Below are 72,089 nucleotides of genomic sequence, written 5' to 3' on the forward strand. Positions count from 1 at the left end.
GATATGTTCTTTTTGGAGTCTATGATCTATGTAGGATTGATTTTATGAAGACAAACTTGGTGACAATAAAAGATTTATGAAGATATGTTTGGTGATGCCATATTGATGACAACATGAAGACATGTTTGGTGATGCGATGTTGATGACAAGCTACACAGCAGATTCACGGAGACACTTTTGATTACAAGCTAATCGATAACTTTTATACCTCTTTATTGAACCTTTGTATTCATTATTGTGTTTGATAGGATAGGAGTAATGTAACTCCTCATAAAACATTCATTGTAAAAGGAGTGATGTAGCTCCTCGTAAACATTTGTATATTTAATGATTTTTATAATATAACGGTGGGTGTATATAGAGCTGTGGGTTTTTCCCTTGATCCCCCAAGGGTTTTTTCATCCACAGTTAGGGACCCTTATTTGAGCGGGGGTGTTGAGCTTATATGTGAAGCTACTCAATATATGGCTTCTCTATATATGGCACCCAGGTCCCCTCTATATATACATCATCTCATGTGTGTATTCTACACACTTTGGGGTTCTACTTCTGTGTTCTCTCCTTCTCTCTCTACAGGGTTTAGGATTTTAAATCCATCGTCCTTGGTTGTTGCTGACCATTGTGTCGCACTGCAAGGAGATTGGGTTTAGTAGATTTCTCGTCTCTGGTTGTTACTGACCACCGTGTCGCACTACAGAGAGGGGTTTAAGGTTTCCAAATCGATTGTCCTTGGTTGCTACTGACCATCATGTCTCACTACAAGGAGATTGTGTTGGAGCTATATATACCAACCCCTATGCTATATATAACTAGGAGTCCCCACTATATATATGTACTCAGTGCGTGCTCTACACACACTTTGGGGTTTGCATATGATGGTGTCTCCTCTCTGTCTTCTCATCTAACTGCACTCTTTGCTTCCAGTTCAACATGGTATCAGAGCCAATCTACATGCATTCTCTATCAAGATGGCTATGGAGAGCTCTTCGTTATGCTTCAAGCACAAAGACAAGTTTTACTTGTTTCTTCTTTATTATCTATCTTGTCTTTAATTGTAGTTGTTTTTTTTTTTTTTTTCCCCTAGGTTGTAAGTTCAAGATGTAGATATTGGTTGCAAGGCTTCAAGCCGAGATCATGGAAAAAGAAAGTGCGCCTACAAGAAATAAGCACAACAGAGGAGGGATCTTTTGAGAACCACAAATTAGGACTTATGTGATGGGAGTGTGCTTATCGCTATCAGAAATCTGTATCTCGGTGAATAAGGTCGAAGTCATGAGGCTAAATAAATAAATTGTATATTCTGTCATGAGACTCAAGATCAGAACAGATCTAAACCTATAACGGTGGCGCTGTGCATACTGCAGTTGCAAACTGCATAGAGCCAAAGTTTTTTTTTTAAAAAAAAAAGCTTTTGTAAAGCCGTACGTAGCTTGCGCATCAATTTTTTGATTTGTATAGCCGTAAGTAGCATCCAAAAGAAGTGTTGCTGGTCGCTGTCGTTTTCTGTCCAAAATAGCCGACTAAACCTGACTCCAAGCTACCCTCGCACCTTCCATACTGGTATGGGTGGCTAATGGCGGCAGCTGGTTGCAGCCATGTCTAGCTACGGTCATGTCTAGCTACCCGTGAGCAAGAGTGGGGGCAGTTGGAAATAACAAGCAGCCATGGTGCAGACTAGCTTCTGCTTACGAAAGGCTTAGAAAAGCTGAGCGCCAGCTTGCACAACATCTTTGCTATTTGTGGCGTCTGCACATGCTTTTTATTTTTATTTTTATTTTTCATAGACCGATTTACCGCTGCCACCAATTAATTACAAAAAGCAGCATTTGCTCATCCCACTAGCCTGATTAGGTGCTATTTTAAGAAAATGCCTCGTCCTGCCTTATATATATGTTTTACAGTTGCATATCAAAGAAAGAGGTTTCATTGCAGCAGACAGCTCTGAAGCAAGCCTTCAACCAGAGGCAGCTCTCACTACAAGAGGTTGTGTGCTCTTGTGACGCTGTTAGCGACGGAAATACACTGGGTTTTTATAACCCCCGGCGTCGCTAAAAACGTCGCTAAGAGCGTCGCTATATGCGTCGCTATATAGCGACGCTCATAGCAACGCGCATAGCGACGGTTATAGCGACGTTTAAACAGAAGACTATAGCGACGCTCATAGCGACGCTACAGAGCCATAAATAGCGACACTTATAGCGACGCCCGAGAGAATTTTTTTTTGGTGGCAGGGCATTGAATGCCCTGCCACCCATCAACCATATTGTACTTGATTCACTTTTAAAAAAAAGTGCAAGGGTAGATAATAGACCCAAAATAGTCACCCACAAGACGCATTGTTTGCAAAATTGACAATTGTACACATCATAGGCAAAATGAATTGATTGGCAAATGTAATAATGACAATTGTACAACATCATAGGCATAAAGAATTGATTGGCAAAAGGAACTGCGGTGACAAATGTAATAATATACATGGTTCAAAAAGACATATAAAATCCGTCTCATGATACATAAGCTATGAGAAACCCTAAACTAATGCTATCTAGCTACGGCTAAAATGACGTCGTCTAGTCAGACGTCTCATCGCGTCCAAGCGGCGTATCTGTCGGATTCTACAAAAAAAGACAATAAGATAGCTTTCAGTAAGTATAAACATATAACGACATTTATAAAACAATACAAAAAATAAAAAAGAGTAAACCCTAATACTAACCATGCCGCCGCGAGAATTGAGAATGTGCATCAGGGCGTTTAAGCCCTTCCTGCCTGCGTACTCGCGCTCGTACGGTGTGGGATCACGTCCTGTCATCGACCACTGTCAAAACATACAAAGATTTCATTATGTTAGAATTAAAAAACTCATAAACCCTAAACTATCGAACATAAAGAGCAATGTGAAAACACTTACAAAATCGGCCTCAAATGATGCCCATCCACCGCTCCCCAAGTGGTGCGAGCTCCCTGCCTCTACTCGCGCTCTGGCTGCATCCTTTTGTTGCTTCCACTTGTCGGGATTCTCGCGCACTGCTTTCTTCGCATTCTTCCAATCTTCTTTGGCCAGCCAATCTAGCCTGTTCCACCCATTCTTGATTGCTTTTTGCACTTCAGAACGCTTGTGTTTGCAGTATTCGCGCATTCGAATCTTCATCAGGTCTTCATTGAAGCGCTGATCCCGTGTTGGAACGGAAAACTCATCATGAAGTATGCTGATGACTCTGTTTTTTAAATCACTTGGTACTTCACTCCATTTGTTTAGTATGTAGTGTCTAAACAGCTGAGAGCAAAGACCACGCATGCGCGAGATCACCTTCTTGCCGTCATCATCCATGATGATGCCGCCGCTGATGTCGACGGAGTAAGGCAAGCCCTCTGGCCGGTGACGCGTGAACCTGGGTGTCCCGGCAGGGGTCTCTAGCGGCGTGTCGATGGGGGTACGGACGTCAGGTGTCTCCACCGGCGTCTGGGCCCCGAAGTGAGGAGTGTCGAGTGGGGTGGCTCCTGGCGGAGTAGGTAGAGGTGTGTAGCTTCTAGGAACAGTCAGCCGTGCAAAACCTGGCGTAGATGGCGATGCTGTGGCTGGTGTGGGGGCGGGCAAAGAAGGGGAGGGTAAAGAGCCTCGTCGAACACGAGGCGGTGTGGAGGCATCGGTGGCGGAATCCCCACAACAACCACCACCGCCACCACTAGAGCGCCGGTGTCTAGACGAGTGTGAAGCTCCTCTCGTCGATGCCGAAGCTTCGGAGAGCGCCGAATGCTCCGAAAGAGAGGGAGATGCGGATGGAGTAGGAACGCGCGATGATGCGCCAGAGCGATGACGCTCCACGTACCACTGTCTCTGCTGCGGTGACAAAGAAGAAAGAAACTCCTCATCATCCATACCTGCATTAAACACACGAATATTTAAACTTAATATTGAATGAATAGAGTAGACAATGACGCAAAGACCATTAAATACAATGACGTAATGACGCATATAAATACAATGACGCAATGAATTGAGTGATAGAAGAGGCAAGTCGAAAACTCAGAATTTTCAATCAAAAGATGTGAGCGCGAGTAGAAAAGAGCGTTATACACCATGGAAGGTACTTAGAGAGCCAGAGCTTTTACAACACGGAGCAAAATTGTTCAAATACAATATTTGTGGCTTTAAGATCTCTCTCTCTCATCCTCGCATAACTCAGCATAACTTCCTATATCTATATAGAGCTCTCTGTTTAAACACATATCCTCTGTTTCATTTTGTAGCTCCTCTCCATGCACCCCATATAGAGTAGTAGCATCTTGATGCTCGTCTGGCACCACCGCAGCGGCTTCTGATTGAGCATCTTCTCTGATCTCCTCCATTGATGTCGTTGTGATTGGCACATGGTAGCCTTCATACGTCCTTGCACTACGAGGGGCTACCTCTATGACGTACCACCAGTTTGATGTAGACTTTGTAGGATGAAATATTACCTGCCAGAGCCACATAACTTACATGAGAGCTTTCAAGCACATAACTTGTAAAAGGGGGATGTTAACTATTTACATACTTACTTGTTCACAATGCTCGGGTAGTACGAAAGTGTCTCTTAGGTCAGTCCATTTCTTAGTAGAATCCACCTCAAGAAAACAAGACTCTCCTCTACGCACAATAGCGTTGCGACCCTCCATGATTATCTTGAACCATTGCACGTCGAACAAGTCGACAAAAAATCCTCTGTAATCGATCCTCAAAATCTCTTGCAGCATGCCGAAGTAAGTGAGTTCCGCCACCACAGGATCTGCATCAGAGGAACGTCGTCGACTAAACTGTTCAAATTTTGCCATGATTCCACAATCTTGAGTAAAACGCTTTTTGTCGATTCGTTCCACCCTAAAATGTCGACCTTTACACCATGCTACTGTGTATGACTTATACTACAACGAAAAAAGATTATGAGTGGCCGTTCAAACATTTATAAATAAAGTCACTTGCTAGTCGTACATTGCAAACTTACCTTGGTCGCGCAACCCCGAGAGTACTCCCACTCTTCTTCAGTCACTTCGTCACCGCATTGTTGTGCGCTTTTCAATTGGTTGTGCAACCATCTTAAGCTCATGAAGGTTGGTAGGCTCTCCAGAACCGCTGGATAGTGCATCGGTGGTCGTCTTCCCCGTCTCCACTCGATTCGTGCCCTTTGTCGCTCTTGCTTTGCATCCTCATATTGTGAAATCCACTTTTTCATCACTGGATTGTGAAGCATGCAAAATCGGTTGATTTTAGCCTCTAGATCTTCCGTCATCTTCTTCTCAACACCGAGATTGCACATGAAAATCCCAGATATGCGCTCATCATCTATGGTTCGCCATAGCGTGTCCCGGGATTTATCAAATCCATCTAGCCACTCTCCAATGTACACTAGGGACTCTGATACCAACCAACCTTCTGCCATGCTACCCTCCGGACGTGCCTTTTGACGCACATATCCCTTAAGCGTTTTCATGAAACGCTCTAAGAAGAACATCCATCTGGAATGAACTGTGCTAGCTATTTCCACCTCATCAACTATGTGAACAAGAAGATGCACCTGAATGGTTAGCATTGTAGTAGGAAAATGTTTCTCAAACATGCGCACAAGTTTGTAGATAGTGTTACGGATGTCGAGAGACAAACATCCCTCAATGGCAACCGGTAAAATAAACTGTAAAGTATGTGCAGCAATGATATTAAAGTCCACGTTTTATGCAATGATATTAAAGTCCACTATGAACGTACCTGACACATTTTATGCCAATCGTGTGACTTCAAACCGGTAAGCTTTCCTTCTTTAGTAAAACACGTTCGGAGCGAGTGCATTACGCTAGTGGGGGTCCGCAAAGATCGAATGGTCTCTTTTACTTTGCGTTCTTGGGCTCCTGTGAAAATCCATGGTGCTTTAGGGAGTTTTATCGATCCATCAGACGCTGTTTGCGGCCAATATTGCTCCATACAATCCACATTTCTAAGGTCAACTCTGGCTCCTAAAGTATCTTTCTTGCCGATCAAATGGTCCCATAGTAGATTACCCACATTCTTGAATATGTGCATTGGATCGAGCAAGTGATTGATCATGAGTCGGCTCTGTATCCGCTTGTTTGAAGCCCTGCATGTATACACATGATAATAGATCAACTATGGGAAAAAACAAGATTTACAGTGTCTGAGTGAGGAGTGTCAATAGATCACCTGAGCATTCTGTTAGCCCGGGATAGTCATGCATGGTCCACATTAGAATGCCTCTGATCAAAGCATTCCGTCGTCCTGTGTGTCGGCTCATATCCACCACCTCTATGCCAATCCACAATTGTTGTAGCTCTTCCAATAGTGGACGAAGATACACATCCATATTCCCCACTTTATGTCGCCCTGGCACAATCAAGCTTAGCCATAGGTGCCCCTTCTTCGTAGTCAACCATGGGGGAATGTTGTAGTTGAAGATGACAACGGGCCATACACTGTAAGATGTTGATCTTTGACCAAATGGATTTACGCCATCCATAGCCAGGCCTAAGCGCAAATTTCGAGCTTCCCTGGCAAAATTCGACCATGTTCCATCTATATGTTTCCACGCTACGCAATCTGCAGGAATTCGTAGCACACCATCCGAAGATTTATTCTCCTCCTGCCATGATGCTAGGGCGGCCATGGACTTACATTCGAAGAAATGCTTGATGCGAGGAAGCAGAGGGAAATGTCGCAAAACCTTTTGTGGAATTTTTGTCCCGTGGAGATCTACTCGATATCTTTCGGAATCACATTTCGGACACTTCTCCATGTCTATGTATTCCCCTCTGAAAAGAATGCAGTCATTAGGACAAGCGTGGATAGAATTGTAATCCATCCCCAAGTTCGCAAAATCTTTCTTGCTTCATCTCGGGAATCTGACATCACATTGTCAGCTGGTAGTATGTGCTCTTTCAGCAATCTACACAACATAAAAATGTGATACAGTCGTGTAAAAATCTATCAGATCATTATACATTTAGAGTTTTATTAAAGTAAACTAATTGTAATAGATCACCTGAAAAGCGCTGTGACACTAGTGTCACTCCATCCAAACTTTGCCTGCATGTTGAGAAGAACCAGGAGTGCTTTCAATCTAGACATACGTGCTCCATTATACAATGGCGTATTGGCTTCACTTTTCATATCATCATAGATAAGCCTTTCTAAATCCATGATCGTCTCGATCATTTCATCAATCTCGGACTCAAACATTGCCTCGTTGGGAATGTGCTCTGCATGATCATCCCCCGAGCTGTCAGAGGCTACATCTTGTGGCCTCACATATGCTGCTTGACCAAAGCGCCTGCGAACACGTCTATTGGGTTGCAAGATTGCTGCTTGTTGGCCAGCGTCAGAGTCCGACGAGTTATAATTGGCAACAACTCGATCTATAATAGATGGATCGAACTCGCCAAATTCTCGAACGTGCTGCAAAGAAACACGTCTTGTCCGTCGCACATCATGCTTGCATTGATTACAAGGACATAAGACCCTCGTTGAGAGATAGGTGTTTCGGTTGGACGGTCCCACATCCTCGTCGCTACTCATAATGAGGATAAAAAACTTAAAACCTGGACAACAAATTTAATATTCTATTGGCATTCTTCGTCTTATCTCTCTCTCTCTCTCTCTCTCTCTCTCTCTCTCTCTCTCTTTACCTCACATTCTCTAGTCATGTCCAATCCCCGCACACCTCGGTCTAGAGGTGCACGGAGATCAGAACCACCGGGTTATAATCTCGTCTTTATTGGTCAATACCTATATTTGTGGGTACAAGAAATCTACACACCCACGTCTACATGATACTGCATGTAGTGGACAAAACCCCTTTGCCTCTTCTCTAGCTGTAGCACTTCACAGCATCTTAACATCTTTTCACAGTAGATCTTTTCACTATTCGTCTAACTCTAAACCCTAAACCGTAAGTAATTCTTGCGTGGACTCGATCTAACGTAAATAAGCGTAAATCTAAATAAACGTAAATCTAACTAAAAATAAAGCTAAATCTAATTTAACGTAAGTCTAATGACTAGAGGTTGTCTAGATGGTCATTGTGTCAGGGATGTAGTGACTCTTGCCGCCCTGAAGATCCACCTTCTTCCCTATCTTCTCAAGACATTTCACCAGTACTTTTGGATCAACGGAGCCCACCATGAGTGAAGGCAGCAATACCCTATATTCCATTGAGGGCTTTCTTCACCCGCTTCATGCAGGCATCGCAGTCTATGGAGACCTAAATCTAATCTAATATAACGTAAATCTAAATCTAGTGTAAATAAACGTAAATCTAGTTAAAAATAAACCAAAATCTAATTTAATGTAAGTCTACATATAACCTAATCTTTAACGTCTTTTAAGATAGTTTTCTACGACGTTATAACTCTCTTCTTCTTGTGTGTGTGCGCATCTGTGGATGTGTGTGCCAATAAAAAGAGATAAATGGTATAACCTTTCTATCACCCATGCCAAGTATGATAGATTGATTATGCCATTTCCCTCTTGAATAATAGGTCTTGAGTTCAACTCCTCGTCGGCTAGATCTTTAGGTCTTTTAATTTTAATTAGTTTCCTACGACGTTAAATTGTACTAGTAAATTGTCCAAAGATAGAGGCTTCTTTGTCCACTAATCGTATCAGATGAGTGAAAGGTTCTGTGACAATAACTATTTTGTCTACATTTCTCCAAAAAATAGTGGAGTTTACAAGCTGATATCATTTGGAAGTAGCAGGTTCATACTTGGGATGTTTAACAAGCCAAATGTCCCATCTTCTATCTGCCACTGTTTCAACAAGGGCTGCTTTTACCTGCTGCAATGTGGAGAGAGCGTAATATGTTGTCGTAAAAAAGATGACACAAAAAATCTGTAATTTTTTTGTTGGGGACTTTGTTCTAAACAAAGTGGAAGAAAATGAATGCTCTCTTATAAACTTCACCAAGTGGTTTGCATCTAGAAGAGTTTGGTTAATAGAAGGAACTTTTCCAAATCTCTTTAAGAGAAAATTCAAAGTGTGAGCACCACATGGAACCCATGTAATCTATGGATAGTTTGCTTCAATTGCTTTTCCAGTTGCTTTGTAGAGAGATGCATTATCTGTGACAATGGCTGTCACATATTTAGGACCCCCTGCTCTTCTAATCGAACGCTCATAAACACTAGCAAGATATCCACTAGTTTTTTCTTTCAAGGATGTATCAATCGCTTCAACAAAGATGGCACCTCTTGGACAAATCAACATCACATTAATCAATGGTTTCTTCTAGCACTTTGTCCAACCATCTAGAGCAATTTTTCATACATACACCGGCACAAAATCAAGAGTTGTGTGCTGTGAAATATTCTATGATGTTGTTTTTACTTTATCTAAATATTGTGTACGCATCTTATAATCAGGAACCACAAAACCCTTCTTCAACGTGCTCATTACAGCATCTTTGAAGATAGGATTTCGAATGACATTAAAAGGAATTCCACATGGAACAAATGCTTGATTCCACTTAAGATGGAGTTCAAGAAGCCATTGTTTCCCAAATGCCTATTGCAAAGTAGGATCGCTTGGTGCAAATTCTCCTCCAGCCCATGCTTCACTTCGGCTTATGTTAGCAGTATAGCTTCCACAAGAATTAGAGCTACAATTCCCAGCAAAGGATGACTGACAAACTCCTTGACCTGAAGTAGGGGTTGAGTGAGGGTTTTGATCATTCGAGTGTAATCTCAATGTCCCTAGCCATAGATGGAGCCATCGTTTTGGCACCTCCATTTTTTTGGCCCTCAAGAACTATCTTTGCCTTGAGTACCCACTCGGGAAATTTTTTAACAATACCTCTTGGGGGCTTTTTGCAAGCTGCCACGTTTCCATGAATTTTGAAAACATGTTCTTTTATCCTGTGAGCATTTCCACTAAAATTATGGCCGCAGGTCTTGCACCTCAGCTTTGATGTAGTCTTCCCTTTGGCCAATTCATTTATGTAGTTCCACTTGTCTCCTTTCACAATCTTCTTCAGATCTATTAACTCAAACAAAACTAGTTACTAAAGACACATCTAAATCGAACTCTAATACCATGTACATTACTTTATTCATCAACGTTTTCAACTTCTTTAAATTATAAATACCAAAAATAATTTTTTCTCAAGTGTGAGCTTTCACTTTACACCTGAATCGTGATAAATAAATCTCTTAATCTATCTCAATAACTTCCAAGTGTGAGTAAACTCTACACGAATCAAGATATCTTTAACACTAAGTTGGTAACCTAACAGGACATAAAAGTGTCCTTTCAGGGTTTTGAAAAAAACCTCCAAAACCATTGTAGATCCACTCATTTTGTAAAATCCTTTCATGAGGTTATAGTTCAAGGCCTACTACACATGTAAAAAATAAGAAACTTGTAAAATTTCTCATCTTTTGGTCACACAAAGCCTCCAAAGTTGATGGACCAGTACATTTTCATCAAAACAGTCATTTCTTACATTTTGTTGCATAAAAATAAGATTAGGGATTTTTGTAGGACTTGACATAAATTCCCTAGTTAACTTTAATGGGTTGGTGATTAGAACATATGATTGCTTCTCACTCACTATTTTTTGTTTTGCCAAAAGAAATAGGTACAAAAAAGTTGAGTTTTTACCATTCTGCAAACCTATCATCAAAGTTTCTATAGCCACACTCAATAAAAATAATATATTCATGTTTTCTTAGTTCCCTATTTTCCGTTAGGTTCATAAGGATCCATGGAGCATGTCAAAAGAATATTACATCTCTTACCAAGGGGAATCTTGGGGACAAAGATGAAGTGCTAAATACAGCAAACATGAAAAAACTAGGCTCAACATTATGAGTTGTAGAATCCCATAGAAACTATTCAATATCTAGCCAAATTTGATCCTTATGACTAGATATGGTTACTACCTACAAAATGCATGTAGTTGTCACAAGAAACTAACAATATTGAAAAAGCTATACTTTATATACTAGAATGTTTCGTTTTCTTCTATAATTGAAAAAATCAACCATCGTTGTCTACTATGCAAAATAGGGTATTAGGTGCCCCAAAACTCAAGGAATATTAGCTTTATGTTACAATATGCGACATAGAAAATCAAAACTGCATTTGGATATCATGAAAGCCACGAAACAAATTATAGAAGAGCCAAAATTGGCTAAAAAAAAGGATTTGACAATTTTTGTACTTTGGTCATAACTTACAACTTTAACATTTATTTCTCCTTAGAAGCATCAAGACATGTTCAGGACTACTAAAGATAGTTCTCTAGCATTATAGACCTCACAAACATGAATTCTAGAGTGGTATAGTTGCAAAAAGTTTAAAAAAGCCAATAATAGGACCCGTTTTTTCACACAGTTTAGGTTGTGAAAAGTTGTGCGAGGACAAGGTTAAAGATGGAATTGATATTCCAAAAAAATCTCGAGTTTTTTTCAGCTCATGAGACAACTTTCTAGATAGATTAAGAATCCAAAATCCATTTTGAAACTCTTGACATAATTCAAGGAAAATGGTCACTTAACAAGACATAAAAGTGTCCTAGGACATAAAAGTGTCTCATTACCAACCTAGTGTTAAAGCCCTATCTAAATTACCTCCAAGTGTGCTTGCAACTCTACACATGGCAAGCAATCAAAATTCACTACTCTGTAAATCTCTTCTAGGTGTGAGAATACCTCTACACAAAGAGAGAAATTATTATTTAATCTACCTAAATTGTCATGTAGTGTGAGTATTACTTTATACATGACATACAATCATTACATAAATCTAACGTAAGTTACTTCTAGGTGTGAACATAGTTCAACACGCAACAAGTAACTGTTGACTTTAACTATTTAACTAAAGTTACTCATAAGTGTGAACATAGTTCAACACAAAGCAAATAACTGCTAGCTTTAAGTACCTTGAATCACCTCCAAGTGCGAGTTTCCTCTACACAAGGAAAGTAATCATTAACTATCTTACTTACCTTACCTCTCAGTGTAAGATATACTTCACACAGAGCAGATAACTCAAAACTCCAAAGCCTAAAAAATTAAATATATCCAAGCTCTAAATCTTCACTAGAAAAAAATTGGCTAAATTTAACTAGCATTTTATATTTTTATTCGTGTTGTAAAGCTCACCTTTAGGTGAGATGAGGGAAGGGAGATCAATGGAATGAGTAAAACAGTCCATTTCAGTGTATATAAACAGATTTATTTCGATCTAATTAATATTTTGATCGAACTAATATTTTGATCGGACTAATATTTAGATCGAATTAATATTTCGAGCGGAATGCTGAGAAATTATACGATACAGTGTTTTTTTTGATGTGGCACCGTATAATATGGACGTATAAATATGGGTGTCATATAATACACTTGTATAAGACGTATTATAAACGTACATCGTATAACATACAATGCAACTTAGATTATAGCGATCGTAGTAGCCGCTTTAGCATATATCACAATATGTACATTATTTCTTTTCTTTCCATGGATCGAGAAGTGTCAAAAGTGAGGTGAATAATTTTATTTCACACTATGTACGTGTGCCAAGGAATGACACCCACCCCCTCTAAACCTGCACATCCTTCGGCATGTGCCAACATTTTCCTTATGTAGGTTTAATATTCATTAAGATCCACAAATATTTGGATGTCATTTGCATCTTTTGCAAATTCTGGAAGATCATCCAATGCTTCTTCATCCTCATGTGTAGCAATGTCATTAGGTTATTCATCAGCATCTTGTTGTGAATCAAAAGGATCATTATCGTGTCTCCTCTTGAACATGTTGATTCTTTTTCCTGGTATGCGAATTTTAAGCTCTGTTCCATCGAGCTCCCTCAACAAATAAGTAGCATTTCCATGCACATGTTGGACAACATAGGGACCAAACCACCTTTTTGAAAAAAAAAATTGCATGGTGTGTTGGTTGTCAAGGCTACTGTCATACATTAGGACCCAATCACCCTCTTCCCTAGGCTTTGGTAAAAGCCTATGTCTTTTATCAAACCTATCTTTATTCTTTAGTCTTGCATCCTTCAATCGAGATTTTGCAATGTCTATCATGTCTTCCTGTCTTCTTTCCAATTGCCTTATACGCAGTGCAAGTAGATTTCCCTACTTACACAATCTTCCCAAGGTAACATGTTCCAAATAGGAACTACACCCTCAATTGGCATGACTGGCTTCTGACCATACATCAATTCAGCAGGCATGTAACCATTCACTGAACAATGAGTTTTATGGCCAGTCCATAAAGCATATGCTAGCAACCTTGGCCATTCACGCATTCTACTTTTACATGCCTTAGCCAAAGCTTTGACAAATAGGAGGATGTCCTCTTTCACTTTTCCCATTTCCCTCTTGTTAGGGCTAGCTTGATGCCAATTCTCGTAAAGAAACCCCCTGCTTCATCTGCATCTAACTCACCTCTATGAGTAACTATCTTTCCCACACAGCCATAGTGGAAAATTACATCTTCAAGCAAAAGTTTACAAACAGATTCTTTAGTTTTGTCCTCAATGCACGCCCTTCCACTTATTTTGTCAAGTCATTAGGAAGAGAATGGGGTCTAGAAAGGACTCTTTATCTAGAAATTCAAGGAAGTAAAACTCTTTGTATTAAGAGATTAATCAAAGAAAAAATTTAAATTCAAACAAGAAAAACGGCCAGCTTATTTGAATTTAAAGTTTCCTCCTAAAATGGAATTTAAAATCTAGCGGGTAAAACCATATCATGTAGCATAGCTATGGAAAGAGCTTGACGCATAGATTGTAGATCTACGATCTCTGCTCAAATTGGAGATCATATGTGGGAGTTATGGAAGCCCAAAAATAATAAAATTGTCCTCTCCTTTTTGGGAAGAAAAAGTTCATCCTTTGACCACTCTTACACATCTCTTACACACCCACCATTCTTGCATACATGGCGTATACCTATTTTTCAAAATGTTAATCACCTCCATAATCTCATGGAAAATAAAGAGGCCCTCCTATACCCCATCCTCTTCTTAATGCTTCTTGTGCAAGTACCAAGTATCTCATTTTCCAAAGTCCTAAAGGCATTGTGACAAGATCAACACCCCATTTATAGTGCATGGCTAATGGGTATGTAGGATGCAATCCATCACAATGGCATACATTGGAATAAATTTGGCATGTCACACAAGACTCCAAAAACTCAGCCACATCCTTATACATGCCTTATCACCAATATCTTTCTTTCACATTGAAAAAAGTAGCCCATACACCTCAATGTCGAGCATATAGGCTTTTATGAAGCTCTTTGATAATTTTGAGCTGAGTAGGCTTATCATATACTACTCGGCAATGGAGTCCCATTTTTTCTTTTAGGATGGTTCCATAAGCATCCATCCCTCATGAATTATTCATATGATTTCTTTATGATCCTTTTGAATTTTGATTCAGTCCAATCATCTTGCTTTTGTAAAGTACTCAGGTAGCAACCTATGAGCAACCATTCATCCTCATTAAACTCCTATGCATATATCATCACACCTTGCATGAGAAATTGTGTAGAAGTTTATTTCCACATCTTCTTCCTCATCATATCATCCTCATCTACCCTTGAAAGCATATCTGCCATTGATTTATCTTTTCCTGCAATGTGATTCAATTCTAGGTTCAAGGACTTTATATAAGCAATCCACCCAAGCATAGAAATATCAGCAGTAGAGTAGATTGCAATCATTCCTAGAAGTGGTAAGCGATCAATCTCCACAACTACAGATGCTCCAATGAAGTACTCTTTGTCACACTTTAATGTTGTAACCACCCCCCATAACTCCCTTATTACTTGTGGATATACTCTTTGGTGAGAGCTTAGAACGTTGGCCCCAAACCTCACCATATACTTGTGTTTCTCTTCATCATCTTGTCCTATTGCCAATACAATCCTCGTTGGACTAGTGTCCACTATCACAATCACAAATCTTCCACACACAGTCAATCTTTCTCAAAGTTGGTGAAGACAGCAGCAATTGCTTTAACTTTCTCATAGCTTTTAAATGTACATCATTCCATTTAAACCTTTAGTTATTCCTTCGCAATTGATAAAGAGGATTTTCCCCATGTGCATAATGTGGAATCCATATAAGGTAGAAGACACATGCACCTAGAAACCTTCTCACCTCCGTGATATTTATGGATAATTCCTTCATCCTCTATATTGCATCCACTTTAGTTGGACAAAGTCGGCAGCGATGAGGATTAAAAAGATGTCCCAATATCAATATTTATTCAATCCAAACATTGATTTTTGCCCAGATAATATAAGCTTCACTTCTTCTAGACTTGTTAAAAATTTTTCACAATCATTGATGTGGTTGGCCACATATTTACGGCACCCCCTCAAATCTAGAGTCTTATATTTTTTAGCTAAGTCGCATCCTTTGATTGGAACGTCATCAAGAAAAGGCATTGTAATTTGAGGTATGAAGTCATGCAGGACTTTGTTCATACCATTGATCATGTGCGCAACATAGTTGGTTGTTCCATGTGGCGATAAGGTGCACATCGTTACCAAACCCAAGGGTGTTCTCATGGTTGTTAGGTTCCTATTTTGATCATACCTTGAGTAAAAATCCTCCATCGAATATATTTCCCTTCCTGCAAATGCTTTTGAAAACTCGTCTACAATTGGCCCTGTAACCATATTCCTCATTGTAACTTTGTTGTCCTGAATGAAGGGTAGAGCTCCATTTTTCTTTGGTACAGTGAACCACATGCTTGAGTAGGGGGGAACATGAAGGCTCCAAAATCCACCATCTTTATCTTTTCAATGACTAAATCTATAAGCTTTGGCAAGAGTTCTTTTGGCACTAGAATTGGTCATAGATTCCAAGGCACATGGGTACAATGAATATTACCATTGGTTCGACTCTAGATGGATCCACACACCCTATCTCATGTGACTCAAGAAAAAAGCTTTTCCGTGTTTGGAGAGTGTCTCTTCAAAGAATTTTATTTCAATCTCTGTCAAGGATTCATTGCTTTCAACTTTTAATATCTTCAATGACTTTTGTAAACTTGTGTCCAATTCTTTTAGGATCTTAGAGACTAGGTTGGAAAGAATCCTGATCCATATTTTTCTTGCAATCTGTAGGCAAAGGCAATGCCATTGCTTTCACCTTCTTTGATGTCGTCTTGTAACTTTGTCTCCACTTGCACTTCTAGATCTTTTTGCACATTCAAGTACTCCTCATCTTTGAAAGACTCAATGATCCTATACATGTCTATCAAAGCTACTTTTACCACGTCATTTCCTTGTTGAAAACTAGAAACTGTTATAGCATTGAAATCACCCATAGTATCTACAAAAGAAACCTCTTCAAAAACACCTGAAATGTACTCGTCTCCCTCTAGCAAATCATGGTTTTTGTATTTTCTTTGTACACTATTTACATATTATTTTTGTCCTTTCTTTAAATCTCATAGCATTGTAAAAGATACTGATCCATCCTTTTCTACTAGGGCACCTGTAGAAAAATCTTCATCTCCCTTTGGATCACGTGAGAACCTTTTTCTTCACTCGCTCCCACTTTACAATGGTACTCGACTAAAACCGCTCATCTCCCTTTGATCTCGAAACTCCTTGCTTGGTTTTGGTAAAGAATGGTCCCTTAGGTTGTCATGCCTTCTCTCATGGTCAATGCAAACTGTCAAGAATTGAGCAACTCGTTTTTCATTTTTTTCTTTTGGCCTTGGCATAGGCAGATCCATCATCCAATTCTTTTGTCTCCATTCACCCTGCGGTGATGTATGGTTGTCCAAGGATTAGAGGAAATCTTGACATCTCTTGAACAAATAAATTTTTCTCACCTTTTACATCCCCTATGGATACATTAACATTCGGACAAGCACCATAGAGATCCTCGGATGAGTTGTTTGCAGCCCTAATCATCCACCCATGGTCAGTATCAATTGGCCACTTTCCCTTCATATAGAGACTCTTGGACATGAGTTTAATCTTTGAACCTTGGTCCATCAAGGCCATGTAGGACTCCTCAAGATCTCCCACCTTAACCAAGGTTTCTATTGTAGCCCTTTCCCAATGGTTTCTAGATTAGTGGCTCTTATGAGTGGTTCATCTTCACCTTCATCTTCAAATTTAGCATGCCTAGTTATGCGGCACGAAGACTGGTCGCCGCTTACAACATTCGCATCTTCATCTCTTTGTTGTAGTTGTATCACATGTGTCTTTGAAGCACTCTCTTCAACCTTTGACTGGATAGAATCCATTAAAGCTTGTTTCTTTCTTCTTATGATATCAATTATTTCCTCGTGGAACTCTCTCTCTGCAATGCCAAGTACTTCTCCCAATGTAAACTAACTTTACATCTGTGGAAGCTTCAATGTCTGATTGTAGCTTGTATGATGGGATTTTTCTTTTTCTCTTTTCATTATCTTGCTTTTCCTTTGGTGCAGCATCTCTCATTGGTACTTCTTGTGATGGAGATTCCCTTGCCATGGGCTCTTGAGAGGGACCTAGATCCTTTCTTCCTCCACCTCTAGTAGCCATCTTTGAGGGACCTTCATCCCCATTTTCTCTCCTACATTTTCCTTTAGCAAGTTCCTTGTTGCCTCGATACTTTGTGATGTAGGCATGCACTCACAAGGAATCTACAAGTTCATTCCCCCCAATTTAAAGATGTATAAAATCTCTTCTTTCATGTAAGACTTCTTTATCCCAGTTTCTCTTCATAGCTAACTCCATTGCAGATGGCCAAACATCTTCACCATAATCACTCATGTCTTCAATAGATTTGGACCCTTTGAGCATGACTTGACTAGCCTTTAAGCGTAATGTTATTGCTTTAACCATCGAGATAGCATGACTGGCTACCATGTCCTTAACTAGCTTTCTCATTCCTCCTTTGCCAAAGCTAGATGCCAAGGGCTTTCCTGTTTCACTAAGATGTATCTTTACTTCTTTAAAGAAGACAAGATCTCTACCCAAGGAATCTTTGAAGCTTTCACACTCCCTTCTTGGATGGTATGGATTATCACAGCATATGCATCTATTTACAAACCCCTCTCTATTTTGAGGTCTTTGACTTGATGATTGTCCAAACGTTTGACCCTTTTCTTCAAGCCTTGCTAGCTTTTCATTTTTCATATGCCCTTCACAAGTTCTTCAAGCATAGATCCATCATCCTTAGAAGCTATAGTAGTAGGTTGTGGCCGCTTCTCAGTAATAGGAGAAACTGGAGCACCATTATTCACCACCATCTTATCTCTTTTGCATTGTATTTCTTCCAACAGGGAGACTACATCTTGTACATCATTCCACCTTGTCTTCAAACCTTGCTCTGTATCTTTGTCTTCCAAGAGAAGCTCTAACATTTCTTCAATTTCTTTTCTCGCTGCTTGTAGGAAAAGTTATAGCTTCTCGCTATCCGAGGAAGATTGTTCAGTTTGTGATAGTTTGTGATAGTAGCAAAGATCCCTTCTTTAGGCTTTGCAACCCAGGAAAGTTCTTTTGGTCACCCTCTCAGAGTCCTCCATAAAGTAGTGTTCTTTTAGAGCAAGCTTGAACTCCTCCCAGTTTTTTCCATGAGCATTTTGAATTGCCCTAATACAGTCTCTGATCTCTAGGACACAAATTAGCTCAAAACTTTAAACCATTCTTCCTCACACACTTGGTTGAACTCCATTTCCTTTATATAATCTGGTAGATACTTTGTGATGTCCTTGGCATCAAATTGGTTAGTTCACTTCACAATGGACTGCAATGCTTTGGTGGTTGAAATCTGGATTCTTTCCATTGCTTGTTGTTTCTGTATATACATGAAAAATTCTTGAAACCTTTGCATGGTTGTAGGCCCAACTGCATCCCATGTGTCTCTGGATTTTCATCCATGGCTTGAAAAGTGTCTAGATCAATTCATAAACTCCCACCCAACGATTTTGCATCGGGTTCACCAGAAAAGTCAGAATGTGTGCAGTCTAGCTCGGAAGGTGCAGGACCTCTAACTGTGAGAGGTCATGATGAGAGTCACAAACACTTTAAGAAAAATTGTTTATGTAAAATCACCAACCCTCTTTCTAAGGGTGACTAAAAATCTATTAGTCTTCTTGACAGCAAAGTTTCAAACCCTCTTTCCTATCATGCTTGGATTTTGCTTGTTTTTGTAGTTGCGATTATGAATGAGAGGATTAGCAATTGACATTCAATTTCACTTGAAAAGACCATTTAAAAACACTATAGTTTCAGCCATGAAACCTCAATGCTCATACAAGCATAAATATCAATCAAAACCCAAACCTCTTTCATGGTGTCATGTAGCCTCGTCCCCAATTACATAGTCGTAGCATCAAACAGTTGAAAGGAATACACGAGCGTCCACAAAGGATGTTTGTGAAGGTATGTTAGTGTATCATAATAGATTCTAAGTGTACCTTTTTATTAGACAAATAATTAAATGAGGTACATTAAAAAAGGTACGCAAGAAAAATGTTAGCATTGAGGTGACTGAAAGACATAAATCTTTTTGTCATCTTACTAGGTTCTTCAAGAACCCAAAGATGAAATCAATGTGTATTGTTATTTGATATGATCCACAAGCACATCTTATACAATGATGTCATCTATCATGGACTTGATTATTGTCTTTGACGGTGTGTAATCCTCAAACTTAATTGCGTAAGAAGAATAGCGCCCTTTGATTTAGTTAACTATATTAGCTTAAATTCCTATTAGTAATAAGTGAAGCATTAATATAGAAACTCTTTGCTTGATTTCCATAATAAATCTTGAGTGGAAAATTTCTTGAGGGCTCTAAAAGGGATCTTATAAAAAAGTTTCATGAGAGTCTTTATGCTGGACACAAATGTGTGTGGGCCACCTTTACTAAAATCAAAGACAGGTATTGGTGGAAAGGTATGTATAAAGATGTATCTCATTTTGTGGAGTCTTGTGAAAACTCTCAAATGTATTCAAATGTACGTCATCGTGATGGTTGCACCCTACATACCCACTGGATATGCACTATAAGTGGGTAGTAGGTCTGGTTACAATGCCATTGGGTTTATGGCAAATGAGTGCTTGCATAAGAAGATTTACTAACCAGATTGAAGCTCGTGCTTTAAGAACAAAAATCAAAAAAGGGATATGTAAATGCCTCTTAGACAATGTTATTAGCCATTATAGTTGTTTTGGGAAACTAACAACTGACATGAGTGAGTTGGATGCCGACAAAGCTAGGGAGTTTCTCTCTAGGTTGGGCATTAAGCTCGCTCTCACTACTAAATACGATCCTGAAGGGAATGCTAAATCGGAACATGGGCATCCTCCTATCATTCAAGCTTTGGCTAAGGCTTGCAAAGGAAAATTGGGAGAGGGGCCTGGGTCATTGAAGCATGTTTTATGGGTGAATCGTACAAGTCATAGATCAATTACTGGTTATATGCCTTTTGAGTTGATGTATGGTAAAAAACTATAATGCCAATTGAGGATGTAATTCCTACATGAAATGTATTGCTTTGGGACAATGGAATGAGTAGGGAAGACCTTCTTGCTTTGTGCATACAACAATTAGAAGGAAGAACACAAGATATTGAGATTGCAATAGCACAATTGGGAGATGTAAGGTTGATAAATAAGGATGGATTTGATAAAAGGCACATGCTCAGACCTAGAGCTATTGAGGAAGGTGATTAGTTGTTGGTGTATGAAAATAGTATTGATAACCAATGCTCAACAATAAGAAAGATTTCAAAGAGATGGCTTGGTCCTTATGTGGTTAAACATGGACATGTTAATGCAACTTATACCTTGTATGAGTTGAATGGGATAGAAATGAAGATTTCCGTTGCAAGGAAAAGAACCAAACTATTCAAAAGAAGAGGAGATACAGATCACTTTGTTTCACAAGAAAGACAAAATGAAGAATCTGATGAACATGTTATACATGAAGATGAAGAAAGACATGAGGATGCACTGGATTTTGTTGGAAGTGATGATGAAATCAATATGTATGTTGAGTTAAATGAAGAATGAACCTGCATATGGTATGTGTGGCACATGTCGAAAGATGTGCAAGTTTAGAGGGGGTGTATATCATGCCATGGCACATGCATAGTGTAGCTATAATATCTACCTCACTCTCAATCCTTTCATTACTTGGGACCAAATTGTATGATGTACATAGTGTGATATGCGTGAAAACAGATGTAATTGTTGCATTTGTGTACATACCTTGTCGGACAACACAAACAATGTGAGTAAAATGCATTAATGAAGATGTTTCAAAAATAAGAAAAACACAGAGTTAATCTCTCATCCACAGATGTCATACATCAAGTAAAAAATGACTAAATTCTCTGCAACCACTACGGAGAGAAGCAGGACAAAACCTGCGATTCATAATTAAAAAAATGCATAAACCTATTTGAGACCAATCTGTCTCAATCACAGATTCACATAAGGCATACTAAACAAGTGTTACATAAAGACGGTGATTGCATAAAACTCACAATAGGTTGGGATGATCTTGGACTCTTTTTTGGTTCATGATTATCTCACAAAATGATATACCAACAAAGAAATTGTGAAAAGAAATGGAGGCATGAGAATGGGATTGAAGGACTCTCTATTTTCACATCAAGGGGTAGAACATCACCATATACATCATCATCCTAAGGTGCGAATCTACACTTGATATCAAATGGCCTAGCACATTGGTTATGACACATATGCTATGAATGGAAAAGAGATGGTGCACATGCCATAAGAGTTGGTGCACAAGACAAAGGACATCTTCAATCGAGGGAAGGGGTGATCCAACTCATCTACATCGAGTCTCTCTCTCTCTCTCTCTCTCTCTCTCTCTCTCTCTCTCTCTCTCTCTCTCTCTCTCTCTCTCTCTCTCTTTCTTTGCACACACACACACACACACATCCAATCATAGGTATAATATTATACCATCAAATTTATGCATGCTCTAAGTTAAAGTCCAAGTTGATCTTTACAACTACATTGAAATCATAACATCTATAGTAATTCTTGTTGACCGAGATCAAGGTCTCAAAGATCAAGATTATAAGAGAAATGAGCAGCGAAAGAAATCTGAATGAATGGCAAGAATGTAAGTTCTAACAACACTAGAATAATGTCAATATGGATAATCTGCTTCTTGGAATATATTTCTTGATAATAAAATGATGACCATACTTTTGTAATTTTAGAATGTAAACAATATTAAAATTTTGTAGCAATAAAGTCTTGCTATCTTTGTTATAGTTGTTGCTATCTTTGGCATCATGTAGCATCACACATCCCGGCACCCATGGTGGATGAAAAAATCAAACATGGTAACGATGACAAACTGAAGATGTGTTCAACTACTAATAAAACTAAAACATTTAGCCGTCATCCACCAGAACGACATGCATTAAGTTCATTTCAAGAAAGTGAGTGCAAGTATGGAGATATAGTCTTTGTGAATCCGTGAAGACAATTCAACTTCCTTGGCCAACCCTTATTTCACAAGGGAATTTTAAGGATAACGCCTCTAGAGAGAAGCCTTCCGTTTCTACTGCAAAGAAAAGTGCATAGAGCTTCCCAAATCTAGCCCTGTTGGGTTATATAGTACAAGAGTAATACTTTTCATCCATGTTTATGAGTCAATATCCTAAAGTTTTTAATCCACATCAGCATAAAGTTATACACCTTTTTCTAAATTGAAGTATGAGACCATGTCTGAGGTGACATGCATCACCTTGGATGCACACAAACATAACCACATCACCTTTAGGGTCCTCTCTCTCTCTCTCTCCCCCCAAAATGTGGCTTCATTTGAAATAGGACTTATTCTGCAAAGTTTTGATAAATATTGTTGCTTGGAGTAGGTAAGCCTTTGGGAAGTAATTTGTCAGAGAAGGAAGGAATAAGCTATTTGAGGACATGGCTACTACACATGTCGTATCAATGGTTGAGGCAACCGCCTATGGGTTGAAGGTGGAGCCTATTAACCAAAAAAGAGTAGAAGTTAATTTGGACAAGATGTATTAGCTTACTACCTCCAATATAGAGGCAATAACATATCTCAAAAAAAAAAAAAAAAGAGAGTATTTTGAATAATAAGGTTGCATTTACTTTGGGTGAGGTTCTTGGAATAGAAAATCAAGAGTTCCATAAAGAAATAATTGACATTATTAAGAGAAAGCAAGAATCTCTTCCTGAGTCTATTTGTGTCCAGGATGAAGAAGAATTTTAAATGCAATGAAAATGTTATTGGATGTTACAAGTCTAGAAGAGGAGTAAACCAAGGTCATTTCTTGGGGTATTGCTCTAAGAGTCATTAGACAGGAGCAGCTACTGAGACTCTAGTGAAAGTCGGAGACTTAGAAGATCCATGCGTTGCATTAATAGACTATGGATCATAGGCTAACCCCATATCAAATATTTCATACCAAAAAAGAAAATGACCTATAGATATAAATCATGAATGGATAGTTCATATAGGAAATAGGTTTTTGGGGGGGGGGCGGGGGGGGGGGGGTTCACTACAATAGCAAAATTTCTATCACATGGGTTCAATAGTAGGGAATATTGTTTCCTATAGTTTCTCAGATTTTCACGTATAGAAGAGTGTTGAAAAATTGGTCTTGAAAAGAAATTTATAGATTGACTAGAAAAAGGGTCTCCTTTTTGGTGAAAAACTCATAGCTAAGGGGTTTTATGAACTATCCTTGAATGCACACGATATATAGATCTTACATATAGTTAACCCCTCAAGATTATAGGTGTGTTTGATGAGTTCTCATTTATGGATACTATGGAAGACTTGAAGTCTTTAGTGGATTGTGATTTGTCTGTTAGGAATTAGGTTGTGAATATATGCTCCATAGACATGTACAAAGTAATTGAAGATTTAAAAAATGCTCAAGGTTTTGATGTACGAGTGGAAACCAAGTATAATTTTGTGGTAAAGAAAGTGAAACTAATGGCAATATTTTTAGCACAAAACTACAAGTATAGGATGGGGGAAGCTTCTTTGTAGCCTAGTCTTTGAGACAAGAGTAAGAGTGGGCATAAGTTTACATATGATTCTTTGAATGAGCTAAGGGTTTTTTGTGATGAGAGTTTGACAAAAGCTAAAATAATACATCTTTAATAAATTCATGCCAAACATTGAAACTTTTTTGCATTTGAGACACATCAAATAGGGTGTACAGATTCTTTCATTGTTGTTTCTATAGTAATCTTCACTCTTGAGTCTTTACTATCTCTCATGTACCTTGGAACTTGCCACCTATTCCAGATTCAAAGGATCATTTTTTAAAACTCATTGAGTTTCTTAATAAAAATATCAAGAAGGGTGTTATGGACCCTTCCTGTGCTCTGTATTCAAAAAGGTGGTTCTTCACAATTCCAATGATAAATGATTCTTTACGTTTTATCCATGACATGCAACCCATCAATAAGGTAGAAATGAGGAATCTGGATAGAAGGCCAATTGTAGATGTGTTTGCCTAGGCATTTGCAGAAAGGGAGATATATATTCTATGGGAGATTTGTACTTAGGGTACATATTCAAATAGTTGGTTGATAGATCCAAAGAAAAATGGTTCTTTACACTTTACCCATGATGTGCAACCCCTCTATAAGGTAGCAATCAAAATTTTTGGGTATAGGGACAATTTTAGATAAGTTTTGTTAGGTAATTGTAGAAAGAAGATATATTCTTTTCAATGGAAATGGCCTACGAACATTGAGAATAGAGGAATTAGGAGAATTAATGAGAGAATTTTTGTGAGACTACTTTGAGAGCATAGAGGGTGACTTAATTGATGGTAGCAACATAACCATAGTACTTAATTGACTCCGCATGAACAATACTTTTGCAAGAGAGAGAGTTAGAGAAATTGACAACAATTGAGGACCGGATTTACATGGATCCGGTCCACCCTCCAGCCGAAATTTGTGTTATAGATTCTCACATCAAGAGAGACTGGGTAGAATACAATCTTTGTGTTCCTCGTGCCCTAGGTTATGCAATGAATATGGAAAGCGTCATGCATCACAAGCATATCATAGACTTTGTAAAAAGAATTAACTATCCCAAGCCTCAGTCCTAAGGCCTCAAACACCTTCGAAGGTGGAGAGAGCTAGTGGGGAATGAGGGTATGGAAGAGCAAGAAGAAAAAATCATACAAGCAAAAAAAATAGTTCCTCACTTATCATCACTCTTCTTGCTAGCATACATATTATCATAGTAATGAAGATGGAGAATATGGCAAGCTTAAGCATTGAATCATGGCTCTTGGTTGGATTTGAATTCCATAGCCAAGAGTGTTGGTGTAGGCTCTCAACTTCTCTACTAGCTTGGAGAAGGAGATGGAGCTCTTGCACTTTGCAAACTTCACACAATGAGAGTGTGTGTGAGTGTGTGAGGGAGACCCCCCAAGAAACCCCCCTTCTTTCTTTGGTTGACCCCCTCTTGTAGCTCAACTTGGAAGCTCATTGGACCCAAACAAGCTTGGCCAATCAGATGTAGAATGCATATCAAGAAACAAGGGTAGTCTTGGGATAAGTGTCCCCCTTTCCCCTTTGAGAGAGACTTGATAAATGCAAAAGAAAACAATTAAATCAATTTAATTATCATTGGACCCCTTGAGAGGCTAAACAATAGGCTTTCAGCACTTCATGAGGGTAGCATGGGTAGGGACTTGACATATGTCCTTGGTGTCGTTTGAGGCTTGGCTTGCCTTGTGTGTGTGTGTGTGTTTTCTCTCTCATCCCCCTAGCTTTGAGGCTCGTCCCCTCCTTTGTAGGGATGCCTTTGAATTATGAGACACAAGAACGACAAAGCACCTCAAGCTTGGTTAATGCTCCCACAAGCACTTCAAGCTCGCTAGTCGGCAAGCACGACAAGTACCTTCAAGCTTGCTAGTCGGAAAGCACGACAAGTACCTCAAGCATCTTAGTCAGCAAGCATGACAAGCACCTTAACCATCAAGCACAACAAGAACCTCAAGCTTGGGTAGTGTTCCCACCTCAAGCTAGGCCCTAGATTACCTAAGGTCAAAGGACTTTTAACACTAACCTTTGGACGTCTTCAATGAAGCTAACCCTAAGGTCTTTAAGGTCCCTTGGCTAGCCTTGCTCTTTGACAGACCATCTCTCATTTGGGCCCCTTTACCATTGACCCTATGATGGTATATATTTGTAAGCACATTTCTATATTATAACCCTTGTTCCGATTTATTTTCCCATGATAAATGATCAGTTTAATATGAGAAAATCATTTGGGTTGGTTAGATACTAGATTTTAGGACATTACCTCTCTCTTGAGACGATAGTCGTTCTCGACTATGAGGTAGAAGAGATAAAGCCATAGTCATTAGTCAATCTTCCTTAGTGGGTAGAGGATCCCTTTTTACCCTATGGCATCATTCCAAGATGGATGACTAGTCCAGTTGGTGCTCGAGAAACATTGCTGCCACAAGCATGTCTGCGCTTTAGTCCATTTCATTCTCCTGAGTAGAGTGACAAGTTTTACTTGGTGTTTGAGAGACGTTGTCATCACAAACATGATTCTAAGTATGCATACTACTTAAATTTGTGCACAATAAAAAGAGAAATAGTCTTATAAGACAAAAACATTGGCAATTTAGAAGAAATTTGTACATTTTCTTACTCTAATGTAGCATTGTAAGCATTGACAAGGTTCATACTATCCTTAAGTTGTATTCCTTGCATGCATCTAGCATCTTCAAAAGGATAATTTTTGAGCTTAATAAGATACCGTCAGGGAATCTTACCATGTTGTAGTACCTTGTATTCATGCCGAAGGATAGCTTTAGGTTGTAGCACCTCTTCTGGGTTGTCGATGTTGGGAGGGTATTCAATAATTGGTTCACTTGGTGTCTCTCCTTTATAGGATTCAGGAGGCTCACATGAAAAGCATTGTGTATGAGCCAATGGTTGGGCAACTTGAGTTAATAGGCCATCTCATTAATTGGCTTCAAGATTTGAAAAGGACCATAATATCTTTTTGCTAGTTTAGCATAATACTTTTGATGGCCCATAGAATTTTTCCCTTTAGTTTTCCTCAATCAAGCGTTGAGAAACTTAAGTAAGACCCAATAATTTTCTTTGAGTGTTAAGGCCCTTCTGTGCTTGTTAGTAGCAGCTTTTTTCCTTTGATGAGAGATGGATATAGCCTCCTTAATCTTTTGAAAAGATTCTTGTAGGTCATGACTATACTCATCGACAGTGAAAATCTTCCCATGTACTTTAAGTAGTAAGGGACTTTTAGGTCTTTCCTCAATTATTTCAAAAGGTGATTTTCCCATAGAAGTATGGACAATATTAATATAAGCATACTCTACAAGACGTAAGTAATTTTTCATTGTGAGCGTTGGTCTACTTCTGTAGTATATGTCTTTATAGATCGAGTATCCTGACCATCCATTTGTGGGTGATAGGCCGAAGAGAAATTCAATCTTGTACCTAGATTTTCAAAGAGACCTTTCCAAAAATTACTAGTCATTCTAGGATCTCTATTTGACATGATGGATGTTGGCAATCCATGGTGTTTTCAAATCTAAGATATGAAGAGAGTTGCCATTTGGTATGCCTTGATAGTCTTTTTGAGAGGCATAAAGTGTGCTTGCTTGCTAAACCTATTGACTATTGTCCATATTCCCATACTCCCATGGATAGACTTGGGTAACCCAAAGATAAAACCCATGGATATACTCTCCCATGGTGAATTAGGAATTGGTAATGGCTGGAGTAATCCAGGTTGCTTCCCTCTATCATACTTAGTCTTTTGGAATACTACAGATTTTGAAACATACTCTTGTATGTCCACTTTCATGGTAAGCCAATAGAAGTACATCTCTACTCCTCAGAGAGTAGATTGAATGCGTCTATGCCTTGCATAGGGAGGACCATGGGATTCATACATGACTTTCTCACAAAGGGAGTCTCTAATACATATCCTATTTCCATGGAGAAGATAACCATCCTGCAAGGTGATTGGTTCCTCTTTCTTCCCCAACTCAAGGGCTGACATTATGTCTTTAAAGTTTGGATCAATACCATACTCATCTATCATAGAAGATATATCATTGTGAGTAGCTATAGACACCGCATTAACTTTCGGTCGTCGTGAAAGGGCATCAAACCATCAATGTGGGCAATATGTAAATAAAATTGCGAGATAAAATTTTCCCCCCTCATTTGTTTGTCAAAGAGCTTGGTTTGTGTCATGAAGTACTTGTAAAATAAATGGAGTCCCCAGTAGGTAGTGCTTCCATGTGTCTAGGGCATGTAGAGAAGCTAAAAGCTCTTTCTCATAAATGCCTAAGATCCGTTCATCTATATTGAGCCTTCGGCTCTCGTATGCTATGGCATGCCCTTGTTGAAGCAAGACTGCTCCAAGGCAATCACCACAAGCATCACAGTGGACCTCAAATGGATTTGAGAGATCTAGAAGCATGAGGATTGGTTGGGAGGTAAGATTCTCTTTGAGCTAGTCAAAAGCATTTTCCTCCTTAGCAATCCATGAATACTTAACGTTCTTCTTTGTTAAGTCATGTAATTTTTCTGCTATTTGAGAGAATTTTGCTATGAAGCATCTATAGTATGGACACAAACTAATAAAGCTTCTTAGCTCATGTAATTCCTTGGATTAGGCCATGCTTTTATTACCTCTAACTTTCATGGACCCATACGGATACCATCTTGAGAGATAATATGACCTTTGTATTGAATCTCTTGAAGGAAAATTTTGCTTTTCTTTCGGATGAAAAAAGCTTGTTCTCCCTCAAATCTTGAAAATCTCTTGGAGATGTTACTTGTGTTTCTCCATGGACTTGGAGTAGATGATGATATTATCAAATAACACTCCATTGAATTTATGGTAGGGTCTAAATATTTTCTCGATTAGACAATTGAACATGGCTAGTGCATTGGTCAAGCCAAAAGGTATGACTAGATATTCATAAAGACCAAACGTTGTACGAAACACGGTCTTTAGGACATCTTCATCCACTATCGATATTTGATGATAGACACCTTTAAGATCAATCGTACTGAAGTAGGTAGACCCTTGTAGCTTATCAAACAGATCTTCTACTCTAGGCACAGAAAATCTATTTTTGATAGTGATATGGTTTAGTGCTCGATAGTCCACACACATACGGTATGTAACATCTTTCTTTTTTACTAAAAGGATCGGAGAACAAAAGGGAGAGGAGATAGGCCTCACCATCCCTTTGTGAACCAGATTTTGTACTTGCCTCGTGATCTCCTCTGCTTGAGCTTGGGAAACTCAATAAGGAGGCTTGTTAGGTGGTGAGCTTCCTGATAGGAGCTCAATTTGATGGTCATCATCCCCTCATTTTGGAGGTAAGTCCATAGGCATATCATCGATGAACACATATTGGAATCCTTTTAGAAAATTAGACAAGTCTAACTCTTCTTTATTCCTACCATTTAAATTTGATGAAACATTATGACCTTCTAGGGACTCTGACAAAAATCATGTACGTAATATCGAAAGCAAGATTATTTAAAAGTGATATACTAAAACCAGACTCAATAGTATCTATATATATGTTATTTTGCTTGTAGTAAAGTAGATTCTCCTTTTTGGGAACTTCATGTTGGCTGCCATGAGGTTGAACCATGGTGCCCTTAGGATAGAATCCTTCTGTTGGAGAGGAGAGATGAAAAAGTATTCTTTGTTGACGTAGCTTTGGACATGAAGCCTCAACTTCCCAATCAAGGGAGTAATAGAGGCTTGCTGTCCCTTGAAAGCTGTATCAAAAGTAACAATATCTCCCATGTTGAAAGCTTGAATGCCCAACTTGGTGGCCAACTCCATTGAGATGAAGTTGTGAGTAGATCCAAGGTCAAACAAGATGAGGGAATCATGCTCCCTTACCTCTCCCCAATCATAGGCGAGAGGTTGTTATGAGCACATATAGAACTAGAAGAGAGCGAGAGGAGGCGCTCAAAATATACAAGAACTTGGGACTTGATGATAAGCTTAATCTTGATTACAAGACTTAATACTTTTTTAAGAGAGCTAGATAAAAGACTTGGATTACATGACTTGAGTACAAGACAAGGCTTGATTGCAAGGACAAGACTTGAACATAAGACAAGAACTAGAAGAGGGTTTTCCTCATAGGAGCCTCACAACTAGTGTTGGAAAGACTGAGGGGCTTGTGGCCCAAGATCCTTATTTATACTAGTGCTTGAGGAGGTTACTTGAGGAGGTTAGGAGTTTTTACGTTCTTCTTGAGGAGGTTAGAATCTTCTAGAACATTGTTCATCCTTCTAGTTCTTCTAGAACCTTCTGGATCCTTCTTTATCTTTCTAGAGCTTTTCAAAAACTTATAGATTCTTTCGGAATCTACTCCAAGCTTCTAGAAACTTCTTGATCCTTCTAGTTCCTCTAGATCCTTCTTCAACTTTCTAGAGATTTCTAGAAACTTCTAGATTCTTTCAGAATCTTCTCCATGCTTCTAGAAACTTCTAGAATCTCCTTGATACTTTTAGAACTTCTAGAATCTTCTAGATCCTTCTAGATTCTTTTAGAGCCTTCTACCGATGATGTAGGCGATGACATAGACAATGATGCAGGTAGCAACTGACTCTCAAGCATCCATGGCATTATCCCCTCCTCTAGCGACGAGTTCCAAGAGGAGCAGTGGTGTTCCTTGAGTTGGGCTTCCATGGATGTTGTTGATGGAACTCTTCGACTTTGAGAGATGTATGTTGTAGAGTGCGTGTTGGTTCCCAGGTTCATTCACTAACATCATAGCCTTTCCAATGCACCAAGTACTGTAACTTGCCACGCGAAACTGAAGAATCTAAGACTTTCTCGACCTCATATTCGTCGTGTCCTTGAATCTCAACTGGAGGAGGTGGTTGTAGGGCTCTTTCTGGGATCTTAGATATGTGACAAGGTTCTAGGACCGAGACATGAAAGACCAGATGGATTTTCATGGATGAGGGCAATCGGAGTCGATAGGTGACTGGATTGACTTGATAGATAATTTTAAACGAGCCAAGCCTTAGATAATCAAGCTTTTGATAGGGTCGAGATGAACGCAGATCACGTCGGAGGAGCCACACTTTATCCCCTTCTTTGTATTTTGGATTTTGCATGCGAAGGAGATCTGCACTTTCCTTATACTTGGATTGAGCTTCTTTGATATAAACTGTAAGTTCTTTGTGAAGTGGAGATAATTGTTGTGTAAATTTAATAGCAACTGGATTCTTGACTTGATAGTGTCTGTGGATATCCTGTTTGGGATGTTAATCATAATTAGCAAAGAATGGAGTGTGACAAAGGGAGGCATGAAAACTGTTATTATAGGAGAATTCTGCTAGCGGTAGGAGCTTGACCCAATTATCTTGGTGATAATTGATAGTGTTGACGAGGGAGGAAGACTGTGACGAGAGAAGAGGAGAGGCAGAAATAACTCTATAATTGCAAACCCCAAAGTGTATATAGAGCACACACTGAGTACACGATATATAGTGAGGACTCCTACCTATGTATAGCATAAGTGTGGGCTCTCTATATAGCTCCAACACCCCCACTCAAAATGTTGACGAGGGAGGAAGACTGTGACGAGAGAAGAGGAGAGGTAGAAAGAACTCTAGAATCCCAAATTCTTGTATATTGTGAGCACCTCCTATCTATCTCTTCTAGTTCTATACACGCTCATAACAGTTTGACAAGACTGAGGGGCTTGTGGCCCGAGATCCCTATTTATACTAGTGCTTGAGGAGGTTAGGACTTTCTAGGTTCTTCTTGAGGAGGTTAGAATCTTCTAGAACCTTCCTGATCCTTCTAGTTCTTCTAGAACCTCTTGGATCCTTCTTCAACTTTCTAGACCTTTCCAGAAACTTCTTGATCCTTCTAGTTCTTCTAGAACCTTCTAGATCCTTCTTCAACTTTCTAGAGGCTTTCCAGAAACTTCTAGATTCTTCCGAAATCTTCTCCATGCTTCTAGAAACTTCTAGAATCTCCTTGATACTTTTAGAACTTCTAGAATCTTCTAGATTTTTCTAGATCCTTCTAGCGATGATGTAGGCGATGAAATAGGTGATTATGCAGGCAGCGATTGACTCTCAAGCATTCATGACAAGAGGGTGATCCTTTTCAAAATGAGCATCCTCTTTTGGAGCTTCGATGGTGGAAGCTCTAGGAGTATCTTTGCGGGCATTTATCTTGGGGCAAGAACAATAGCCATGTCCTTGCTCCCCACAAAATATTTATGGTCCTTGTGAAAAGCTTTAAGCTCTTCAGGATAGAGTTTGTATTTACCTTTATAAACTCCCCTCTCCTTGGGCCGCTTGTTGTTGTTTTTGTTATTGAAATTGCCTTGGGAAGAATTTTGGGCATTGGTTTTCCCTTTGCATCACTTATGTCTTTGCTTTCCATGGGCTTGACATTCCGTCTAGCCCCTTGTTGGAAATTGATGCATGAAGCAACCATAGTGTGGTGGATTTATTTGGTGATAGAACCAGTATAATGGGAGTTGACATACTTGGCCATCTCTTTAAGTAATCCTGCAAAGTTTTTTTTCTTTTGCTCTTGCTCGACGAAATCTATCTTTTGAAAGACAGTAGCCTTGAGATGTAAGTCCCAAAACTTGTCCACGTATTTGTGAGTAGACTCATGGGAGAGAAGTTTCAAATTTCACAATTCGGTAAGCAATTTGTCCTTTGCATCACTTGCAAGGAATTGCTTGATAATGGAAACTCATAGAGTTTTCCATGTCTTTGAGTCTTCACCATTGCCACGAAGGCTAGCCCACCATTGACGATCCGATTTTTGGAAGTACATAGCTACATGGCGTAGCTTGGAGGACTCCGTGAAGCCCTCCTCTCCAAAGGCCGCATCAAATTGCTGGATGAAGGAAAATACTTTGTCGGTGGCACCTTCATAGGTGAGAAAAGAGATACTCTCTCCTCCCTCTTTGAACTTCTTGAGGTTTTGTGATCTTCTTCGTGCAGTGTAATATTTTTGATGTCCTCCCCTCTTGTATTCTCTAGTAGAATAGCCATAACTTTCGTCGAAAGAGGAAGAAGGTGAAGAAGAAGGAGAAAGGGTGACCTCTTTCTTGACCTTTTATTTCTTTGTTTCCTCTGTTCCCTTTTGGAGTGATGAGGGGAAGGACAGTGGGTTGGCCGTTTCCTCTTGGCAGGAGTTGGTAATCATCTAGACCACCGTCTTGGTGGAGCCACATCTTTAGAGGAAATTAGGGATTCATTACTTTCCCATTCTTCGGATTCCTCCTCCTGTATGGGAGAGAGTCTTCTTTTGGGGGTCTCATCAATTGGCCTCCTAAGCTCTCTCTCCTCTTGGAGAGGAAGGGAAATCCCATAATCACAAATTTGTTCAGTAACTTTGTCTTGCAAAGAACGATTGCCCATAGCTTGCTACAACCTAGTAACAAGATAATTGAAAAACATGGGGGCATCATCATTAGAACCTTCATGTGAAAAATAAAAGTTATTAATGTTCATTCAGATCTCTTGGGTATTGTCAACCATGCTAATTATACTTATGTATAGAATACTTTCTGTGTTTACTTAGTTTACTTTTTGGAGATTCAAAACCTCAGTTTCTAATTCTCGTAGCCTTTGAAAATCAACACTTAAGCATCTACACCCACGGCTCAAATTGACTAATTATAGAGAGTAGTAGAGTGGGTCTAATATTATAAAATTTTTGAGGGATAGATCCTTTCAAACTTCTTATGGATCAATAATGATAAATCCGTGGGAAATTCTAAAAGACCCCATTATTAAGACCAAATCTTCCGAGGTGTGCACCATATCCCACATACTAGCGTCAACAAAATCGATAATAGATCCTAGTCCCACTTACCTTAATATAACTAAACAAATCAACTCAAGGAAGTCTCTTCTTAAGTAAGAAAAGAGAAACCAAATACTCTGATACCAATGTAATGGAAATGGCCTATGAACTTTGAGAATAATGGAATTAGAAGAATTAAAGAGAGCATTTTTGTGAGACTAGTTTGAGAGCATAGAGGGTGACTTAATTGATGGTAGAAACATAATAAAATTACTTAATATACTTGGAACGAGAAATAATTTTGCAAGAGAGAGAGAGTTTAGAGAGCTTGACAACAATTGAGGATGGGATTTATGTTTAGCTGGTCCCCTCTCCAATATGCATTTGTATTATAGATTTTCCCATCAAAAGAGATTTCGTACAATACAATATTTCTGCTCCTTGCAAACTACATGATGCAAGGAAAATGTAAAGATTCATGCATTACAAGCATAACATAGACTTTGTAAAAATAATTACCTATCTAAAGGCCTCAAACAACTTCGAAGGTGGAGAGAGCTAGTAGGGAATAAGGGTAGGGAAGAGGAGAAAGAAACATTCATAGGATAAGAAAATAGTTCATCACTTATCATCACCCTTCTTTATAGCATACATAATAGCATAGTAATGAAGATGGAAAGCTTAAGCATTGAAGCATGGATCTTGGCTGGATTTGCATTCCATAGCCAAGAGTGTTGGGGTCGGTTCTTAACTTCTCTACTAGCTTGGAGAAGGAGATGGAGCTCTTGCACTTTGCACTTTACACAATGAGATTGTGTTTGAGTGTGTGTGTGAGAGTATACCCCCAAGAAACCCCCCTTTTTCCTTTGGTCGATCCCCTCTTCTAGGTCAACTTGGAAGCTCATTGGACCCTACAAGCTTGCCAATCACATGCAAAATGCATATCAAGCAACAAGAGTAGTCTTGGGATAAGTGTCCCCATTTCCCCTTTGAGAGAGAGGGACTTGACATATGTCCTTGTTTCCTCTTGAATCTTGGCATACCTTATGTGTGTGTGTGTGTTATCTCTCATCCCCTTAGCTTTCGAGATCGTCCCCTCGTTTGTAGGGATGCCTTTGAATTATGAGACACAAGCACCTTGGTCATCAAGCACGACAAAGCACCTCAAGCTTGGGTAGTATTCCCACAAGCACTTCAACCTCCCTAGTTAGCAAGCATGACAAGCACGTCAAGCATCTTAGTGAGCAAGAACGGTAAGCACCTCAAGAACCTTAGTCATCAAGTATGACAAGCACCTTAGTCATCAAGCATGATAAGCACCTCAAGAACCTTATTCATAAAGAACGATAAGCACCTCAATCTTGGGAAGGGTTCCCACCTTAAGCTCGGCCCTAGATTACCTAAGATCAAAGGACTTGTAACACTAACCTTGGGAGGTCTTCAATGAAGCTAACCCTAAGGTCTTTGAGCTCCATATTGGCTAGCCTTGCTCTTTGATAGACCATCTCTCATTTGGATCCCTTTACCATTGGCCCCGTGTTGATAAAGATCTGTAAGCACATGTCTATATTCTAACCCTTGTTCCCGTTTATTCTTCCACATTAAATGATCGGTTTAATATAATAAAATCATTTGGGTTGGCTAGGTATTGGATTTTATGACATTCTATGGGAGATTTTGTACTCATGGTCAGATCAATTCCAACTAGCTATGAAAATCATGGACTTGCCTACCATGATGGAACCTTTGGGTTTGGTAAAAATGTGCACCTTACCTCAAGGACCAACTAGTTCGGTTGCGCCTTTGATGAATGGTATGAACAAGTCTTAGGTATCTTCAAATCTCAAATTAAAATGCCCTTTTGATAATGTATTGATCAAATGATGTGATGTAAGTGATATAAATGGGGTTCCAGACTTAAGGTCATGCCGCAAGTATGTGTAAAATTATATCAACAATGATTTTGATAAGATCTTGTCAAGGTTGGAATAAGTGAATCTCACCTTGTTCAAGGAAAATTCAATGTTTGGAGTGAATAAAGTTCTTATTGTGGGACATATGTGCGGAACAAATGGTAGAAGACTTTGTCCAGGAAAAATGTATAAGTATTAGTGAGGTTATTCTGTGTGGGTGCATTTGTGTTTTATGCTATCTAGACTCCACATTATGCACATGTAGTATAACTTTTGTATCAACTCTTAAGAATAAGGATTTCATTAACCTGATCACAAACAGGTGAACATGTTAATAAAGCTGAGCAATCACAACGCAAAAACATGTAATCATGTTATATATTAATATAGCCTTCCTATTAACTTGTGAAAACTATCTTAATTGATAAGCCTGTCAGGATTTACTTATTTCTCGACGACAGGCTCTTTGGGCTTCTTAAATAGCATGACGGGCCCTTTTGTATAAAATAAAATAGATGGCTTTTCCTAGGCATTTGCATCAAGGGAGATATATTTGATGGAAGATTTGTAATAGGGGTATGATCAATCCAAACTAGCTATGAAAAGTACGCGCTTGATTACCATGAGGGCACCTTTGGGTTTGGTAAGCATATGATGAATGATATGAACAAAGTCTTACATGACCTCATACCAATGCTCTTTCTCAATGATGTAACATTAATCAGAGGATGGGGCAAATTGTACCAATCAAAATGCGTCCTATCAAGTTCCAAAGACTCATTTGCCAAAACTCATTGATGCTTATTGAAAAGATCAAGATCATTGGGTATTTTGGAGCCTTCCTATGATCCATAATCAAATAGTTGTTGATAGTTCCAAAGAAAAATGTTTCTTTATACTTTATCCATGATATGAAACCCGTCCATAAGGTAATATACATAAATGTTGGGTATAGGGCCAATTTTAGATAAGTTTGCATAGGCATTTGTAGGAAGACGATATATTTTATGGGAGATTTGTACCCATGATATGATCAATTCCAACTAGCTATGAAAAGCACAAACCTGACTACCATGATGGCACCTTTGGGTTTGGTAAGGATGTGCACCTTACCTCAAGGACCAACTGGTTCACTTGCACATTTGATGAATGGTATGAACATTGTCTTACATGAATTCATACCTCAGATTAAAATTCTATTTCTTGCTGATGTATTCATCAAATGATGTGATGTAAGTGATATAGATGGGGCTCTAGACTAATTCTTCATTTTGTGCAAAAAATTTGTTAGTGTTGTTTTTTGCATAACAAGTCCCTTACATTCTTCTACGGCTTGTGCTATACAACATGTCTTGCTCCTACTTTGTTTCTCTTCATTTCAAGTAGTTTTTACATCAAGTGCAGGCATTCACCATAGCTGACAACAACAAAGATGTGTTCAAGATGTTTGTTGTTTATAGGAAAGATTGGATGGGGACAATTATCCTATGTGGGCTTACATGACACAACATGTCCTTGTGTCAAAGGCTTTTGGAACATTGTATAGGGCATTGATGTGAATCTTGGTTTTCTAGATAGAGGCAATGTTGAGAATGCCGCAGGCTTCTTTGCTGATAGTATTGTTGATGTTAGAACTGTTTTTGCTATACTGAGCAATGTTGTTGGGATGTAAGAGATGCACATGCTCATGCATTGTTTGTAGTGTCTGCAAAACTGAATTATGCAGGAAAAGTCATTTATGACATTTTTCTTGTGCAGACTATTCTTGATGCTTTGCCAGATTCGTACCAGAATTTTGTTACTACTTGGAGACTTATGACCCAACGAAATCTAGAAGTTGTCAAGTTTGATGCATTATGCACATTGGTGTTGCAAGAGTCACTTTCCAAAAAATCAAAGGGCTAAAAAACATGCTATTGAACATGCCTTTATTGGTGCTCAGAGAAAAAGTTCTAGCAATAATGTAGCCACTTCTCTTGGTTCTTCTACGGGTTGTAAATCTCTTGTTCCTAATGCTTTTGTTGGCGGAAATTTGTACCGGAATTCCAGTGAAAAGGGAAAAAAGAAGATGTGTTTCCATTATTTTAAAGCTAATGATCACTTCATCATGCAATGTCCTAAGCTAAAGGAAACAGAGGCTAAGAAGAAAAAGATTGGTTCCACTACAAATGCAGCTATTGTTGAGTCTTATGTGAAAGGAGATTGTGATGTTGATGTTGATGCAAAATGCGATTTTAATGTATAGCGCACTTATGATCCTTCTGTCCATATGATGCATGTATGTTAGTTGTTGTATATGCTCATGTGTGGTAATTTGACTGTGGTGCTACAAAGCACATTACCTCTCATTCTGATTATTTACCTCTCTCAAGGATGTCCCTCATGGGAATTGTGTCATTTGTGTGAACAATGCTTCTTATCCGGTCAAGGGAGTTGGAAAGATTGTGCTTATTTTTGTGAATGCTAGCTGATGCATTATATGTAGGTGGGATCAAGCAGAACCTTTTGTCTATATTTGCACTTGCTAGACTTGGCCTTGTTGTGAAATTTGTGGATAATAATGTAGAGTTCATGATCTTAGTTTTGGTGATGAGATTGTTGCATCAAGCATCGATGTATAAGCTCAATTTGTATGATGAGGATGGGTAGAATTTTACAAATGCAGTTGTAGATTCAAGGCTATTTTGGATGCAAAATTGTGGCATGCACACTTTGGGCATCTGAATTTTGCCAGTTTGCTACGTTTGCAAAAATATAATATGATTGATTCTTTTTTGCCTCTTGACGCACCTGTCAAACATGTTTGTGAAGGTTGTATTTTGGGTAAATTACAACGTTTAAATTCTCTAAAGGATGGTTTGGTTAGAGACTCATGCAAGTTGAAACTTGTGCATAGTGATGTTTGTGGGTCCATGCAAACTCCTTCCTTGGGCTATTGCCTTTACTTTGTGATTTTCATTGATGATTACTCCACGGAAGCATGAGTGTATCCACTTAAGGTGAAGTCCAAAGTGTTTTTGTGCTATGGGCAAAAATGTCTCAAAATGTACTACGGGCACCTTCCATTCCCATAGAGGGGGGGAGTATGTGCCTCTTGAATTGAATGCATTTTTGGCTAATCATGAGATAAAATAGGAATGTATAGTCCCATCTATAAAACTAAGAAAAATGGTTTTGCTGAGAGGAAAAATAGGTATCTGATAGAAATGGCACTCTGTATGGTCAAAAGTCAAGCTTTACCACATTTGTTTTGGTTTGAGTCTATTATGTAAGCCACTTATGTACTTAACATGTGTCCCACAAAAGCTTTACAGTCTATGACTCCTTATGAATCATGACATGATAGAAAGCCTTCTATTGAGCACATATGCATTTTTGGTTGTTTGGCTTATGCTTTGGTTCCACAAAAACAACACAGAAAATTAGATGATAAGGTTGGCAAATGCATCTTTTTTTTTGTAATAGTGCTAAAATAAAAGGTTACAGGTTGTATCATCTATAAACAAAGTGTATATTGGTCTCATGAGATGTTGTGTTTGTGGAAGATTTTGTTCAGCCCTTGCTGTCATGACCTAGAGACAATAATGTAAGCTCACAGGACTTTATGAAACTTTGTTGCCTCTTTTCAGTGGTGGAAGTTATAATTAATGCAATTCCAATGAGGCAAATTTACAACCTGTGGGAAATGTTACAGATCAGCCTATTACTGATGCAGATGTACATGATGTACTTGATGAGGAAAGGGTTGAGAATGAGCAGGCTAGAGGTATGCCAAATTGGCTGGTGCATACTTTGTGTGATAGTAAATTGGATGCACCTTTGTCTAGTTGTACTTGTTCAAAAAGATCTAGCCATGCATCTAATGCATTAGATTGTTATTCTTTGGCTGAGGCTAGCTTATGTGATGTTGAAGAACCTTTGTCTTTTCATGAACCATAAAAGTCAAAAAATTGGATGGCTGCCATGCAATCACAATATGATGCACTTTAGAAAATGACACATGGACTTTATGTGATTTGCCTCTTGGGAAAAAGGATATTGGGACAAAGTGGGTTTATAGGTTGAAATGCTAGCCTGATGGTGAGATTGATCACAATAAGTCTCGACTTGTTGCAAAGGGTTATGCATAAAAGAAAGGCATAGATTATGAAGAGACTTTTCTCTCACTTGTTGTATGACTATTATGTGTTTTCTACGTGCATTGATAGCTCATTTTGGTTAGGTTGTACATCAATCAGACATTGTTACTGCTTCCTTGAATGGTGACATATTTGAGGAAGTTTATGTAGAGTAGTCTTGTGCTTTTGTCATTCAAGGGTAGGAAGATAAAGTGTAAGAATGTAACAAATATTTGTATGGGTTGAAGCAATCTCCTCGTGCTTGGTATAAGGAGGTTGACACTCTTTTGGTTTAACAAGGCATTTGTAACAGTCCATCAAAAAGAACATTGTATGTAAAATGTTAGCGTAATTTACTTCTCATTGTTGTTCTCTATGTGGATGATTTTCTGATCAATGCACCAAATGAGAGACATATTGATAATCTCAAGAAGAAAGATTTGGGGCTGTTGCATCATTACTTGGGCATACAATTTAAGCATTGTGATGGTGGTATTTCCTTGTGTCATACAAGTTAAATATAGACATTTCTATGTAAGTTTGGACTTGAGGATTTCAAACCTATTGCTACTCCCATGGAATTTGAATTTGAGTCTTCATGATGCTGATGATCCTCCCAATGTTACTCTTTACCAAACTTGTATTTGTTGCCTTAGTTATATATGCAACACGAGGTTGGATATTCAATTTGCTGTCTCACAGGTCAGCAAATTCATGCATAGGCCAAGGTCTAAGAATTGGTAGGTCTACTTGAGTGGCACTTTACATCTTGGCTTATTGTATCCCAAGCAAGGATCACTGCCGCCACATTTACATGCTTTTTTGAACTCAGATTGGGTTGGTTGTTTTGACACACAAGTGCCCACAAGCGGTTTCTGTTTAATGCTCGGTAGTTCATGTATTCATGGTTGAGTAAAAAGAAGCCTATTGTGGAAAATTCTACTTGTGAGGCTAAGTACCAAGCAGTCTTCACATTTATGGTTGAGTGTGGATGGCTCAATGGATTTTGGCATTGGACATGACACTACCAACACCATCTACACTGACAGTCAGACTACATTGGTGATTGCGAGGAACCCAACTTTTTCATGCTCGCACAAAGCACATTGAGGTGCATTACTACTAGGTCAAGGAGAGACTCTCAGTAGGAGAGATCAACTTGGCTTATGTGGAAATGTAGGACAACCTTGCATATCTTTTCATAAAGGAATTGTATTGTGAAGAGTTAGAAGCCATCCGCAAAGGTTTGGGCTTACTCTCCTTTCTGAAATGATCACGTCCTCAAGAAACGACACTTCCCTGTACATTATGTTTTTAGCTCTCGTTCACCGCATCACTCCTAGGGGGGATTTGTTACATGTGGTAGTGATATGTGTCAGCACACTTAGGATTTCCAAGGCACTCTTTGTCAGTGCATGTGTACATAGCCAAATGTCAAGCCAATTAGGCAGTTGTTGAAGAGAAACACAGGTGCGAGAATGGGGATAAAGGGCCTTCAAAATGGGCCACAAGGGGTGGAGTTAGAAATGACACAACGCCTCCTAGATTAGCTTCCCCGCACCAGATGCCTATCCGAAAAGTGCCTATGCAAGAAGACTCTAAAGAAAAGAAGAAGGATGCAACAAAAGCTAAAGGAAGGGTCCATCCTACAAACTCCAATATGATATAGAGGTAGAAATTGATCTCAAAAATGTTTTGGAAGAGAGGACTTCTAAGAGAGGACTTCTCAAAAATGTTTTGGAAGAGAGGACTTCTAAGAGTAAGGTCGAATTTACCTTGTGAGAGTCCCTTGACATAGAAAAGAGGGATTTTTATAAAGAAGTACTTGATAGCATCAAGAGAAAGAAACATTATCTTACTGAGTCTATCCATGTATAGGGTGAAGAAGATACTTCAAATGAATAGGGAGTACAGGTTTATGGTGGCTGTACTCTCCATACTTTCAATCCCATATTCTCCACATATCAAATATGTCTCATGTAAGGGTGTCTAAAAAAAGATCCTTCTAGTACAAGATGTACTTGTGTGTGGAGGTACCTGCAAACACTCTATGATGGGAGTGAGAGGGACCCTCAGTAGCCTTGCTCCACATTGGCTATACCGAACTCCTTGAGTTCCTAGACCATGTTGTATCCCATGTGAAAACATGTGCCAAATAAACCCTACAAGTGCGTCTATACCTGCATAATGGACGCTCTTACATGACCTTGTCATCTCTCTTAAGATCAAAGATGGATGAAAACATAGAATGGTATGCATCAGACTTGAAAAGTTAAAAACATATTCAAAAAAGAAACAAAACCAAATCAGATGCGTACTCGGGGGTTGAATATAGAGTTCACTTACCTGTAGGCAAATGAACCTGCTCAGATTTTTTGCATGCAAAGGTCTAGGAACACTAATTGAAAATCTTTGAAATTCAAGGAGTATTACACATGTAACCGGGGTGTTGCCTTTGCAATCCAAACCCCTTGGGTAATATGAATATAAAAAAAACCCTTTGGTTTGACTTTGCAAAGAAACTACTCAACTAGCAGTCGACCCTTCACCTGTGTTCGTGACCCCCCCTTGGGTTTTCCATTAAGACTACGGAAGTATAAAGTTCTCCACTACCCCTTGGCAGTTGGTGAACTTGTTTCCTTAAAAATGTAAGTGTGATGGTTCCAAGAATTGACTATCAACACTTTAATAAGTGATGTAGTCATCACGAACTGGGTCTTATCCCAAAATTGTACTCGTACAGACACTCTTGATGCTATAGATAAAATAGAAGATCCACTCAAGTTGGAACCATATTCACAATGCGATCTTCTCTAGACTCAAAAATCCGTATCTAGGAGTTTTGCAAACAACCGTGCTGTCTGAATTGCTTGCTTCACCTATACACCTTGGTAGAGAGACACATTTTCTGAGTTTGAGAGTTTCAAAAACTCAACTTTATCTTGACACTCAAAGTGTGTGGTGCTAGAATAAAACCTCAAAAAATTAGTAAAGGCAAGACGCTTGTTTGTCCATTAAAATCAATGTGTACTCAACTAAATAGATTTGTTAAATCTTGAAAGAAATTGCTGATGGATTAAAAATATATGGCTCTTAGCCATTCCAAAATAGGTGGCACTTAGCCCTTCAAAAATGGCTCTTAGCACTTCCTGTTACCATATTCATGTAGAATGATTTTAGAAAAATCATTCCTAGTTTCACCTTTCCCGCAAAGAATTAGGAAGGAGAGAGAGAGAGAGAGAATGTTGGGTTGAGTATAATCCCTTATTCGAATGTGTTTTATGCCTCTTGCATATGATTCAGTGTAGACCATGTCTGTATCTTAGCTTATCATATAAGCGTACAATAGTGTACTTGTACCACACTCTCAGAGAGAGAGGTACCATAAATAACACCTTGACTTACTTACCATGTATGTGATTGTGATTGTAACAAGAAGGTGCATGTGTATGGGACTTTGCCTATGAATAAACATAAACCCAAAATGTTTTAAAACAATAATAATTGAGCTTTTCCTTGACAAAGTAGCTAGTGCTATAGCGGAAGCGTATGCAATGATGGGTGTTGTACCGCCATTGTACTAGTATGCCATGCATACCAAGCAAACAAATAGAATAATAAGCCCGTGGCTTCAATGACAATCTCAACCATGTATTCCTTTGGTACAGGTGCCTTGCACAAGTACACTAGCATGGATACATCACAGTGCACCATTGTGTAAACTGTGAGCTTATATCCACACAGTGCCAAAGATGTGTGCCATTATCATTGATCTGAAGTAATCATTGATAATACATTAGCACATAAGAGAATACATGCTTCACATGAAGTCCAACAAAGCACTTTGCTTTGTATAGCGTCTTATTATGGAGTCTGCCCGAGCTCTTTGTTTTGCACAATAGAGAGATCTTTTCCAAAATGAAAAGTAAAACATAGACAAGAACAAACATAAATTAAAATGTACTAACCTTGTCACACACTTCTGAAGAGGTTTCTAGTAGTTTGCTTGAATCTGGCTCATAGTCATATGCACTCCTTGAGTGAGGTAGCATATGTATCATGTACACCCTCGTGGGATGTAAAAATGTGCAAACATATGGGAAAGTTTTTCCCAAATTTTTGTGCTAATATCATATTCCAAACTGTGGAAACCGCAATGCAAATGACAAAAGGAAAGCCTTGATTTGCATAAGTACTTATGGAGTTTTGGTTCTCATAGCGAACATATACTCTTGCCAATGTACAATGTCATAGCAAAATGAACTCGACCGTGTCGAGCATTCACAGATAATTGATGTTGTTAAAGTGTGCAAAATATTGAAAAAGCAAGAGAAAAATTGCAAGAGATGTACCTTGTATTTGTAGACGAAACCTTTCTTGAGTAATGTCATAGAAAACTCATCGGATCATGGTTTGACAACAGTGGGTGGATCCTGTCGTTGTCTGATTGCATTAATGACAGATGACCCGTCTAGGAGCCCTTTCTTGAGTAATGTCATAGAAAACTCATCGGATCATGCTTTGCCAACAGTGGGTGGATCCTGTCGTTGTCTGATTGCATTAATGACAGATGACCCATCTAGGATCCTTGTCCTAGCAAACTTATTTTACAACTTCTTGGAAATTGAAATAAATGGTTGGCCTTTCCAAATACCCGCACTTTACATGCCACATGCCTTGCCTGTACTAGCATGCTATATACCTTGCCTGCACCCGAGGAGAAAACATTGCCTAGGACCAAAAAATTCCAAGCCAAAACTGGGAATTTGGCATCTATAACGGGAGACCCTTGATAGTATAATTTATTTGGCCAGCGAATCTTCTCATAGCCGTTTAAGTTTTCACATTCTATGTGTGAAAAAATTTCAAGACTTACCGAACATGCTCAAATTGCCCCATGCTGAGGACAAATATCTCCAAAGAGTAAGTTGTCATTCTTTCCATTGTTTGCCTTTTCTTATAATGCAGAGAGATCTTCAAGATTCAATGAAGGCATTATTGAAAACATTAAAGCTGGCTTGCTTACAGACTCTTAGAAGTCCATGTAGCATGGTTGGGTGTCTGTTTAGCAATGTGTTTGCCAATTGCTTCAACCATCCATTATATTTCCAAGCCTTGCATGACATACCCATGATTATTTTCCTTGAGCAGGCCTTGCATGACTTTGACATGGGATTTATGGTTATATGGTAGTTGTTCATCTCCTTGAGAAGCTATCATTTAAGTTTAATTCCCCTTTGCATGCCAATTTTTTTGAGCCTTAGGTGCTAGTCAACTGCGTTTTCTGTTGGCGATCGAATCGTACAACCTTTGCATGATTCCTTCTTACCTGTTGCATGCCATGCATGCACTATATCCCCACCCATGGACTTCCTTAGTCCTAGTGTTCGTCTCACTTAGTGGGTGACTTATGTGGATTTTGTGGGCACGGCCCCTTAGGGTGGCTTAGGGAAAAAAACATTGCATGGCGATGGTGGGCGTGCAACGCAAAGTGGGAGAAGACAATGGCAAACAACAAGAGCATAAGCCCCTGTGTTGAAAAACCTCCCCATTGCAGCGCAAACCCATTGAGCCTAACTACGAGCAATTCTGTGGAGTTTGACCGTGAGCCTTTGTTCCTTGAAAGTGGGCATCCCCACATCCACCTACTTTTGGCCCTGTAGGGGAAGTTGCTATCGGTCATGGCCCATCCCTGCTTCCGAGCATCCCAAGGCATGCAAGCACGCCTATTGAGAGAGAAGAATCCCCCTTCTTGATAGCACCATAGCCTTCTTGGGTGTGATAAAGAGAAGAGAGAGAGAGAGAGAGAGAGAGAGAGAACAAGAGGCCATGCCCCTGTACTTCCCCTTCTCCATATCTGCCCCCCTCCTTGAGCTCTGATACCAGTGTGAGATTGAGGGAACTGTCGTACTTGATCCTTCGCTCAACCTCCCTTTATAGACCTTGCCCATAGGATCCCACCTGCATTGGCAGTGGGCCCCCCTCCCGGTCCATGACCTCCCTTAGGTTTTCCCTTGGCATTACAACATGCATGCATGCCACATATCCTCAACCTTATTTTGTGGGTCTATATTTGAAGATATTGTTGAGCTTATGATATAAGTAAATAATACAGCTAAGAAAATCAAATATTGAGGGGTATAAAAAATGTGTACAAGTCAAAATATGAATAATATAGACAGAAAAATATAAAGGGGTCAACGTTAAAATAAGTCTCCCTCGTTATGAGGTTACCATAAAAAGATGAATATTTTTGGTGTTTTAATTGTCTTGGGGTGGAGTTACACCAATGGTAAGCTATAGCCATTTTGGTGTTATTATTTGAAATATCTCTATACAAGTATACACATGTATGTACAAGAAAAAAATAGGAAATTATTATGTAGAGTAGATGGTAAAAAATGATGTACGTGGGCTCGATAAAACCCACACTTCAACATAGGTTACAATGTCATCGTTACATGAATAAAGTGCATAAAAAGTGGATTCCAAAGTCCTCGGTGAAGACACAACCACCACGAGCATCCTCATACATGGCTCCTAATAAGGATGCAAAGACTCAGCTAGGAGAAATGCGACCAAAGCAACGAGCTAACAATGCTCTAATCAATGGGCTAGAAAAGTTCTCCAAGAAACTACCACCCACGAGCAAATAGACAGTAACTTTCCACTACCAGCCAAAAAATCAACGGAAAGTACAAGAAGTCAACCTTTCTGAGGATAGTAGCGATAGTGATGAATCTTACGACATCCCCTATCATCAACTCAGGACATCACTATCACCAACCCCTTCCGCAACAACCATGACAGGTCAAAAGAATAGGACAACAAGTCAAAGCCAAAAAGCTCGACAAATCTGGATACCAAAAAGCCAGATCGGCCAAAAAAAGATATGGATCAAGAGGACAAAGATCTCTAATGACAAATCACAAGATCCAACACCAAAACAGAAACAAGGAAAGCGTGCACGAACGGGTAAGAATATCACAAAGTCGCAAGCTTTCACAACTCAGGTTTGGGCTCCAAAGAAGTTGATTCAAGCACAAAAAAGTTAGGAATTCATTTTTGATTTCAAAACAACCACAATATCAACTTTCAAAGCCTGAATCCCTTCCCCAACCAAGCGTACAAGGGCTGAAGCAAAGACCACTGTCGACTCACACAACAAAAAGGTGGATCCCAAAGAAGTCTCTTCGCAACGAAGCACGGACAAGTATGGGTTCCCAAACGAGAGCCAGCAACAAAACACCCAATAATCACAAAGAAATGGGTCCCAAAGAAGAACAACAAAACTGCTGTCAGTGCATCGCCGCTTGAATTCTTACAATTCTTCCTACAATTACAGTACAGTTAGAAGATAGCAAGTCGCTCCAATCAAGCAATGATACAGGAGCTTCAAAGACCATTACATTGCATAGAATAGGAAGCCTCGCCAAAAAATGCCAATAAGCAAATTGCTTATACCCACATCTTGCACAACATAAATCTTTTCCATTCATTGACTTTGTATGCATAATAGGGCTACATTACAAGGCCTGCATAGGCACAACTTTTAATTTCCCATGCACAACACATACCCTTTATGATACCCTGTCGTAAAGGATGACTCCAAATAGGAAGGGGGGAGGCATTCTGAATGCGGGCCTAACATTATGACTATTACAGGGCAATGTTTTGTGAGATGCATTGAATTTTTGCGTTTTATAGTGATAATTTTTTGATGAAATTTAGAGTATATGCCCTCATAGTAGTGTTATAGAGGAGTATGGGGACAAAATCCATATATGAACCCCTAGGGACATGTGTATAGTGTACATAGCATTTAGATTTCTATTTGAATGATTTTTCTTTTGTTGAGTTCGTTTTAAGATTTTCTTTGTTTATTATTAAGAAAAAATAAAAAAATCCATAATCCACATGAAGAAAAGACTGACGAGAGGCCTGAGCACTACAAAGAGAAGAAGGTACACGGAAACGATGAAACTTCACGAAGTATGTCTCAGCAGCCACTACAACAGCCGAAGAACTTGTCACAAAGCAGTGTCAACATGCAACCGACAAGCCATACAAGTCAGAGTGGAGTAGCTAAGCCACAAAATGAGTGAGGTATTAGTCCCAAAGCTTCAAGTAATATTCTCTATGGTCTAAGCGTCTTAGCTATTCTAGGTACTGCTCAAGCTAGAAGAGTTGAGCATATTTACGTTGTGTCGCTCATGCTGGTATAGGTGAGAAAAAGAGTCGAAGTCTAAGTACTTAAGTCTGGTGAAGTGAAAGAGAAGGTCCAAAAGACACTCACGTACTGAGCACAGTGAGATATGAGTGGAGAAACTTCTACATCGAAAACCTTCTTGGAAAGGTGGAAGCTATTGAGACATATTTTGATGTCACATGTGCTACATTTATTCCTCGAAACACCCATCATCTCCTTCTTTCACATTGCATGCTTTTGTTGACAAATCTCTCATATGCATATAGAGTGTCCCATAATTGGCACTTGCATCAGGCACTCTTTCCATGTTTCACCCAAGCACTCACCTTTCATGAACATGTACTTCACGTTCAACTGCTCAACTCCAATAAGAGCGTATACCAAAGGCGTTTTTTAACCACCGGGTTTTTTCCCTTTGGTCATCCAGGTTTTAGACCCTAATCTAAGGACACCTATCATCATCCTCTTGTACATATTCCTTCTACATCAACAATAAGGAAATTCTACTCAGATCAATTGACAAATGAATTGGACCACCAATTTCAGATCATAGCATAGTTCTCCTCAATGGCGAGTCAAAGAATGGCCTACAATGACAAAATTGCAGACAACACTAACAACATGATTGCACAGGAACAAAGAAGTCTCCAATGAAGAAGAGCAAACAAAGTAATCAGCGGATCTCAAAAGATGAATGGTTATGATGATAGATGTCCGCTCTAATGGATCATAGTTCTTGTTGTGGTTCCACAAAGTTACAAGCAGTGCAACAGATAAAGCCAAAACGACAGCAAAGACCACATCACTATCGACAATCAGGTCATGTCGGGGACGACATGAACGCGGAAGGGGGGAATGTTGAGCGCTGGGTCAACAACACAACATAACTCAATTTTCGTACCAAAGTCTTATCTTTTGCGACTTATGAAATGCTACGGATTATGGCTATAAAAGTTATTTGTAATGAGTAGTTATTATAGTTTCAAAAGACGGGGTGCAATGGCACTTCCAGATTGTAAATACAAAGCCATTTGACCCTTTCAACCCCATTTTTTACTTAAACCTAAGGTAGCCTTAGTATATAAGGTACCTAGGTCATTTTGTAAAAAAAACTTTTATCATAATGAAACTTTAGCGTTGTGGTCTACTGTGTGTGAGAGAGAAAGAGAGTGAGCGTGAGCGTCATCCTCTCGCTACGCCCGGCTCACTCAACACATTGGAGATCCGACTGCACCATTGTTGTAGGCTCGAGGAGATCTATGCGACAACGCCAAGCATTCCACGCGAGACGAAGCGCATACGCCGACGCATCTACGAGCTATTTGTGGCCGTAAGTATATCAAACGATGTCTGCTACGCATAGGTACTCATAAATTTCAGTTTCGGGCACTTTCAAAATTCTGTTCTGTAGATGGTTTAGAGTGAGGGTTTTGAGTGTAGAAGCTTAGGGACAGGTGTATCCTAGTGAGGGGATGGTGTTCCTTAAGTTTCGTATGAATCTGGCATGATTAGGTGAGTTACCTTCCGTATGTGTGTATGTGGCTAGGTGGTGTACTTGAGGGCAGTGAGGTTCTTGATTGTGGTTTAGTTGGCCTTCCAGAGTGTTGTATGTGTAGGATGGTCTCAGCCTGACAAGCTTAAGAGATTTCCTCCGTGTGCCTATCGTGTCATCTGTGTTCTCGATTGACATTATGTTGATCTAGGTAGTGTTTGCATGCACTTCATGGGTGTGTGAGTCGCTCTCTGTCCAACAGAATGCTCTATTATAAACTTCACCAAGTGGTTTGCATCTAGAAGAGTTTGCTTAATAGAAGGAACTTTTCTAAAGTCCTTTAAGAGAAAATTCAAAGTGTGAGCAGCACATGGAACCCATGTAATCTCTGGATACTTTGCTTCAATTGCTTTTCCAGTTTCTTTGGAGTTAGATGCATTATCTGTGACAATGGTTGTCACATATTTAGGTCCCCCTGCAATAACAAGATATCCACTAGTTTTTTCTTTCAGGGATGTATCAATTGCTTCAAGAAAGATGGGACCTCTTGGACAAATCAACATCACATTAATCACTGGTTTCTTCTAGCAATTTGTCCAACCATCTAGAGAAATTGTGCATCCAGACGCCGACACAAAATCAAGAGTTGTGCACTGTAAACTATTCTCTGATGTTGTTGTTACTTTATCTAAATATTCTGTACGCATCTTATTATAATCAGGAACCACTAAACCCTTCTTCGCTGTGCTCATTACAGCATCTTTGCAACAAATGCTTGAGTTCACTTAAGATGGAGTTCAAGCGGCCATTGTTTCCCAAATGCCTATTGCAAAGTATGATCACTTGGTGTAAATTCTCCTCCAACCCATGCTTCACTTTGGCTTATGTTACCAGTAGAGCTTCCGGTAGGATTAGAGCTACAATTCCCATCAAAGGATGAATGACACACTCCTTGACCTAAAGTAGGGGTCGAGTGAGGGTTTTGATCATTCTTGAGTGTCATCTGAATGTCCCTAGCCATAGATGGAGCCATCATTTTGGGACCTCCCTTGTTTTTTCCCTCAAGAACTCTCTTTGCCTTGAGTGCCCACTCGGGAAATTTTTCAACAATACCTCTTGGGGGGGTTTTACAAGCTGCCACATTTCCAAGAACTTTGAAAACATGTTCTTTTATCCTGTGAGAATTTCCCCTAAAATTATGGCCGTAGGTCTTACACCTCAGCTTTGATGTAGTCTTCCCTTTGGCCAATTCATCTACGTGGTTCCACTCGTATCCTTTCACCATCTTCTTTAGATCTACAAACTCAAACAGAACTAGTTACTAAAGACACATCTAAAATCAAACTCTAATACCATTTACATTACTTTATTCATCAACGTTTTCAGCTTCTTTAAATTATAAATACCAAAAATAATTTTCTCTCAAGTGTGAGCTTTCACTTTACACCTGAATCATGATAAATAAATCGCTTAATCTATCTCAATAACTTCCAAGTGTGAGTAAACTCTACACAAAGAAAGATATCTTTAAAAGACCTATCTAAATTACCTCTAAGTGTGCGTGTAACTGTACACATGGCAAGCAATCAAAATTCACTACTCTGAAAATCTCTTCTAGGTGTGGGAATACCTCTACAAAAAGAGAGAGATTATTATTTAATCTACCTAAATTGTCATGTAGTTTGAGTATTACTTTACACATGACAAACAATCATTAGATAAATCTAACATAAGTTACTTCCAGGGGTGAACATAGTTCAACACACAAAAAGTAACTCTTAACTTTAACTATTTAACTAGAGTTACTCATAAGTGTTAACATAGTTCAACACAACGCAAATAACTGCTAGCTTTAACTACCTTGAATCACCTCCAAGTGTGAGTTTCCTCTACACAAGGCAAGTAATCATTAACTATCTTACTTAACGTACCTCTCAGTGTAAGATATAATTCACACAGAGCAGATAACTCAAAACTCCAAAGCCTAAAAAAATAAATATATCCAAGCTCCAAATTTTCACTAGAAAAAAATTGGCTAAATTTAACTAGAATTTTTATATTTTTCTTCGTGTTGTAAAGCTCACATTTAGGTGAGATCAGGGAAGAGAGATCAATGGAATGCGAAAAATAGTCCGTTTCAGTGTATAAAAATAGATTTATTTCTATTTAATTAATATTTCAATCGAACTAATATTTTGATTGGACTAATATTTAGATCGAATTAATATTTTGATCGAAATCCTGAGAAATTATACGATACGGTGTTTTTGCTGATGTGGCACCATATAATATGGCCATATAATGTAATAGGACTAGTCTTTGAAGTTCTTAAAGCCGAAAAGAATGTAGCAGGGCATATCTTTCGTTAGCACGATTTGAAAGATTGTTGAATAGTCTATCAAATAGAGCTTATACGAATGAGTTGAGATATTAAGAGAGAACATATATTATTTTTTTTAAATAATACACTAAAGACGGATTTGATAAAGATTAATGAATAACAGATTGTCTGTCTATGAACAGTAAAATTGAGATTTTTATTAATATCAATGTTTTATATTTATGTGCTTTAGCTTAAAATGCATGGGTAGGCCTAAAATAAGTTGTAAAAGTAGTGGAGACCCAAAAATAGAGGTTTTATGAGTCGTGACTTAAAAGTTGCTTTTTTAGCCAAACAGAGACGTTTTTCGCCTTGTAGACCAGACCTATTCCCGTCGTTTTGAGTACCTGGATTGCTTTGTTCTGAGTTCGTTTGTAGAAGTTATCATGAAAACAAACAGAAGGCAGTAACAGTGTAGTATACACAGGGACTGACAGAAATACAACATCATACAGCTCTCCCTGCTATCAACCAAGAAGTGGATTGTTTCTTCATGGTAGAGTATTGCAATTGAGATTATGAAGGTATATAATTATGTTTTCTTACTTTGATTATCATGTTGAATTGGTTGCACGAGTATGTTCTTTTGACTATTTTCTAAGCGATGCAAAAATCAGTTTGTGAAACCGGATCTGTGCAAAGTGTCATGATAAAAATCTAACCTTTACGGATCGCTTAGCGATCACGTTCTTATCTTATTCTCGCAGGTATACTTGGTGCGAAAATCGAGTTGATTGAACGCATAAAAAGTGACTATTTTGAGAAGCCGCATGCTTTTTGATGAAAAGAAGGATTAAAGAACAACGGATGGTGCGTTTGGGGATCATTCACAGATCTCCTCTTCTACGAGTGCGAGTGCGAGTGCGAGTGAGACGCTGCATGCAAGCGAACTGAAGCTCGGGGGTGGTCGGGAGGTTCGAGCTCCGTACAACGGAGTGCGCCCATATTCAATTGCTCCTCTGTTGTATCAAAACTCTACAAAGATTCATCAATACAAATATCTCTTTCTCTATCTTTTGCTGTCGATCTCTATTATTCGGTTCCCGTGACAATTGGTATCAAAGAAAGCGGTTGATTCAGGACATGGAAGGATACGAGAGGAGGATGAACGAGCAAGAAGACCTGATTCGGCGACTATGAGAAGATCTGAAAATTGCAAATCGGGAGCGTGCTGAGGCTCTGCGGGGCAAAGCAGCACGAGAGCTTGATATCTATGTAGACCTTGATGGCCAACATGAAGGTGAAAACCATGCTAATCCACCTGGAAACAATAATCATCCTGGTGGCGCTAGGGTACCGCCAAAAGAAACGATGACGATATGGGAGAAGCGACAACCAAATCATTCTTAACGAAGGCTAAGCTTAAAGATTTTGATGGCATAAGAAAGATATGCGAAGATTTAGAAGCGTGGATTGAAGAACTCAAAGATTTGGATTATACTTTCAATATAGAGAACACAACCATGAGACTTTCGAATGCTCGAGCAAGGTGACCGATAAGACAATACGTACCAAGATGTTTCAATTGGAGACTTTTGGCGATGCGTACGATAAAGGTAAGTCATCTACCCTTTCTTTGTGATGTTTTATGTCTCTGATATGTCCTTTGAAATCTTCTGTGAGATCGAATTTATGTGTAGAAGTTGAGATTAAAATTTGAATTTCTTAATTGATTTGGATAGTATTCATTGCTTCTTATCGTCTAAATTGATTGAGAAATTAAATCGAGAAGTTAAAAGACTTGTGGACTTAACTAGTGGTAATAATAGTTCCACGAAAGAGTTAATAGAATTTTATTTTTTTTTTCTTTGAAGAGTCAAAATCATAAAGATGATTTCTATAACATAAACATTGATATGCATGATGTTATCATTGGTATCAATTAGATCATTGAAAATCATGTTTTGATTGATTGTTAAGAAAGAAAAATATATCTTTAATCATTTGATGATGATAAGTCACACTCTTTGTGGAAAGAAAGAGATTCTAAATCTAGTTTTGGCAATGGAATTGATAAGGTGACTTAGATAAGAGTGTGAGACGTTGCTTGTGTTTTCTTGTGTGAGACATTGCTTGTGTTTGTGCGCTAATGCGATTAAAGAGAATCTGGGGATAAACATAAAGAGACAAATCCAGAATTTATAGAGGATCTCTTACATGAAGTTAAGGATGTGTTCCGGACGATCTTCCTGGTATACCTCCGCCTAGAGCGGTAGACCATGCCATAGATCTATATCCAGTAGCGACACCTTATTCCAGATCTCCATACAGGTTCAATATTGATGAGCTTAAAGAGCTCAAGATACAACTTGATGATCTTTTGAAAAAGGGTTTCATTAAACCTAGTGTATCTCCTTGGGGTAGTCCTGTGTTATTCCAAAAGAAAAAGGATGGTACATATAGGTTATGCATTGACTATAGGGGATTAAACAAAAAGACCATTAAGAACAAATATCCTCTTCCTCACATAGATGAACTTCTTAGTCATTTGAGTGGTGCCATAATATTTTCAAAGGTTGACCTTCGTTCTGGCTACCATCAAATCCGTATCAAGGCCGAGGACATTCCAAAGATTTCTTTTCGTACACGTTATGGACATTATGAATTTAGAGTTCTTGATTTTGGTTTGACTAATGCACCAACAACTTTCATGTGCTTAATGAATAATATTTTTCACTCGTATCTTGAGGACTTCATTCTGGTATTCTTGGATAATATTTTGTGTATTCTACAAATGAAGAAGATCATGCATTACACTTCAAAAAAAAAATTGAGGTTTTGCGTGAACATAAATTGTATGCCAAAGCAAGTAAGTATTCTTTTGCAAAGGATCAGATTGTGTATTTGGGAAGAGTGATTTCTAAAGAGGGGATTCACATTGATCTTGATAAAGTTAAGACTATGTTAGTAAGAGATGTAAGAAGCTTTATGGGTCTAGCACAATATGAGAGAGCACACATTAAAGATTTCTCTAAGATAGCAAGTCCTTTGAGCGAATTGACCAAGAAAGACAAGGGTTTTGTGTGGACTTCTAGCTGTGAGACTGCTTTTGAGACCTTGAAGGCTAAAATAGCGGAAAATTTTGTTTTAAAAGTTCCTGAGATGGGCAAACCATTTGTTGTGTCCTGTGACGCTAGTGGTGAACAATTAGGTTGTGTTTTGACACAAGAAGGAAGAGTGGTTTCATATGAGTTTAGGAAATTAAGAGGACATGAATTAAACTATGCAACACATGATCTAGAATTGCTTGCTGTTGTTCATGCATTGAAGCTTTGGCGTAATCTCTTGCTTGGTGTAAAATTTGAATTGCATACTGATCATCAAAACTTGAAGTATATTTTCACTTCGCCATTGTTAAATAACAAACAAAGAAGATGGATTGAATTGCTGGCTGAGTATGACTTTGATTTGAAGTATTTGTGTGAAAAAGAAAATAAAGTTGTAGATGCATTGAGTCGTAGTTCCATGTGTAATTTGTTGACTGTTGTGCGATCCAATTTGATTGATGAGATACATACTAAAGTTGAAAATGATTCCTTTTATATGCCTATTTTGAACTTCTTGCGTGAGAATATTGGTGAGATGTATGAAAACAAATATCACTTGTATAAGGGAAATCTGTATTGTTATGACCGCTTGTGTATTCCTGCAAATTCTTCTTTTAAGAGTCAAATTATGCATGAGTGTCATAATTCACCTTTTTCTGGTCATCCTGGATTAAATAACTAGACATATGAAAAGATTAAAACCTTATTCTTTTGGCCGCGTATGAAATTGGATGTTAAGAATTATGTGTGTGAGTGCTTTCAATGTCAACAAGTTAAGATTGAGCATAAGAGGATGCCTGGTGACCTTCAACCCTTAGACATTCCTTTACAGAAGTGGGAGTGTATATCCATGGACTTTATCATTAGACTTCCTACTACTCGTGGAGGGTATGATTCGATCTTTCTGGTGGTAGATAGACTCACAACACAAGCTCACTTCTTTCCTGTAAAAATAATCGATACTGCATTGACCATTGCATACTTGTTTATGAAATAGATATTTCATTTGCATGGCATGTCCAAGAGCATAGTGTCTGACAGAGATTCTAAGTTCACTTCTCATTTCTGGAGAGCGACTTTTGACTCTATAGGTACCCAGTTTCGCATGTCTAATGCTTTACATCCTCAAACCAATGCGGAAACGGAGAGAGTGAATCGTATTTTACAAGACATGTTACGAATGTATGTCAATGAAAACCAATCTAATTGGAATGAATATTTGCCTTTGGTTGAGTTTGCATACAATAGTTCATATTATTCATATATTAGGATGACTCCGTTTGAGGCAATGTATGGCTATAACTGTCCCACACCTATAAATTTTCTTAGCTCGAGGAATAAGGTAGAACTGCCACGTGAGATGCTTGAGAAAATGGATAACGAGTTGGCCAAAATCAGGGGGAATATTAGAGAATCTCAAAACAGACATAAACTATATTATGACAAGAAACATCGTGTTGTGGAGTATGAAACTAGTGATATGGTTTTCTTAAAGGTCATTCCTGAGAAGTCTCATTTGATTCTTGGAAAGGATAGAAGATTGTCTCCATGATTTGTCGGGCCATATAAAATTTTGAAGCGCATTGGTTCATTACCTTACAAATTGGAATTGCCTTCTCATGTTAAAGTGCATCCTGTATTTCATGTGAGTATGTTCCTAATGTGCATCATGTTTTACAAAACAACTCTAAGTTGAAAGATGACGGACCATTGACTGTAGAACCAGACTGAGTACTAGATAGGCGTTTTAAACATCTGAGAAATAGAGACATTGTGGAAGTTTTGGTTAAGTTGCAGAACTATCCAGTAGAGGATGCATCATGGGTTGATCTTAGTGTTTTGCAAAGAGAATTTTCCTCTCTTTAGACCAACTCTGAGGACAGAGTTAATTTTGATAAGGGGAGAATGTAATAGGACTAGTCTTTGAAGTTCTTAAAGCCGAAAAGAATGTAGCACGGCATATCTTTCGTTAGCACGATTTGAAAGATTGTTGAATAGTCTATTAAATAGAGCTTATACGAATGAGTTGAGATATTAAGAGAGAACATATATTCTTTTTTTAAAATAATACAATAAAGACGGATTTGATAAAGATTAATGAATAACATATAGTCTGTCTATGAACAGTAAAATTGAGATTTTTATTAATATCAATGTTTTATATTTATGTGTTTTAGCTTAAAATGCATGGGTAGGCTTAAAATAAGTTGTAAAAGTAATGGAGACCCAAAAATAGAGGTTTTATGAGTCGCAACCTAAAAGTTGTGTTTTTAGCCAAACAAAGACGTCTTTCGCAATTCTGTTCTCGCTGCCTTGTAGACCAAATCTATTCCCGTCGTTTTGAGTACCTGGATTGCTCTAGTATTAGTTTGTTTGTAGAAGTTATCATGAAAACAAACAGAAGGCAGCAACAGTGTAGTATACACAGGGACAGACAGAAATACAACATCATACAGCTCTCCCTGCTATCAACCAAGAAGTGGATTGTTTCTTCATGGTAGAGTATTGCAATTGAGATTATAAGGTATATAATTATGTTTTTTTACTTTGATTATCATGTTGAATTGGTTGCACGAGTATGTTCTTTTGACTATTTTTTAGGCGATGCAAAAATCAGTTTGTGAAACCGGATCTGTGCAAAGTGTCATGATAAAAATCTAACCTTTACGGATCGCTTAACGATCACGTTCTTATCTTATTCTCGCAGGTATACTTGGTGCGAAAATCGAGTTGATTGAACGCATAAAAAGTGACTATTTTGAGAAGCCGCATGCTTTTTGATGAAAAGAAGGATTAAAGAACAACGGATGGTGCGTTTGGGGATCATTCACAGATCTCCTCTTCTACGAGTGCGAGTGCGAGTGCGAGTGAGACGCTGCATGCAAGCGAACTGAAGCTCGGGGGTGGTCGGGAGGTTCGAGCTCCGTACAACGGAGTGCGCCCATATTCAATTGCTCCTCTGTTGTATCAAAACTCTACAAAGATTTATCAATATAAAGATCTCTTTCTCTATCTTTTGCTATCGATCTCTATTATTCGATTCCCGTGACATATAAAGATGGGTGTCGTATAATACGCGTGTTTAAGATAGAGTGTGAAATAAAGTAAGTATCAAATGCAGTACCACGAACGCTTTGTAATGGTGGGAGATTACCTATAAATGTTGTCATACATCATGGGATCTTCATTGAAGAGGAGCACCAAAAGTTCTTGCAATCGTGCATACCACATATCTTAAATAGTGTGCGAGGCATCGACTAGACTTTAAAAGATGTTGGAATGATTTTGGTTGACTTATCACATGTCCTTTATAACAACACTTTGCTTCCATGGATGGTTAAGAGAGAGCATCAATGCTGCTAGGAAACTATTTTCAGCATGGAGAATTATCATTGAGGAGGAAGAGGGTGAGAATGTCTCACCACTTGAGCATGCTGCAGGTATCTATTGGATTGATTTATGCTGGTTTTGCAATGCAAAAAAGAATAGACGTGTCTTCTATGTTCTTTTCATCTCCCTATGTAATTTACTCTTACAGGTTTTACTTGTAGGTTGTGGAGAAATAATTGATGATATTATACGGCATGTTAGTCATGATAGAACTTGATGCTACTAATTTGAGTGAAATATATTAGGAATTGTGGAGATACCAACAAAAAAATATATTCAATGAGTTGACATACACTAACTACCACAATCCAGACGTGCTATCTAGAACTCTACAACAACTAGAGATAAAAAAGGATGGCATATCTCCTATCAAACGAATGCTCTTAGACATACACAATAAAATTCTACTGCCACAAGGATTATTGAGAGAGAGCATGGATGTCACAATTTGTGAGTAATGGCATGCAACATGCTTAATACTAGACACCGCAGAAGATCTTGCAAAGGAGATCCATGAGAAGACACACATACTACAATCAATTCTTTGCCTTGAGGTGGTTATCGAAAAGGGTATTGCTCTCAATCCTTTGAAGAAAAATATAAGATTTTTGCACCCTTGGGATTTCTCAAGCCTGCAAACCTATTGGGGTGGTCGTCATCTTCAACAAGAGGCCATTTATTACACAAGAATCTACTTACATGCTGAAAAATATGAATATGGTGACTCAGTATAGAGAGCACTCCAAAGCCAAGGCTTGAGTGCATGATGAGGGCTATTTGCACGGTTAAGGATTTTGTATGACATGAGTTCAATGGGAACATTCAACTCTTTGTAGTTTGAGAGTTTATGAATGGAGGTTGTGGAATAGAAGGTTTGCAATCTGACAAGGGGACTGGGATGAAAATAATATCTAATAGGAGATTTATGCATCAAAAGAAGTTGTATCTGATCTCAACAAGTCAAATATTTCATAAATGTTTTTTCTTACCTTTGAGACCTACTAAGAAACAAGTGATCTATGAAATCAGTGAAATTATTTCTAGGAAGCGTTTGCTACAGCCCGTCTACCTAGGATGTGCTCGATCATAGATGGAAAAGGGGGATGTAGTTGAAACTTTAAGTCACTCTCTTGAAATTGGTCCTTCCTCTAGAATTGATGTGGTGATCGCCATCGACAAAAAACAACATGCTGTCAAAATTGGAATCTTAAAAAAGCCATTCAACGAGTATTGGGAGCTTCAAAATGAAGATAACTCTTGGCACGACGGCATTTCTACTTGTTGGCTTCCACAAGAGGAAATGGTTTCTTTACAAGAAGAGTTAAAGAGACTTGAATGATGAATTGTACCTTTTTGTAGAATTTTGTAAACTTAATTGGACATACAGGGCAGAACAAAATCAAAAGTTTTGTACTTGGCTTAATCTTATAGATATGGTCCTCTTTGTATTGCAATATTTCATTCACATTTATGTCCATCTTCATTTTCAGGTGATCTCATGTTATTAAGTGTATTGAAAATGATAGAAAAATGTGTGAAAACATGACAAATTTAAAAAAAAAACAATTATTATCTTTTAAATCAAAATGTGTGATACATCATTTGAAGCTTTGCATTCCTACTATTTGTGAAGCTGGTTCTCTAGCTTGGTTTGCTTTTCATCTTTAAAATTTGTATGTCAAAAGTGCACCTTTGAGAGTGGTCTTGTAACAGCTAAAAAATATCTTAGAATAAATCTAGCATGTTTTACAAGCTACAAATTTTAAGGCTTCACTTTTACTAGCACAGGAAAACGGCGCCGCCTTCGACAACGGCATCGCCCCTCTTTACCCCAGTCGCACTCGCCACCAACTTACTCCTAAAAGCCTCCCAAATCGGATTTTGCTACTCTGTATGGATTTATAGCTCCCAGAAACCCTTCCCCTATAATTAATCTCCCCACATAGAGAAAGATTTTGTGCACTCGCCGCCATGCACCTTGGTTGTCGTGCGACATAAAGGCAGAAGGCCATTTCTAGCAACGGCAACCCCCCCTGGGACCTCCTTGGCAATCCTCTCTCTCTCTCTCTTTCTCTCTCTTTCTCGACGTTGTTCGAGGCAGGCTGCACTTGCATTTGCAATTCTATGCACTGGCCACCGTGCACCTTGGTTGCTGTGCGACATAAAGGCATAAGGTCATCTCCAGCAACCGCAAACCCCCCCCCCCCCCGGCAGGACCTCCTCGTCATTGCTCGAAAAAAACTTTTTTCCAAAAACTTCGCAAACCTCAGAGGTATATCGTCAAAATTTGAAGGTTTTCTTACCTTCAAATAAAAAATTTACAGGTAAATTTCAAAATTTATAGGTGGGACTAGACTAAACGTAGGTTTTTTTTTAGCACTGCGAGTCCTCTCTCTCTCTCTCTCTCTCTCTCTCTATTTCTCTCTCCAGGTCATTCGAGGCAGGCTGCACTTGCATTTGCGATTTTGTGCACTGGCCGCCGTGCACCTTGGTTGTTGTGCGACATAAAGGCAGAAGGCCATCTCTAGCAACGGCCCCCCCCCGGGACCTCCTTGCCAAAAACTTGGCAAACCTACATATGTGAAACAACAGAGGTAAAGTGTCAAAATCTGAAGGTTTTCTTACCTTCAAATAAAAAATTTAGAGGTAAATTTCAAAATTTGTAGGTGGGACTACACTAAACCTAGGTTTTTTTTTTAGCACTGTGAGTCCTCTCTCTCTCTCTCTCTCTCTCTCTCTCTCTCTCTCTCTCTCTCTCTCTCTCTCTCTCTCTCTCTCTCTCTCTCTCTCTCTCTCTCTCTCTCTCTCTCTCTCTCTCTCTCTCTCTCTCTCTCTTTCTCTCTCTGCGCTCAGCTGAGCACTGTCCGGAAGCTCACGTGTGAACAGCCGGCCGCCTCTTTCTCTTTCTTTCTCTCTCTTTTCGAGCACGCAGGTGCAAGATATAGTGAGTCTCTCTCTCTCTCTCTCTCTCTCTCTCTCTCTCTCTCTCTCTCTCTCTCTCTCTCTCTCTCTCTCTCTCTCTCTCTCTCTCTCTCTCTCTCTCTCTCTCTCTCTCTCTCTCTCTCTCTCTCTCTCTCTCTCTCTGTCTCTCTCTCTCCGCGCTCAGAGAGCACTAACTGAAAGCTCAGCTGTCAACAACTGGCCGCCATGGTCCATCTTCTCCCTAGTCCCGACCACCATTCGGAAAAAATCATTTTTCCAAACATACAAAGTTCCTTTCCTTGAATTTGCCAAGAGGAAATTTTAGAAATTATGGGGCGGAATTTTTCTCTATTATGGGGCAGAATTTCTCCTTTTCCCGTTGCCGTGGACCGGCATTTTGGAAATTGAACATGGCAAGATATAAAGTTGAGACACATTTTCCCTGAACACTGGTCCGACTCCCGACACATCTCTCTCTCTCTCTCTCTCTCTCTCTCTCTCTCTCTCTCTCTCTCTCTCTCTCTCTCTCTCTCTCTCTCTCTATTTCTCCAGGTCGTTCGAGGCAAGCTGCACTTGCATTCGCGATTTTGGGCACTGGCCGCCGTGCACCTTGATTGTTGTGCGACATAAAGGCAGAAGGTCATCTCCCCCCCCCCCTCGGCACCTCCTTGCCAAAAACTTGGCAAACCTACATATGTGAAACACCAGAGGTAAATTGTCAAAATTTGAAGGTTTCCTTACCTTCAAATAAAAAAATTAGAGGTAAATTTCAAAATTTGTACGTGGGACTACACTAAACCTAGGTTTTTCTCTAGCTGAGGCATTTTTCCCGAATATTGTCCGACTGGAGGCCCCGAGCCTCTCTCTCCCTCTCTCTCTCTCTCTTATTCGTCATGAAATTGAAATTGAAACCGGCATGCACAACAGAGTCACGACTCGCTTACGGTCTCACACAATCTAGACCAATCATTTTTTCAAGCATACAAAATTTATAAAATTACTTTACTTTTATGGGATTTTTGCATTGTTTTTCTCTATTTCGGGGTGGAATTTCTCCTTTTCTCCTTGCTTTGAAGCGGCAAAAACGGCACGATATAAAGCTGAGGCATTTTTCCCAAACACTGTCCGACTCCATGCCCTGAGCCTCTCTCTCTCTCTCTCTCTCTCTATATATATATATATATATATATATATATATATATATATGTATGTATATATATATATATATGTGAAATTGAAATTGAAACTGGCACGGTATTCTTTCCCTTGAATTTTCCAAGAGAAACATTTACACCGGAATTTCACCTTTTCTCCTTGCTCTGAAGCTGCACGCACCCCCTTTATACACTGTCCGCCGACTGCAGGCCCTGAGCCTCTCTCTCTCTCTCTCTCTCTCGCAGTGTTCGAGAAAAATCAATTTCACAAACATACAAAAATCCCTCCAAGACAAATCTGAGCCGGAAATTTTACAATACTAACCAATATTTTTACAAAATTACACTATTTTCCATGTATTTTAGGCCAAATTTTCTCCTTCTTGCCCTCCCATCAACCAGCTACTTTGATTTTGCAACCGGCTCAAGGCTAAGCTGAGGCACACTTTTCCCAAACACTGAAACTGAAATTGAGACCAGCACGATATTTAGTTGAGACGCAGACGGGATGCAGGCGCTAAGGCTCTCTCTCTCTCTCTCTCTCTCTCTCTCTCTCTCTCTCTCTCTCTCTCTCTCTCTCTCTCTCTCTCCTACCGCACGTGCGCACTGCACTGCGCGCATTGGCTTTCCGTTTTGCTCATTGCACACCATCCGGAGGGTTTTTCTTCAGACACGTGTCTGGGGGGGGGGATTCCCTCCCCCATTAGTTGTAGTATAGAATCTACGCTTCTAAAACATGTATCATATTGTTCGTACTTGCCATTTAAATCTAAAAGGTAAAGAAATGTCAATTTCTAGTTCATTATTTTCATTGCACCTCCACACAAAGGCCACAACCACTACAATATTATTGTATATGCTTAATCCATATTCCTTCGTCTCTACTTTTTCACCACACCCACTATGAATTTGAACTTGGTTATTTAGTGGCACCCTCAATGTAGAGCTATCTTTTTGAGGAAATCTTTGAGCTGGTTTGTGAATTAAGCTAACCAAGCTTCATCATGATCAGTGCCCCCCCCCCCCCCCCCCCCCTCTTTTTCCGATCTCCCCCCTCGATCCCACACCCACCCCCAATTATGTTTTCTGAAAAGGGATTCCTTTTATTATCAATATTTTATTGGTAGTGAAATTTTCTATATGGATCTTTATGATTTTGTAAAAAGGATAAATTTACCATACTCAAAAAGCTTTTTTCATAAACATATTTATCAATTAGAACTATGGTGTAAAAGATAGACACTATAACTATGTGTAAGAATGTTTTTCATTGTGAAAATTTTGCACTAAGTAACTTGGAACAACAAGGTGCAAATAATTCATTATAGTAACTTGAAAGTAGAAATAATTTTGACTTAAGAAGAAGAGAATAACTTAAAAATTATTCTCTTTGTAATTACAACCGTGATGCATTTTTTTAGTACTATGAAATGGGGGTGTGACAATAATAAACATGTGAAAAATAGAAGATTCACATCATAAATTGTACTTTGATATAGTGAGAAAATTGTTATTCACACTTTAAAGTGTGAGTGTCAAAATTAACACCATGTTTTTTTAGGTGAGAAAAAGTCTAAAACTTGTTGTGAATAGGTTAGTAGATAAGCGTCTTCTAGTATACATATCTGCTCCACCTTCAACTTCAACACTCATACTACATCTCTCGTTTATCTAGCTCAGTTGTTTCACCCCTGGTGATTTGATCTACGGCCACCTCCATGATCCATCCTCTTTTGGCCCATGCAAGTTGCCGGCTTTGCTTTAGCCCTTGATTGGTCGACAAATACCATGCCTAGAGAGTGAGGGAGCGAGCAAAGGGGCTTCACAAACTGTTATACTCGTGCTACTACTCTTCTTGTTCTTGTTTCTGGGCTTGTCTCCAATTTTCAAACACTCGAAAGGAGGCCTAGAGACTTAGTCTGAGAGCAAATGGGAGAAGCTATAGCAACAAGTTAGGCAAGCCTCAGCCTCTAAGCCACCTTGATGCATCCTCATCCTCTGTTCATGAGGGTGCTTTTCATAATTTTGATTATGCCTCGGATCGATCCCTAGTGACACACACATGCACATATGAGAGATTTATCAACGCAAACAATGTGTGTGTGTGTGTATGTGTGTGTGTGTGTGTGTGAGAGAGAGAGAGAGAGAGAGAGAGAGAGGGGAGGAGGAGGAGGAGGAGGAATTTTTTTAACATCGTAGGAACAATCACAAGAGACCTATCAAATGACAAAAATTTGCATTAATTTGTTGGCATGGCATGTCTCTTTTATTGATGCAACGTACCAGCTTGGCCTTTACAGGTAACGTAAGTCAAGCAAGTGAAGCATGCATTCACCAATATGGCCTCATCCGTTGAGAGAAACAAGCTAGCTAGCACACACAAACTAAGCTGGGGGGGCTGGGGGGGTTGGGGAGAGAGAGAGAGAGAGAGACACATAGAGAGAGAGAGAGAGAGAGAGAGAGAGAGAGAGAGAGAGAGAGAGAGAGAGAGAGAGAGAGAAGTCTAGTGGCGCTTTTGATGATGATGATGAGGGCATTTGTCTTCTTCACCTTGCTAGTCAGCATGTGTGTAGCTCACTGCAAAAGCTTGCTACTGGCCAACATCCTTAAGGGCAATGAGAAACCAAATAATGGCAGCTACATCAATATCTGATTGTTCCAATCAATGTGCCATGACGCATGCCGCATCGGTGTGATAAGGTTTCAAGAACCACCGTCATTATGCATGAAAATTTGCTATGGTGCTAGCTTTCAATATTTGATTGTGCCAACCAAAGTTCCTTTATGCATCCCGCATTGGTGGGATACTCTCAATCAAGCGCCAAACAAGAGGGCTTCATTTCCCACCTCCTCTTATCATGCTTCTTTGCTCATACAATGTTTGAAAGCATGCCAAACTGGTGTAGTACGGTTTTGGGCACCAAACGAGGGGGATGCTCCTCCTATCTTGATCCTCAGTAGGAATCCTTTGCGCTCTCATCCCATACGCTTTAAAAATGCATATCGTGTAAGAAAGGTGTGTGCTTACATGGTGTTTTTCAAGAATAAAACAAGATAGCATCTAGAGATTATATTTAAATGTCTTTTGTGTAACTGCATCATTACAATCACTCAATTGAAAACATTGATGTGTGTCTATCTCATGAAAAATAGTTGCATAACTTGATTATATATTACATTTTATGTACCCATATTTATTTATCTAAAGGTTATTCAAGTAGATGAGGATAGTCAAGATATAGGTTTAGGGTCTCTACATGAGTTAAAATAGGATGAGTTTTCATTTATGGATACTACAAAGGACTTGAAGTCTTTAGTAAATTGTGATTTGTGTGTTGGGAATCAGGTTGTGAATATATTCTCCATATAAAGGTACAAAGTAATTGAAGATTTGAAAAATGCTCAAGGTTTTGATGTACAAGTTGAAACAAGTATAATTTTGTGGTAAAGAAAGTGGAGCTAGCGGAATTATTTGTAGCACAAAACTGCAAATATAAGATAGGGAAAGTTACTTTGTAGCCTAGTCTTTGAGAGTAGATTAAGATTGGGCATAAGTTTACATATGATTCTTTGAAGGAGTTAAAGGTTTGTTATGATGACACTTTAACAAAGGCTGAAATAATATACTTTGAAGAAATTATTGTCAAACATGCAAACTTTTTTGCATTTGAGACACATGAGATAGGGTGTATTGATCCTTGCATTGTTGCTCCTATAGTAATCTTTGCTCTCATTTCTTTACTATCTCTCTTGTGCCTTGGAACTTGCTACCCATTCTAGTTCCAAAGGATCATTTTTTAAAACTCATTGAGTTGCTTAATGAAAAGATCAAGAAGGGTATTATGGAACCTTCTTGTGCTTTGTATTCAAATAGGTGGTTCTTCACTGTTCCAAAGATAAATGGCTCTTTACGCTTTATCCATTATATGCAACCTATCAATAAGGTAGCAATGAGGAATGTGCATACAAGGATAACTGTAGATGAGTTTTCCTAGGCATTTGGAGAAAGGGAGATATACTCTATGGGAGATTTGCATTATGATCAATCCCAACTAGCTATGAAAAGTAGGCACTTGATTACCATGAGGGAAGCTTTGGGTTTGGTTAGGATATGCACCTTACCTCACATGATATGCTCTTTTTTGATGATGTACCAATCAAGAAATGGGGCCAATTGTAACAATCAAATGATGGATCCTATTCAAGATCCAAAGGCTCATTTGTCAAAACTCATTGAGATGCTTATTGAAACGATCAACATCATTGCGTATTTTGGAGCCTTCTTGTGGTCCATATTCAAATAGTTGTTGATGGTTCCAAAGAAAAATGGTTCTTTATGATTTACCCATGATATGCAATTCCCTCAACACCTGTCAAACATGTTTGTGATGGTTGTACTTTGGGTAAGATACAATGTTCGAAGTTTCCAAACTATGGTTTGGTTAGGGCTACATGCAGGTTGTAGCTTGTGCATAGTCATGTTTGTGTGTCCATGCAAACTCCATCCTTGGGCAATTACCTGTCAAATGCATTTTTTTGTAATAGTGCTAAAAGTAGAGGTTGTATCATCAGTAAACAAAGTGTATATTGGTCTCACGAGACATTATGTTTGTGGAGGTTTCTTTTCAGCCCTTGCTGTCATGTACAAGAGATAGTAATGTAAGTTCACATGACATTTATGACACTTTGTTGCCTCTTGTGAGTAGTGGAAGTCAATGAAAAATTTCTAATGTGATTTCAATGAGGAAAATTTACAAGCTATGGGGGTTTTTGAAAATGTTATAGGTCAGCCTATTACTGATGCAGATGTACATGATGTACTGGATGAGAATAGGACTGAGAATGAGCAAGCTAGAGGTATGCCAAATTGGCTTTGTGAATACTTTGCGTGATAGTACATTGGATGCACCTTTTTCTAGTCATACTTGTTTAGGTTCTCGCTATGCATATTATGCATCAGATTATTATTCATTAGCTATGTCTAGCTTATGTGATCAAAATATGATGCACTTATAAAAAATGACACATGGACTTTATGGCATTTACCTCCTGGAAAAAAGGCCATTGGAACAAAGTGGGTTTACAAGTTGAAAAACAAGCCAAATTGTGACGCGACACGGGAGAGCGAAATAATCTCTTGCAACCAAATCAACATGATAATCAAAGTAAAGAAACATAAGTATGTATCATCATAATCTCAATTGCAATAGTCCACCATGAAGAAACAAATCCACTTCTTGGTTGATAGCAGGGAGAGTTGTATGCTATTGTCTGTCTGCCTGTCCCTGTGTATACTACATTGTTGTTGTCTTCTATTTGTTTTCATCTTAACTTTTACAAATGAACTCAGAACAGAGCAATCCACGTACTCAAAACCATGGAAATAGGTTTGGTCTACAAGGCAACGCGGATAGAATTGCGAAAAACGTCTTTATTTGCCTGAAAACGCAACTTTTTGGTCGTGGCTCATAAAAACCCTAATTTTGGGTCTCCACTACTTTTTCAACTTATTTTAACCCTACCCATGCATTTTAAGCTAAAACACATAAAAATAAATCATTGATATTAATAAAAATCTCAATTTTAACTATGTTTTTATTATACTGTTCATAGACAGTTCAATAATCTTTATGAAATTTGTCTTTAATGTATTATTTTTTAAAAAGATAATATATTTTCTCTCTTAATATCTTAAACTCATTCATATAAGCTCTATCTAATAGACTATTCAACGATCTTTCAAATTGTGCTAAACGAAAGATATGGCCTACTATATTCTTTTTGACTTTAAGAACTTCAAAAATTAGTCTTATTACATTCTCCCCTTATCAAAATTAACTATGTCCTCAGAGTTGGAAAGAGGGGTTCTCAACATACAAAACATGAAAATCAATCTAAGAGGAATCTTTTACATGATAAGAAGAATCCTACTTCTGAGTTGTCTAACTCTACAATCAAATTGGTTTGTAGCGCTGTCTTCATATCTCCTCTTTAGAACAAGATTATCTAAATAAATATATTTTGTTGGCATTCTCACAAAATTTGATATTTCAAAGAGGAATTTATAAACACACACAAGTAATCATGATAATACAAATAATCCTTATGTAAACAAAATTTCTTCTCAAACATCTCTCTCACACAAGGACTTAGATAAGAGATAATGTTAGAGAAGAAACAATCATTATTCACTTCATACCAAACTAATCAATTCAATCACTATAGACCACATAAATGATATTACATATTTGCCTTTTACTCAAGGTAATGGTAATCTTGTCTCTTTTCTAGCAAAATATTTTAGATTAAAATCATACTCACATAGTGATTGAACTCGCCGCTTCTACGTATAATTAAGTAATGCCTAAGTGGAACTAAATTCTAAGCTCGGATGATCAATCCTTAATTCAAATTTCACACTAAGTAGAAAATGACGCTAATGCTTCAATGCATGGACACCAGCTTCTAATGTCAAATCATGTATAGGATAATTCACTTCATGTCTTCTCAACTTTCTAGACTCATAGTCCCCCACAACTCTCTCCTCTTGACAAAAGACACATCCCATTTGTTCCCTACTTGCATCACATTTTTCCACAAAAGCTCATTTATGTTGAATCTGTAAGGGGCCCTAGAGTACGGTTCAAATCCTGGATATCGGTCAATCAAATGATTTAATGATCCACAAAAAGGCATACCAGGTGGGTCATCAGGAAAAACATCGTTGAACTCATCAAGAAGCTTTTTGACATACTGTAGATTTTCTCCCTTTTTCTTTTTTTGGTTCATCTTTTAATCTACTTGCATAAATTATGAAGGTCTCACACCCTTCTAGAAATCCCCTTATCAATTTCATAAGGAAAATTACAATACACTTAGAATTCCCCTTTCTTCTCTATTCTCCATTAGAAATTTATTTGTTTTTTTTCCTTCAGAATCAATCAAAATGTAATTTTGAGTCACCCAAACCATATCAATAATTACATCATGCACCCATGTGTATGATATTAAAAAATTGCCCTTATGATTATCATTATTCAAAGAAAAAGACAATTTTTTTAAATTAATTCTTTCGGGAAACTTTTATTATCACTAAATTAGTCCACAAGTCTCTTGATTCCTCATTTTAATTGTAGGTTTAATTTCTCAGTCAATTTAGACGATAAGAAGCAATGAATGCTATTCGGATCAATTAAGAAATTCAAATTTAAATCTCAACTTTTACGCATAAATTCGATCACATAAGCTTTCAAAGGACGTACCAAAGGCAAAAAGTATCACAACGAAGGGCTAGATGACTTACCTTTATTGTCCACATCGCCAATAGTCACCAATTAAGCCATGTGGGTAGGTATTGCCTTATGGGTCACTTTACTCCAGCATTCGAGACTCTGGTGGTCTTGTACTCTATATTGAAAGCATAATCCAAATCTTTGAGTTCTTCAATCCATGCTTCTAAATCTTTGCATGTCTTTCGTATGCCATCAAAATCATTAAGCTTAGCCTTCTTGAAGAATTATTTGATTATCGCCTCTCCCGCTTCATAACCTCATCATCATCATCGGTTCTTTTTTTGCTTCTTCTCCTTTGATCATTTACGTCCACTTTTATCTTTTTTTTTTGTCAATCATTTGTCGCATTCTTTCATCGATGTTGCAGAATCGAAACTCCTCTGATAACACTTGTGACGCGACACGGGAGAGCGAAATACATTGATAATGAACAAAGAATATACAGAGTACGGAGAGTAAATAGATGAAATAAAGAGTCTCTATGGATACAAGGTAATCATTACAAGAAGAGCATAGCTCGTTCCATAACCTCCCAACCACCCCCGGGCTATCTCAATCTCACTCTCAATCGCACTCTCACTCTCAATCACAATCTCAATCTCAATTTCAATCTTGTGCACAATCTCAATCTCAATCACACTCTCACTCTCAATCTAAATCACAATCACACTCTCAATCTCAATCTCAATCTCATGATGGCAACAACAATCATAATTAGAATCGCAACACGATCGCAATCCCAATATCATGGTACCTTGCACAAATCCTATTTCACACATTGATCTCTGCATCGTTTGCAAAATAACAAAATAAACATACTTGTGCAACCAAATCAGCATGATAATAAAAGTAAAAAAACATATTTATGTACCATCATAATCTCAATTGCAATAGTCCACCATGAAGAAACAAATCCACTTCCTGGTTGATAGCAGGGAGAGCTGTATGCTGTTGTCTGTTTGCCTGTCCGTGTGTATACTACAATGCTGCTCTCTTCTGGTTGTTCTCATGTTAACTTTTACAAACGAACTCAGAACAGAGCTATCCACATACTCAAAACGACGGGAATTGGTTTGGTCTACAAGGGAGCGCGGACAGAATTGCGAAAAACGTCTTTATTTGCCTAAAAATGCAACTTTTAGGTCGCGACTCATAAAAACCTTATTTTTGGGTCTCCACTAATTTTTCAACATATTTTAACCCTACTTATGCATTTTAAGCTAAAACACATAAATATAAATCATTGATATTAATAAAAATCTCAATTTTAACTACGTTTTTATTATACTGTTCAAAGACACCCTATCTGTTATTATATTGTTCATAGACACCCTATCTGTTATTCAGTAATCTTTATGAAATTTGTCTTTAATGTATTATTTAAAAAATATATATATATATATATTCTCTCTTAATATCTTAAACTCATTCATATAAGCTCTATCTAGTAGACTATTCAACGATCTTTCAAATCGTGCTAAACGAAAGATATGGCCTTCTACATTCTTTTCGACTTTAAGAACTTCAAAAATTAGTCCTACTACATTCTCCCCTTATCAAAATTAACTATGTTCTCAGAGTTCGAAAGAGGGGTTTTCAACATACAAAACATCACATTTAATTTAAGAGGAATCTTTTACATGATAAGAAGAATCCTACTTCTAAGTCATCTAACTCTACAATCAAATTGGTTTGTATTGCTACCTTCATATATTTTCTTTAGAACAAGATTATCTAAATAAATATGTTCTTTTGGCATTCTCACAAAATTTGATATTTCAAAGAGGAATTTACAAACACGCACAAGTAATCATGATAATACAGATAATCCTTATGTAAACAAAATTTCTTCTCAAACATCTCTCTCACACAAGGACTTAGATAAGAGATAATGTTAGAGTAGAAACAATCATTATTCACTTCATATCAAACTTAATCAATACAATCACTATAGACCACATACATGATATTACGTATTGGAATTTTACTCAAGGTAATAGTAATCTTGTCTCTTTTCTAGCAAAATATTTTAGATTAAAATCATACTCACACAGTAGTTGAACTCACCTCTTCTACGTATAATTAAGTAATGGCTAAGTGAAACTATATTTTAAGCTTGAATGATCACTCCTTAATTCAAATTTCACACTAAGCAGCAAATGGCGCTAATGCTTCAATGCATGATCAATAGCTCCTAACTTCAAATCACGTATAGGATAATTCACTTCATGTATTCTCAACTTTCTAGACTCATAATCCCCCACAACTGGTCTCTCCTCTTGACATGAGACACATCCCATTTTTTCCCCGCTTGCATCACATTTTTCCACAAAAG

This window comes from Adiantum capillus-veneris, chromosome 12, assembly GCF_014529385.1.
Source record: "Adiantum capillus-veneris isolate H3 chromosome 12, ASM1452938v2, whole genome shotgun sequence".
Classification (NCBI taxonomy): Eukaryota; Viridiplantae; Streptophyta; class Polypodiopsida; order Polypodiales; family Pteridaceae; genus Adiantum; species Adiantum capillus-veneris.